The sequence below is a fragment of the Camelus dromedarius genome, chromosome 18 (assembly GCF_036321535.1).
Source record: "Camelus dromedarius isolate mCamDro1 chromosome 18, mCamDro1.pat, whole genome shotgun sequence".
In the NCBI taxonomy this organism is placed as follows: domain Eukaryota; kingdom Metazoa; phylum Chordata; class Mammalia; order Artiodactyla; family Camelidae; genus Camelus; species Camelus dromedarius.
Window position 1 is genome coordinate 23763539 of NC_087453.1, and position 71934 is coordinate 23835472.

The 71934-nt window shown below is 46.6% G+C and overlaps 1 protein-coding gene across 1 annotated transcript; it reads left to right on the top strand.

Moving 5' to 3' along the window:
• Window positions 1–21501: 21501 nt before the first annotated feature.
• On the top strand, window positions 21502–59775 carry TGM3 (transglutaminase 3). Its single transcript, XM_010988288.3, has 13 exons — window positions 21502–21549; window positions 31635–31802; window positions 32147–32389; window positions 33004–33122; window positions 34510–34638; window positions 37154–37331; window positions 37442–37577; window positions 46695–46798; window positions 48535–48780; window positions 52214–52534; window positions 54739–54896; window positions 58626–58759; window positions 59177–59775. The coding sequence occupies exons 1-13, from the start codon at window positions 21543–21545 to the stop codon at window positions 59322–59324; spliced, it is 2091 nt and encodes a 696-aa protein (XP_010986590.1). The 5' UTR covers window positions 21502–21542; the 3' UTR covers window positions 59325–59775.
• The last annotated feature ends 12159 nt before the right edge of the window (window positions 59776–71934 follow it).

Below are 71934 nucleotides of genomic sequence, written 5' to 3' on the forward strand. Positions count from 1 at the left end.
GATATTTTTATACACTACAAAATAATCACCATGATTCCGAGTAGTTACCATCTGTCACCATACAAAGTTATTACACTATTACTGACTGTCTTCCTTAGGCTGGACATTACATCCTGTGACTTTATCTTCCTCACCTTTTTTTACTCATCCTGCCCCAAACCCCCAGTATATGATTCTTTTTCTAAAGCCTCTATAGACTAGTGCTGTCCAATACAAGCCACAAAGCAACGCCATAAACGGAATTTAAAATTTAAAACTTTCTAGTAGCCAAGTTAAAAAAGAAACCAATACATTTGCTTTTAGTGATATTTTATTTAACCTAGTATAGCCAAACTGTTATTTGTTGAACATGGGAATATTTTAGAATATTTTCACACTAATCCTTCAAAATATGAGATTCGTTTATAACCCACTGATTGGACCCAATACGTTTCAAGTACTCGGTGGCCACAGGTGACTTCTGGCTGTCTTATTGGACAGTGAGGACTAGAACTTAGACTTGAGGAAAGGAACCTTGTTTCTGAAGGGTAGCAGATATGGCGTGGATCTAAATAGCTTCTTGCAGAGCACAGTCAGGGGAGAAAAACGAATACCAGATTTGAGTTCATTCAGTCATTCATTTATCAAATATTTCTTTATTAAGCATCTACTTTGTGCCAAGTGCTGTGATTTTGGCTCTGTACCCAACTCACTTGATGACTTTGCACAAGTCATTTCTCAGGGCTTCAGACTCCCTGTTCCACCTATGACAAAATGAAGGTACCATATAAGGAAGGAGAGAAATGTTTGCACCAGCTGGAGGAAAATGCATCTGGAAACCATTAGCTTACTGGTGGAGTTTTGAAAGGCCATCAGTACCAGTCCCTTTCATTGGCTGTTTGATGGAGAGCTCACAGCCCCTGGATAATGACTTTCAAAACTTGATCAACCCCGTAGGATTTTACTGGAGGAATTAATCACTTATGCATGGAAACAGCTTATCCAGGGAAATGGTGATTTGTCACACTGTTGGTATCACCCAGGACCCCGATTTCTTCACCTGTGTCTTATTGACCATCCTTATAGGGAGGTTCTAAGGAAGAACTAATAAAACAAGTCATAAATTCCTTTGTGACACCAAACGCTTTCTAAATGCTAAGTAATTCTTCCTGTCAATCAGTAGGTCCAACTGTGGGAAGGTGTCCAGGAGGTGTTGCAAGGAGTGATACTGGGACTATCTTAGTACTGTCATCAAGGCTTGGAACTAAAGTCACCCACATTCACTCGTCTGTGGCCATGACTTAGAATGACTTCAACTTAAACAAAAAAAGGAAACAGAGCTGCACTTCCTGGTAACAGGGTGGCATCAGCCACACAGCTGGGCTATCAGGTGAAATCTGTTTTCAGCTTCTGTGTGGGGAGAATGATTCTCCTCAGGTATTTAGAAAGAGGGGGAAATGACTCTTAGGAAATAGAAATGTTGGAAACTTATTAAGTAGATAACAATCAGATAATCAGAGACCATCTCTGGTGGTTGTGGCCCAGGTCAGCTTTGGTAATCAGGGAGCACGGGGACAGGCAGGCTTGACAGTGGCTAATGCAAGTTCAGGTGGTAAGCACGGAAAAATAATTCCTGGCGTTGGTAAGTGGCCTTTAACTTGGCAAAGCGCTTTTGCAACATTGTCTCATCGGAGCATCCCAACAACTCTGCAGGGTAAGATCAGGAGACAATTCCATAGTGGGTGGCAAAGATGTCTTTAAGAGTAATAGATTTTTGTTGTGTTTTTGCCTCTCATCACTACATTGTGCTGCGTTCCTAAGCATCCCCAGGACAGAAAAGTGGCCCTGATGCCTTATACAACCCAAAGCATGTGAGGAGCTTCTTAGCTGTGTGTCTAGAGAGATTCCTGCAGTTAAGCAGACTTTCAGCTAACAGAAGAGAATGCGAGCATGGAAGGAGGTTACTTTCTGTTCACTCATGAATGTGCTGATTTTACACTTTGGACAGGATAGAAAGAAGGACAATAGCTATGCTAGTCTACCCTATATCCAGTGGTTTCAGCCACAAAAAATGTAGGACCATTCTAAGAAACACGTCCCTAGACCTGAATGTAATAGGCTTTAAAGGTAAAAATATTCTAGATCCCATCTTATATAAAACAACGCCTTCTCTTCCCAATGCACTTTATGAAACTTTATTTTAAACTGAAGTATAGTCAGTTATAATGTGTCAATTTCTGGGGTACAGCATAATGTTTCAGTCATACATATATTCGTTTTCATATTCTTTTTCATTATAGGTTACAAGACATTGAATATAGTTCCTTGTGCTATACAGAGGAAATTAGTTTTTTAATCTATTTTACATATAGTAGTTAATATTTTTAAATTTCAAACTCCCAATTTATCTCTTCCTACCCTCCTTCTCCCCCGTAATCATAGGTTTGTTTACCATGTCTGTGTGTCTATTTCTGTTTTGTAGATAACTTCATTAGTGTCTTCTCTGAAAATTTTTTCAGACATATCTCAACAATTCATACGTGTAGTGGTTCCACAAGTAGAGAGAGTTATTACTTCTTGCATACAGTGCTTTGTTGAGTGAATGAATTAATAAATCTCTATTTTACAGATGAGAAAACTGAGGTCCAAAGTAGTTGAGCGATTTGTTCCGGTGTGAGACCCAAGACGGAATCCCTTATTTTCTGAGTTCAAGTCTGATCACGTTCCTGTACCAATTCCCCCTTGAGGTCTAGTTTCTGAATCTGCACCATGGAATATCACTAGGGCAAACAGTCAGGCTTTCCATGACATAAGGATTTGGAGGTATCTCAAGTCTTGCCAATCATTCCTGATCATTTACATGCCTGTAAATTCAATCATTATTCACTCTCTCTGGAAGAGCAGTAAAAAGACCAAATTGGCATTCTGCTCTGCAAACAGCCCAAGGCAGACTGAAGATGGCAGTGAACAGTAGCCAAATTTCTAATCATCTCATCAGGAAACCAAAGCGGAGGAATTAATCCATGAACCATCAATCACAAGCGTAAAATAATGGCAGCTTGGCAAAGAAAGTGGGGAAAATACACACACTTAAAAAACACGTACACACTTTAAAAAAAAAAAAAAAACCCAAGCAGCTCCTGGTGCTGAAATCTCAGTTTATGAGACAGATGTCTCCACCAAAAAGATAGTGCTTATTTATTCTCCAGGAATTTCAAGAGTGAATAGAGAAATCTTAAAAGAAGTTCAGAACTCCAGGTGTTTTATTCATAAGCCCCCAGAGAAGAATGACGGTTGGTGGTGAGGGAAAGGATGCGATTTCTATAAATGCAGAGGGGTTCGGAGAAATGTTTTCTTTCAGAGAAGATTCAGGCACTACTGGACAACCTCTAACCAAAAGGGCAAGCATCTTATCAGGAATTTTCTAGGATTCAAGTCTCCAAATTGAAAGGGCCCTTAAATTGACCATCTAGTGTAACCCTCTTGCCCCTGGCTGGTTGGCCAACTGTTTCCAAAACCCTCTGTCACGGTCATTGAGCCTCCACTTGTCCCTCAGTGGTGGAGAGATCCACCATCCTCTGAAGTACTGCTTCTCTCTGAGTTCTGGAAGTTGCTGCCCTTATGTTGAAGTCAAACCTGCCACCCAGGTGCTTCTCCACTGGAGCTGGTTCCAAACAAAGCTAATTCCTCTTCAGTGTGATAGCCCAGCCTAACAACTACTCAAGACCATGACCGTGATCCTTCTGTCTCACGCAGCTACGCATCGCTATACCATACTGAATGTCTCCAGTCAGACGGTGGTCCTCAAAAACACTCCAAGAAGAACTGGGCTTCCAGACCCACTATCATCATGGCCACCCTCCTGGCCAAATTTCAGAACTGAAGCTGGCCTCCAGAGATGGTTGGAACAGCGGAGGGCACTTCCTCTAGGACAGTTGCTCGACACCGACCTCTGACCTCAGCAGATGCCCACTAAAGAGGGGAAGACGGCAGAATGGAAAGATGGTTGGGAGCTTTAGAACTGCTAGGGTCCACAGCCTGGGACTGTTCTGCGTTGTCAAGGCAACAGGCAGCACCGTGTCAACACCTCAGCGCTGGAGCAATCAGGGCCCGGCCTGTGCCTGTGGCTGTGAGCCCAGTGGAGGCTCCCTGAGGGCAGCTGGCTCTCCCTCCTGCATCTCAGACAGCAGCCCCGTCAGGCCCACTCTTGCCCCGGCAAGTTAGTTGTAATTTAATTTACATTTTGCTAGCAGCACGGCCTGCCCTTCCTGGGCCTTGAGTCTCTCAAACACGGGTTCTACAGCCTCAAGAGAGAAAATGCGCCCCGTTCATGGCCAGGGGTAAGAGGCAGTGGGGCGTCAGCCGCGCCTTCACCCTTGACATGAAGCGCTCTTCCACGGAGTGTTCACAGAACTTTAGAGCTAAAATCAACATCACAAACCCAACTTCTTCCTTCTTGTGATGAGGAGACAGGCCCAGAGAGGGGACGTGCCCACCCCCTTTCCTAGTTCATGCAATGCCATAAAGGCAGAGTCCAGGGCAGCCAGTCTTGCTTTTTTCTCAAATCTACAGCGAAGCCTCCATCGCGGGAGGCACAGGGCGTGGGCGCTCCACTTCCTTCACCTGCCCCCCCACACGTGGGAGGCAGGCTCTCAAACACTGCATTTTGATTTCCCACCTCAAGCAGCGTAAGTATCACGCCGCACGTGAGCCATGGGCTGACACACTGTGCTGGGTCTCAGTGGCAGCAGCCCTTGGCCTCCAGAATTCACCCTCCACTGGCAAAGTGTGGTTTGGATGAATTAGTCACCACACTCTTCTTTCCAGCTCTGGCTTTCCATGACTGTTCCATGCTCAGGCCAGAAATGTTCAGCTTACATTGCAGAAGGATTTCAACCACTGTTAGCAGAATTCATAAGGAATCTGTATCTCTGCCAACTGCATCTTTTAATGTTACAAGAGGAGGAAGGGTTTTGAGGATGTGACTGGAAAGCTGGAGGCAGCCTTGCTGGTCATGGTGGATGAGGGCTGGGGGCAGAGGCTCCAGGTTGTCGTGGGCTCACAGGAGCCGAGTCCTTGAAGCTGTTCAGTCTCCAAGCAAGTCTTCCCAGCGCCCTGAGCCCGGTGCCAGGGCAGTCCTGTGTGCTGCCACCGTGTCACCAATGCTATCACCGCACTGCCGGTGGCTCCCTCTCCACTGTGTCATGCTTATCCCGTGGTGAGCCTTTATCTCATTCCCAGTGACTGATGACATGGCAGAGCCTCTCCACGGAGACAGGACGGCAGGGCAGGAGTGAGGCTGCGGGGCTGCGAATGACCCTGCTTGTCGCATTACTTGCACAGATCTCCTGCTTCCCTTTTTATACTTAAAATACAGGAGTCTGTTTAGATGACTATTTTCCAAAATGTTCTGAAAACACTAGTTTCTTGGGTATTTTGAAGGAAAATAAACAGTCATTTGGATGATGTGGCACAGGACAGCTTCCCCTTGGAGACTCAGGGACACATTCGAATATGAAAGAAACCCCAGTGTAAAGACATCCATTTAATTTATTTTAAACCAACTTTCTCCAAAATCTTCTGGCTTTGTCCTCCTCCCTGAGGCACTGGTGTTGTGAAACATGCAGCCTGAGAGATCCTGAATCTGATGCTTTCCAAGCCCCTTTGTCATACATCTCATCTAGGGAAGAGGGAGCCTGATGTAGTGAAAAGACAATGGGCTTTGGAGTCAGACAAACTCGGGTTTGAATCATGGCCCTGCCTTTTAGTAGCTGTGTGGCTTTCAACAAGTTCCTTAACTTTCCAGACTTGGATTCCCTCACCTGCATGAGGAACATGATTACACCTACTTGTTAAGGTCACAGGCTGCTGAGAGTATGAAATGAGACAACAGATGTCCAATGTTTCACACAGTGTTTGACACACTGCAGACCCATAATAAATATTGGTTCCTTTATCCCATTACTCCCGACACTGTTCTTCCACCTCACCCCCCACGTCCCCCAAACCCAGAGCCAGCCACTGGCGGGGCAGAGCACGGAGCAGAAGGGCCACTGAGTCTAACAAGTCTGCACGTGACCCTGACGGTGCTCTCTCCGTTTCAGGGAAGGGCTGCACCCCAGCAGCATAAGGCCAAGGGGCCGAGGTGGTACATGGCAGAGAACCCCACCCTTCTCTGCCAAGCACGTGTGTCCTCTCTGTGTTAGGCAACCAGACGCTGTTGGAGAAAAGAGAAGATGAAAGAAGGCTTTCAAACGGTTCCCAGGTGAATACCCACTGTCATAATTCAACCACTGAAAAGAGCAAACCCTTCCCAAGTCCCACCTTAAGGGCAAAGCCTTGGCCTGTTTGCTGGGCAAGAAGCCGGAACAAAAGCGGTGACCTGAGTGATGGCAGCACCAAGGGCAGCGTTCAGGGTGGCTTCGAGGAGCCTTAGCACCAGGACAGGTGTGGCGGGATCTGCCCTTGGAGCAGAGCCATCCCTTGACAAACACAAATCAAGCACCAGGCTTGTGCCAGACACAGGGCTTGATGGTGGTGGAGGAAACCGGGCGTCCGCCTGGGAGGCAGGAATGGGCGATGGGGCGTGACTCTTCGTAGGGGCTGAACGAGCTGGTTGGGCCAAACGCATGGGACTTGGTGGACATTTTCATACAGCTCTTTTCTTCTTCTCTTTCCCCTGTAGGGCGGTATCAGGAGAAAGACATGGGCCTTAGAGACATGTGGCTCCAGGGCTTCCTCCCTCTTGCTAGTCTCATGACCTTGAACAAGTTACTTACCCCCCTACCCCTCTGAGCCTTAGCTTCCTCGTGGGTAGGAGAGAGAGCCTCGTCCCTACCTCCTAGAGACACTGCAGAGACACAATGAGCTAATCTAGATGGATCTGGAAGTGTGGCCATGTAACTATGACATGGGGACAAGTATATTTAAATTCTAATAGTTATAGGCTTATTTAAATATGCATTAGAAAAATAATTAACATACCAAACCCTTTTATAGATGATAATGACGGGTAGGATGCTAAAGTAGGTACCTAAGTTAAAGAAAATAAAGAAAAGGGAGTTGATTTAAAGAAAAATACTAAGTAAATAATGACCCAGCTGGTGTGTAGACATGGCGAACCCCATCAACACGCTATGGGAGTGACTGAGGGGTGGGAAGTTGTGCAGAACCAAATACGGTGGCCGTCGCATCACAGGCACTGGAGGGCATTTCTCCTTCCTTCCCGTCCTTTCCCAAGAAAGGAAAGAGAGTAGAAAAGGAGGGAGTCACGAGGGAGGAGGCAAACCTCCCTAAATATGTGTCTACTTAGCCTGCAAGTCTGCTCCTGCCCCACCCTGCTTGTCCCGAATTTCCTTTTATGCGTGAATTGCCTCCTTGCAGCTGTTCCCTCCCAGAGGCAGCTCTTAGCTCTCCCCTCAGAACATTATTTTTGTCTTAAGTCTTCTGATATAACCAGATATCAGAAGCTCTAACTGCCTATACCAAACCCTCATCGCCAACACATTTCAGTACGTCCTCCGGAGCTTTCCAGGGGGTAAACATTACAATGGACTTGAGAGAGAAGGAGACAGAGACAGGGATACATGGAAAGACAGAGAAAGAGAGACAGAGACAGAGGGAGAATGAGAGTTACTTTTATGGGAGGAGAGGGAGCAGAATTCAGGAGGGGAAGATTGTAAGGACTGTAGATTCAGATCATGGCTCTCGAGCCTTTGGGACAGTCCTGAGTTGATACCCTGTTTCCTACATGGATTTTTTTTTTTTCTCTTGAGGAAGTGGAAGTTCAGAGAGGGGAAGTGACTTGCTCAAGAAAACAGTGAGCACCTAAACCTGGATATCTCAATGTTTGGTCCCATTTCTTGCTTTCCGTCATGATGGGGAACCTGGGCTTCACAGTCCTACAAGAATCAAAGCCGTTCTCCTCAAAAACAGGCGCTGCTGTTAAAAGCAAAACCAAAACAAAAACCAGGGGACTGAATAGCTCTGAAATCCAGCCTCTCTCAGCTCCGGGCCCAGCCCTTACACAACGCAGACAAGTGAACACTGGAGGAAAGACTCACCTGCTCGGATAATGCTTTTGTCGCTCGGAGCTGGGTACGACGGGAGGGGCACATGACTCAAATGTCACAGGCTCTCGCTGTTCCTACTGAGGGGTAGTAGATTTTTCTTAAATAAATGCATTTGCTGTATGGCTTTAGAACAACTTCCAGAGACGTTAAATGATTTTTTAATAATTTTCACCAGTTAAATGGTTGTTTTGCCTTGGGGGAGCCCACAAAGTTTCTCGTTCCATCACTCGCCATCACTACTCACCTTGGGACTGTTTCTCCCCCTATTTCAAGGTTTTTTGTTGTGTGTGACTGTATATGCTATTTTCTTTTTTTTTTTTTTTTTTTTTTTTTTTTTTATTTGAAGGCAGTACATGACCACTTCACAACTATCAGAACAACTCAAATCCAGAACACCGACACCACCAGACGCTGGTGAGGAGCAACAGGAACTCTCACTCGTTGCTGATGGGAATGCAAGATGTCACAGCTACTTTGAAAGACAGTTTTGCCATTTCTTACAAAGCTAACCCTCCTGTGACCATAAGGAACTGAAACTTAGGTCTACACAAAAAAAAAAAAACTGCACACTGATGTTTAGAGCAGCTTTCTTCAAATTGCATCTTGGAAGCAACCAAGAAGTCATTCAGCGGGTGAATGGATAAATAAACTATGGTACACGAAGAAAATGGGATATTATTCAGCTCTATAAAGAAATGAGCCAGTAAGTCTTGAAAAGACATGGAGGGGCTTTAAATGTGTATTGCTAATCTAATCTAATTACTAATGCAACCTGAAAAGGCTACACTGTATGATTCCAACTATATGACATTCTTGAAATGACAAAACTGTGGAGACAATCAAACAGATCAGTGGTTTCCAGGGACTGGGGAGGGGAGGGATGAACAGGCAGAGCGCAGACGATTCTGAGGGCAGGGAAGCTCTTCTGTATGATACTGTAATGACGGGTACATGTCATTATACATTTGTCCAAACCCACAGAGTACATAACACCAAGAGTGAACCCTCATGTAAAACATGGACTTTAAGTAATTGTGATGTATCAACAGAGGTTCATCAATTGTAGCAAAAGTACCCTCTGCGGAGGGATGTTACTAGTAGGGGAGGCTATATGTGTGTGGGGGGCAGAGATGAGAAATCTCTGTACCTTTCCCTTAATTTTGCTGTGAACCCAAAACTGCTCTAAAAAGATAAAGTCTTAATTTTAAAAAGCCAATACGTATATGGCAGACACTACTAATTAGAAAGTCATATCCAGTCTCTCCATTTTTTTTTCTAACATTCTAACAGAACCCCAATTTGACATGGGATGGCAATATGTCCAGTAAGAGAACTCCACTTCCCAGCCTCCCTTGCGGCAGGAGTACAGAGCCACACCAGTTGTGAGCAGTGAGATGTGCGCAGGGGTGAGCTGGGGAGGACTTCCAGAAAAGCTCTTTTAAGGGGTCATAATCAGCAAGCAATGCTCTTGGCCCTTTCATCTGCTGGCTTGAAACAAGGGGTCATGCTTGGAGGCACAGCAGCTGTCTGAGCTCATGGCCTGACACAGGCCACAGTGTCAGGAAGGGGCGTGGAGAGCTGGAAGGAGCTTGGGTTCCTGAGAACGTGGTAATGACTCTGCACAGCCACCCCACCCCAGACTTCTCATTTCGTAAGAAAAAGAAAACCCCTTGTTTGTGTAAGTCACCATTTCTCAGGTCTCTGTTAGCTGCCATTCACTGAAATTCCTAACTTAACATGCATTCAGTGAACAAATTCAGTGGGTATCCAGTGACAGTCAGTCTCTTTGTTTCCTTAACTACCTGACTCCTGGGTCTCTTCCCCAGAGAAAAACCACTGTTAGCATCTTCTTTTAAACCTTTTTGGGTATTGTCTAAGCACATACAAGTATATGCAAGCAAAATTGGGTTTTTGTCTATTTTTTCAAGGCTCTTTTGATGATAACTTAAATCTAGAATTCTAAACTTTGAGCATTGGGGGACATGAAACAGATGAAGGTCATTTTGTTCAGAGATTCTCAGGGAAGATCAGAGAGTGGGTGGACGTGGTCATCCTAGCTGACAATCACTGTGTCCAGTGAGGTGCTTTGTTTTGATTTGTTTGTTTGGTTTTTGTTTTTGACCATGAGTAGATAGTTTTCTTTTTTATTTATTTTTTAATTGAAGTATAGTCAGTTTACAATGTTGTGTCAACTTCTGGTGCACAACATAATGTTTCAGTCCTACACATACATGCATATATTCGTTTTCACATTCTTTCTCATTATAGGTTACTACAAGATAGTGAATATAGTTCCCTGTGCCATACATAGAAACTTTATCTATTTTATATATATATAGTAGCAAATCTCGAACTCTTAATTTACCCCTTTCCACCTCCTTTCCCCCTGGTAACCATAAGTTTGTTTTCTATGTCTGTGAATCTGTTTCTGTTTTGTAAATAAGTTCATTTGAATTTTTTTTTTTTTAGATTCTACATATAAGTAATATCATATGGCATTTTTCTTTCTCTTTCTGGCTGACTTCACTTAGAATGACAATCTCCAGGTCCATCCGTGTTGCTGCAGATGGCATTATTTTATTCTTTTTATGGCTGAGTAGTATTCCGTTGTGTGTGTGTGTGTGTGTGTGTGTATATATATATATATATATATATACACCACAACTTCTTTATCCAGCCATCTGTGGACATTTAGGTTCAGTGAGGTGTTTTGGATGAGAGTGCAGAACATGTAATGGTATGGGAGCGGAAGAGAAGTTTTGACCTACTGACTGACACCAAACCCCTCATTTCCAAGGTCTCCAAGTGAGTTAGTGACAGAGGCAAGACTAGCACCTACATCTCCAGGTATTCAATTTAGTGCTCAAATTTCACCCAAGTGTAATCATTACAGGCAGGGACTCTGAGCCAGACAATGTTCTCCTGGCTGCTTTGCTGTGGGACAACAGTTGAGGAGAGGCCAAGTGTTTGGGGCCTGTTGGAAGCAGACAGTAGCTAGGAAATGCTTTAGTTGGTCCTGTGTCATAATTGATGTGAAATTCCATTTTTTCTCACGTTCCCTGCACACAAGTCCTGTGAATATTGCCACATCTCTGAAATCAAGCTTTATTTAGATTTTCCAGAACTTTATGTTCCAGAGCAGTGAACAGAGCCATCCCCAGAACTTCCTATTATCTTCTTTTCCAGGAAAGAGGGTTCTATTTGCAAATCACTCTTCCAGGTTGGAGTCATTAACCTCCTCACTCTGAAGAACCATGTTATGCCAGGACAAGCCTTAGCCTGCTGAAATGTATAGCATTTTTTTTATAGATGCATGAAACTAAGATCTAAATCTGATGTATGGGAAATTCCCACTTGTCCCTGAGAATTTAAAAAGCTTTAATATCAGATAAATTTAGTAAAGACTGAAATTGCCAATCAAATCCAGCCAAGAACCCATAACTCAAACTGCAAAATAATTCAGTCATGAGTCATCTAGTCTTGAATCCATTTTTGTTTCCCTCACTCAATATGTAACAAGATTCAACCAGAATGGATCTTGCACTCATTCACCACTGCCTTGTTTGAAATGACATGGACGAGCTGGATGAGTGAGCGTGCTGGTTGGTGGAAATGGTGGGCAGCTCATTGGGAAGAGCTGATCATGTGTAATCAAGTCTCTTCAACGTGCTGTCCCCTGCCTTCTCTCTGCTGAGAATCCCTTTCCTCTAGTTTTTGTCTGTCCATATCTACTTTGGAGGCATGCTTAAATGATCTCTCTTCCATGGACCTTTCCTTGAGCTCTTTCCCATTTTGGTTGGGCCCCCCTTATGGAAGGTGAGCCTGGGGAGCCCTGTTGTGTATTTTACTGCCCTGTTCTGCTCCTGTCTCCTCTGTTAGACTGTCAGCTCTTCAGAGGCAGGGATGCTATTTTATTCATACTTTTTTTAGAAAAATTAAAACTTTCTTGTTACATAATTTGACTTTCTTTGTTACATAACTTATGCATATTCATTATAGACAGCAGAAAACATAGCAAAACAAAATCGGGGAATACAGATCATTTGCATTTTGTTATATGACATTCGGCTTTTAAAACTCCTACAGTTGTTATAAAGGCTTATCAAAATTGGATCATCTTCTACAAAAAGTTTTTAAATCCACTTTTACATTACTGCATATCATTAACATTAGTGATAATATGGTCATTTAAAAAAATGGAAACATGTTGTTTTTCTGATTATAAACATATGTGATATGATTTACAATAGGATTTATGAAAATTGAGAAAGCACAGAATTGCATAAAGTATCAAGATTATCTTTTAATCACACCACATAGTCCACTGTTTACATCCTAGTGTGTAGTCTCCTGTATCCTACATGTACTCGAATTTTTCCTGTGAGACCTAGTGTGTGTGTGTGTGTGTGTGTGTATCACATTTGTATATTTCTATTTAAATATCTTCATTCATACATACTTTTTTTTTACCTAACGTATCATAAACATCTTTCAGTGTCAAATACTTACATATCTACATTGTCCTTTTTAATAGCTACCTGTATGAACCTGCCACAATTTAATAAATTTTCACTATATATAAAAATAGATTTTAGATGCCCACTATCACCACCCCTATTCAACACAGTCTTGGAAGTCCTAGCCACAGCAATCAGGCAAGAGAGAGAAATAAAAGGGATCCAAATTGGAAAAGAAGAGGTAAAAGTGTCACTATATGCCAATGACATTTTACTATATATAGAAAACCCTAAAGGTCCACACAAAAACTACTAGAGCTGATTGAAGAATTCAGCAAGGTAGCAGGTTACAAAACTAACGTTCAAAAATCAGTTGCATTTCTTTACACTAACAATGAATCAACAGAAAAAGAAAATAAAGAAACAATCCCCTTCAAAATATCACCCAAAGTAATAAAATACCTAGGAGTAAATCTAACCAAGGTGGTGAAAGAATTATACAATTATAGAAAACTATAAACCACTGATGAAGGAAATTAAAGAAAACTTTAAAAAATGGAAAGATATCCCATGCTCTTAGATTGGAAGAATCAATATTGTTAAAATGGTCACACTGCCCAAGGCAATCTACAGATTTAATGCAATCCCTATCCAATTACCCAGGACATATTTCACAGAACTAGAACAAATCATAATGAAATTTATATGGAACCATCAAAGACCTAGAATTGCCAAAGCATTACTGAAGAAAAATAAAGAGGCTGGAGGAATAACTCTCCCAGACTTCAGACAATACTATAGAGCTACAGTCATCAAGACAGCATGGTATTGGTACAAAAACAGACATATAGACCAATGGAACAGAATAGAGAGCCCAGAAATGAACCCACAAACTTTTGATCAACTAATTTTCGACAAAGGAGGCAAGAATATACAATGGAATAAAGACAGTCTCTTCAGCAAACGGTGTTGGGAAAACTGGACAGCAGCATGTAAAGCAATGAAGCTAGAACACTCCCTTACACCATACACAAAAATCAACTCAAAAGGGATCAAAGACTTAAACATAAGACAAGATACAATAAACCTCCTAGAAGAAAATATAGGCAAAACGTTATCTGACATACATCTCAAAAATGCTCTCCTAGAACAGTCTACTCAAGCAATAGAAATAAAAGCAAGAATATACAAATGGGACCTAGTGAAACTTACAAGCTTCTGCACAGCAAAGGAAACCATAAGTAAAACAAAAAGACAACCTATGGAATGGGAGAAAATTTTTGCAAATGAAACCGACAAAGGCTTGATCTCCACAGTATATAAGCAGCTCATACGACTTAATAAGAAAAAAACAAACAACCCAATCCAAAAATGGGCAGAAGACCTAAACAAGCAATTCTCCAAGGAAGAAATACAAATGATCAACAGGCACATGAAAAAATGCTCAATATCACTAATTATCAGAGAAATGCAAATCAAAACTACAATGAGGTATCACCTCACACCAGTCAGAATGGCCATCATTCAAAAATCCACAAATGACAAATGCTGGAAAGGCTGTGGAGAAAAGGGGACCCTCCTACACTGCTGGTGGGAATGTAGTTTGGTGCAGCCGCTGTGGAAAACAGTATGGAGATTCCTCAAAAGACTAGGAATAGACTTACCATATGACCTAGGAATCCCACTCCTGGGCATATATCCAGAAGGAACCCTACTCCAAAATGACATCTGCACCCCAATGTTTATAGCAGCACTATTTACAATAGCCAAGACATGGAAGCAGCCTAAATGTCCATCAACAGATGACTGGATAAAGAAGAAGTGGTATATTTATACAATGGAATACTATTGAGCCATAAAAACTGACAGTGCCATTTGCAGCAACACAGATGGTCCTGGAGAATGTCGTTCTAAGCAAAGTAAGCCAGAAAGAAAAATACCATATGAGATTGCTTATATGAGGAATCTAAAAACAAAACAAAACAGAAATACAAAACAGAAAAAGGCTCATAGACATAGAATACAAACTTGTGGTTGCCAAGGGGGCTGGGGTGGGAAGGGACAGACTGGGGTTTTAAAATGCAGAATAGATAAACATGATTATACTGTATAGCACAGGGAACTATGTTCAATATCTTATAATAACCTTTAATGAAAAAAAAAGAAAACAAATATATGTATGTATATGCATGACTGGGACATTGTGCTGTACACAAGAAACTGACACATTGCAATTGACTGTACTTCAAAAAAAAATACAAGAAAAATTTCCTATTATTCAACATTTACATTTTTTCCAAAATATCTCCTTTTATTGACATCTTATGGGTCATTGCATTACATGCAATTGTACATGTATACTTTTACAGATTTTGGTACAAATTGCCCTCCATAAAATGTGTTCATTTTTGAATTTCCCAAAATGCTTAAAGAGAGCCTTGCACATGGTGGATGTAATCCACGTGGGATGAAATGAAGAGAATCCAGAAAAATCTTTGCCCCTCCCTCTAGTCTTTCTTCTTTTCTTTTGAGCCCTCAGTGGAAGACCTGTTGATTCTTCAGGCCCCATGGGAAGGGCCTGTGCAAACTAACCACCTTGAATCTCTCACCACTTTGGAGGCTGGGGAAACAGGTCCTGAGAGGGAGCATCTGGTTCTGAACCTGCCTGTGGGTATTGGTAAGGCTGGGGCCAGAGGGGGCTCCCTGAGGCTTCGACTCCCCTCCCAGCCCAAGCCTCCCCCACGTCACACCCGCGGGACAGCCCTTCCTCGCCTCTTCCCAAACCTTCACAGTCTTCATAAATCACATTGATATTCAAGTGGCTTGTGCTACATCAGATGGAAAAAATAAAGCGAAACCCTGTATGTACAAGTTCCTAAAATGCATCCAGCATGGGGGAGATCTTGAACATTTTTTTTTCTGAAACCCATTTGGGTAATTTTGTTTGTTTTTCAGTTGCATTTCTTAATTTTTTATTAATACCTGACATGAAGTGGAGAAGAAGGAGGATGAAATTTGGAATCCAAAGGTTTAGATTTGAGTCTGGCATTGACTCAGACACACAATCTCTCTGGGCCTCCATTCTCTCCCCTCTAACGTGGCAGTTGTCCTAAAATCTGCTTCCTGGGAGCCAGGTAAGGATCAGGGGAGACGGTGGCTATAAAAGCGAGCCCTGTGATAATTGTATAACTGTTTAACTACGTTGATAATATTTGCTGCTGTTGATAAGATTGAAAAACATTTCCCTAACCTGGCATGCCCGCCCCCTGAGGCCTTTCGAAGATGGGTTTCTCAACGGGGAGAAAAGACGGAACTAAACCGGCAGGGCGGAAAGAGCACGTGTGGAGGGCGGGGAAGCCTGCGGTCCAGTTCCAGGCGCTTGGGGCCTCGGTGCCCTCATCGGCGGATGGAAGAAGTTGGACAACTGACCCTTCCGCTCTCTTCCGGCTCTGAGACCAGGGCACTTACTCGGTGACCCGGAGGAAATCATTTCTCCGAAGGCCTCAGTTCTCCCATCCGGAAAAGGAAGGGATTGGGCTGGATGACCTCCCTGGTCCGTTTACGTTCTGAGAATTTGCGCAACCCCCGGGACCCAACCACTTCTGTTCTCCAAGGCGCCCTTGGTGCCGGGGCTCTTGTGCAAACCGCAAGCCTTCCGGGCCGTGGCCTCAAAGCCCACAGGTGATGGGCTGTGGTTTCCTCTCTCCTGGGCTTGGTTTTCCGGTCGCATGCTCACAGGTGGCGGAGTGACAGCTTGGTGGCGTGAACCAACCTTCCATCCCCAGGCCATCACACGTGATGAGCGGGCTGCCCGCAGATGTCCCTTCCTCCCGCATCCTCCTTCTGTTTCAGGGTGGAACCGGCCTCTCTGGCCCTCCCCACCCCCGACCCTGGCCTTGCGCTGTGTGCTCCCCATAAACTCATTTGCAGTCTCCTCCTGGGATAGGGCTGCCTGCACTCAGAGCATCTTCTTCCTGCCGGCTCTGCCTCCGAGTGATCTTTTCCCTCCTCTTTAATAACTCACTCTTCCTTTCCTCCATAATCGGTGTCCACCACTCCTTCCACACCTCTTTTTTGGCTCTTAGCACTTTCTGTCTTTTAAGAAAATTTCAAGTTGCTCCCTGTCTTCTGGGGGCTGGGTGTCTCTAGTCCTGACCGCCCACCTCCCACAGGCACTCCATGAAATGAGCACTGTTGAGTGTTGTAAGGGACTTTTACAGGTCTACTCTTTCTTCAAGGTTTTGCTTGATTGAGTGGTTTGGGTGAGAGTGGAAAATTTGGGCATAGACACAGTCAGGTGAAGGCTTTGTTATTAGTCCCAGGGGGTCCTGTCTTCTTGTTCAGCCCTGAGTTTAATAATACCATCACCACCAGTATCATTAACAATAGTCTCCTGAATGAACGACCCAGAGAGGCCCAGGTGTCACTGAGCTGGAGGACCCGTCAGCAACAGGGCGGCATAGACAGGTCTCCACTGTCCGTCAGACCCATGTTCAGAGCCTGCTTCGCTCCTTGTTAGCTGTACCCTTGCCAAGTACTTAGCTTCTCTAAGCCTCTGGTTTCTTATTTAGACAATGGAATCGTAATACCTCCCTCGTAGGGTTGTCGTGAAGCTTAAAAACCAATTGATGTGGAATTCTTAGCACGGAGCCTAGTGTTGGGAAATAGTGGCCAAGCATGCAGACTCACGCACTCCCCTCCTGAAGTCACTAACAGATTGAGACTGTGTATTGTTAGGTGCCAGATGAGTGAGCCAGGGCAGGTTCCAGAGGCTCAGACAAAGGGAGGCAGTGCCCCTTGTCATTTACAAAGGGCTTTTATGTACGTCACCACACGATTCCTCAGCGTGCCCAGGAGGGTGAGCCGTGCTGGTATCATCATATCCAGTTTTCAGAGGAGAAACTTTAGGCTCAGAGGGGTGATGTGATTTGCCCAAGGTCCATCTGATTATATAGAAATATGTGCTCATGGTAAGTTAGAATATGTGTCTGACACCTAAACCTAGGTTTGCTTGTTTCACCCCAAACTCTCTTTTCTCAACACACTGGCACGATCAGGAGGAGGGGAGATACTTTCCTGGGGTCTTGGTAGTGACGAGAAACCTGGATACAGAAGGAATACGGAAGGTGTTCCAGGCAGGGGCATTTTATAAACAGGTCTAGAGGCAGGGACAAGTATGTTGGGGTCCAGGAAAAATGACTAGGTATGTTTTGTCAAATAGGAGAGTTCATGTAAAAGCAGTAGGGAAAAACAAAATTAAGTTGAACATACACTGGATGGCCTTGAATGTCAGATTAAGGAACTTGAGCTGTGGTAGGCCATGGGGAGCCACTGAAGGTTTCAGAGGAGGAGAGTAACATGATCTCATCAGGATGATGAGAGGCCTCCAAACATGACTCATCAGGAAAGCCAGAGAAACGGATGTTTAACCTAGAGGAGAAGGGACATGTTGGAAGAGAAGGGGGTGTTTGCCAGTCTCGGGGGAGAACATGATGATTGTCGCGTGAAGAGAAGGGTACAGGGGCTCGGGTGGGATCCGTGAGGGATAATGGGGGATAGGGGAGAAGCAGTGAGGACCAATGGGTAGAAGTTCTTAAATTCTCAGTTCAAATGGGGAAGAACTTTCTGGTCCTTTCAGTGCACTTGAACGCCAGATACTGAGAGCCCACCGCATGCTCTAGGCACAGTGATGCAGTGGGGATGGAGTGGTGATGGATACAGACAAAGCTCCTGCCCTCACGGAGTGGGGAAGATATGTCTTAAACAGAATCGGCCCAGAAATAGATGTTACAGCCAAAGCTGTCTGGTGCCCGCTTGGGCTGCTTGAAGAGTGTGAGTTTCCTGTCTCCGGAGTTTTCATGACGAAAGTGTCAGGAAAGGGACACTTGCACTGGGAGAAAGGCTGGGTCCATGGTTTCTCATAAGATTCTATGCCTTTACATGTGTTGCAAAATCTTCAGCAACTGTAAATCCCTTCATGAGAGGGAGAAAAAAGGCAAATGATCAATTAGCATCTCTTTTTTTTCTTTTTTTTTTAAAGCCCTTGTTCACATGTTCCATCCGAACTGGAGTCTGAGGGGCAGAGAGGGCGGCCAAGCAGGAATTTCATCTGCGTGTAGTCGGGTGACTCCACCTGTGAATTGAAAATCATTTAGCTGAAATTGTGACACAGCTTGCCACGACAGCCCGCCTGCAGGCTGGGGCTGGGGCTGGGGCTGGGGCTTTGGCTGTGGTGCAATCCTCCCGCAGTGAATACCAAGTCGACTCAGGGCAAGGAGATGAGGTCCTACTGCTGGGCAGTTAGCAGACTACAGGGAGCCCAGCCAGGGCATAGGCTGGGGAGGAGGGAAGCCGGCACCTCCCTGTCTACAGGAAGTGTCATATCTACGATTTCAGGGTTTTGAGCTTCCCTACAATGCTGGCACCTCTGTGGGAAGGCTAATGAGGAAACTGAGGCTCAGAGGAGTAACAGATTCTACCAAAGTCACACAGCAGGCCAACCCCAGAGCCCCGCGTTCAGTCAGGGTCTTCTGAATCCACCTTGGGCATCATTCTACCACACCCCCCAGGGGTCAAGACGGATCAACTACAGATCCTTCCAAGGAGAGACCAAGGGGCCAGTGAGCAGGCACCACCGTCCACACCTATGGATCCCACTGCAAAATCTACAATACTCGGGGTACGGAGTGCTTTAAGGATAACAAGAGAACTAAGAACATTGACACTAAGCTGTGACCCTGGGCCAGGCAGCGGCAGCGCTGAGCACTTACTCTCATGCTCTCCCTCAATTCTCACAGCAAGTCCACCTCAGTTTTACAGATGAGGACACAGGGGCCCTGAGAGGCGAGGTGACAGCAGAGCCCGAGTTTGGACCCAGGTCCGAGTGAGCTCAGCATTCTTCTTCAAGGGCAGCATGGCCTCACTGTCACCCCTGCAGGTTGTCCTGCTGGGAAGGAGCGCTCAGGGTCCGATTCGTGGCTCCCAGGCCAGAGCAGTAACAATAATAAGAAACCTCACTCCATCCATTTCCTTGTCCCCCACCGGAGGGTACACACAGCACCTCGCCCCACTCATCCCTCCCATTTGCACGGTTCTCATGGTTTCTGGCAGGACTGACTCAGCATAATGATGACTCTGCCCAGAGTCACAGCCATTGTGCTGGCAGAAACAGGACCCACGCCGCACACCACTCGCACCTGCATATGCCTCTCTGTGCTCTGCTCTCCTCTGAGTCACCTGCCAGAGAACCAGGGGCCACATTCTGCAGGGCATGGGTGCAGAGCCACCAGAGCCCTGGGAAAGGCCAAGGTCCCACCTCACTTAGGCAGCCCACCTCCAGGTTAAGCTAACAGACTCCGGAGTCACTCACACATGGGCGCGAATCTCCTGGTTGCACAGACTCGAGCTAATTCGTTCCCTCTCCTGTAAAGTAGCAAAAATAACGGTACCCGTGTCGTAGGATTGACCTGAAGACAGGGAAAGGTAATAACTGTGATGTGTTCGACTAGTGCCTGCCCGAGGTGAGCACCAAATTGACGGTAATTATTATTTCCAACTTTACATTGATTGATTGATTGATTGACTTATACAAAAATAAGTGTGCCCCTGCAGAGTGACAAGCCCATGTTCGGTTCTGAGAAGATGTGAATAATGCTCAGCCTGGACTATCAGAGAGCTAGGTCTAGGGATGGGGACAGATGTAAACAGACCATCTCAGTGCAGGGAGATGTGTATGGTGAGAGAGGTCCTTAAATGTGCAAAGTGCTCTTTTCCAATCTGCCTTCCTATTCAGACTCACTTTTCTCAATATCCAGTGTTACCAACTTTTCCCGGAAGACGTAATATTGTCACCATGGTGCCAGGTCTTCCTTCCCACTCAAACTCTGGGGGAGGCCTCGGGAAGTTTCTGCTCTGTCACTAACACTTGAAGCACTACCATTTTTTGAAACTCACCTTGTCTATCACAGGAACCCTTGTAAATGTCCACCATACTATCCACAGGTCTTGTAAATCTCCATAGTAGGACCTTTTGAAAAATAGATCCCCTTAAAACAACAAACAAGCAGATAAAACATGTAGAATGTCAGAGTCTCCCCCTACCCAGCTTTTTTCAATAGACTTGGAAGCTGGATTCAGAGAGGGTCTGAGACTTTCCCTCCAGTGTTACCGAGAGCATGGCAGAACCGGAACGAAACCATGTCACAGGGACAGCTTCAGTGGCTATTACCATTGCCTCATTTAAAAGAACAGTTTCCCCCCCATCTGAAGTCAAATTGACGTTTGATTCCAGATGACACCTGAATTTAATCCATTATGGTACACATCCATGCGCTTCCCAGTTTCTTCATCCCACCTGGTTACTCCCCCACTTAAATGAGTCCAGAAAGGGGGGCATGCCTCCCCCCAATCACAGGCGAGGCTTCCAAGGCTTCAAGGTTTAGTGATGGCCCAGGGCCCAGCCCACATTGGAGCTCAGTGCTTCTAACACCAAATCAAATGCCCTTTCTACCACACTGTAACCTGAACACGTGGGCCATGATGAGCATCTCTTACTCACAAAGTGGAGACTGCCGAGGAGTGCGGATGCTGAGAAATGACCAGGCAATCTTCTGTTTTGTCTTCTGCGGAGACATTTCTTTGACCCCCAGGGGACTTCTTGGCATCAGCTCCAAATGATATACTTCAAGAGAAGCATGACATAATTTCCTGAACCCTACGATCCAGGAAGTTCATCTCTGGGGGAAAAGAAATCATAAAAGCAAACTCCTTGTGTGTCTTTCTTACCTCCCCTTTTCTCCCCAAGCTGGTCTTGCACAAGCAGGATGACCTTCCATTGGGTGACAAGTATGTCGTAAGTGAAACGTTTACAGGCACTACAGGAATGACCTGGTGCCTCACCCACCTCATTAGAATTCTAATTGGGGTGTGTAGGAGAGGCTTCTATAAATGGTAAGGCGATCCCAGCAGCCTGTCTACCCACATCATCCGTGCCATTCCCAGACGAGCCCAGAGAGGAGGCAGAGGAAGGAGAAACATGTCTGGTGAGTGCACATGGTGTTTTCTCTGCCGGTCCCCACTGGACGTCCATGCTTCTCCTGGGATGTCTGAGAGGACAGAGTGTTCAGCTCGGGACAGCTGCCTTGGGGCCTTAGAGACTAGATCTTAGTATTTTGGGGTTCTATTCAGAGGCACCTCATTCTCTGTGGCTGCCTAGTCTCTCTAGCGTGGTCCCAGGGGTAAAGCATGTTCGGGGCGGATTTCTGCTTAATGGGCAAGGTATTCAATGCAGCTGGAGGTCACATCCCCTTAGACAGATGGACCAGCTCTGCCCTTTGAAGTCAGCCGGTACCTGCTTCCCGAGTTTCTCAATGCAGTTCTACCAGCTTCCTAGTAATGTAGTCAAGGAAAAGCACGTCTCAGAGCTACAAGGGAGAGTGGGTGAGTGACAGCATGTCAGTTGCTTTCAAAGAAACCACCAGTGGCACTGGAATGCTCCTAAGTAAACAGCACATCCGGAAGCACCGGCAGGCTCTTTGGAAGTGACTTGATGAGCTGAGATAGCCAGGAGCAGAAGGAGCAGGTTTGCCGAAGACAGCTCCTAGGAGTGCACCAGGGCAGGGGTGAGAAGGCACAGCTGGGAAGAACACAGGTTCTCTGGCTCTGTGGTCACGCGGAGGACTGCGTTCTGGTCAGATGGCACCCCTGTTAAGCTGCGTGCTAATTATTGCCTGTTGTGGGTGCTCAGCCTAGTGGGTTGGCAGCGACGCCAAACCCAAACAAGGCATGAGTCAAACCAGTAAAATATTGTCAATGGTGGTTAGGGTCGCGGGAAGTTTTGCCCAAGAAATCGCTTAGCACAATGCAAAAGGCAAATGCTGGTTGCTTCAGAGCTCACAAAGACCAAGACAGGCAGGCTGCAAAAATGGACCCTTCCCCTGTCCCCCACTTTCTCCTTTGGGCCTGCAGCCGTGCTAGCTGCTGAAAACAGGAGTTGTGGATCCTGTTTACTTTAGCAAGAAGGGATGTCAGCTGTCACACCCAGGCCACTTCACTGCCTCTGGAGGAGGTGGCCCAGGAAGGGGCAGAGACTTATGGGGTCCCACAGAAACTGGATAGCAGAGCCCAGACTAGGTTCCAGAAGGGCCCTTCCCACTGTGTCCTGTTTCCAGAGCTGAGCTCCCACATCAGTGCGTGTGACATCTGCAACACGGAAAAGTAATTCTGAACCTGGTTTCTCATTTGAACTCTTACCAATAGCCACCACTGAGCCTCAGGCTCCCAAGTTAAGACCAAGGTCCAGGCCGGTCCTGGTCACTCACCACACAGTGCTGTGTACATGGTTCCTGGATGAATGAGTTAGCTTACTGGACAGCACAAGGGTGGCGGGAGCACACAGATCAGTGCGATGGGGTGTCTGCCCTCCGTGGGCTTGCAGCCTGCCTGTGTTGTTGACACCAGTCACAGGCAAGCGGCATGCGAGGTGGACTGTGGTCAGGCAGCTTTATAAATCCAAGCAGGTGCTGTGGGGCCAGAAGGAGGAGAAGACTCCTGGCCACAGTTTCAGATGGAAGGGCCCTGGGAACCAGGGGCACTTGGTCGTGCACAATGAGCTGGACTTGGTCTGAGGTAGTTTTGTGGGGTGAGGAGTGTTCTGGGCAGAGGGAATGGAAAAGAAATGTGAGGGAAGGTGGGCGAGAGTGACCTGGGGAATCCACGTGTGCTGGTCTGAGAGCACTGTGTCCAGCTCCCCGTCTAAGGTTCTTGTTGGGATCAGCTGGGCTCTCCCGGTGGAGAGGGTCACCTGGGCAGTGGAGAGGGTGGAGGGGATGACGGGGGTGGAGGGAGGCCTGGCAGTGTTCTGCACAAAGTAGTCCGGCACCCTCTGCCTGCTGCCCACTGAGGCCAGAGCCTCACTGCGGACAGGAATGAGGCTGTGGACACAGACGCTGGGCCCAATGTGGCAGGGAAGTATTGCTCCCCATCCTCAAAGCCACTCAGAGGCCCTGGGTCAGAGGCAGAGTCCTCAGGGTTCAAACCTGGACACAGAGCTCTGCCTGCAGGAGGCCAGAACCCCTGTGCTGGGGACTAGGACTCTGTCCCACAGGGCCGGTGAGCTTTGCTGGCTGACTAATTATGGTCCCCAGCCTCAGTCCCCAGTCTCCAGGGACCTGTGCCTCTCTGGGCTGGGGGTCAGCACGGAACACCTTCCCTTGGAGCTGGGACACCGGTGGCTCTTTCTGCGTCTCACAGCCCCCGTGCTGCGGTCCGGCTGCTCTGTTCACCTCGTGTAACTTCTCTCGCTCGGCCTCCACCTGCTGGGCTGCGCTCCACGGGTGGGGCAGCCCTCCTCCTCCCCGGGGCCCACATGCCGGCCCAGGGCGTGAGCTGGAGTTAGGAAATGCTTTTGGCGGGAACCGAGGGCCAGGTCTTCCACTGAGAGGGGTTCAGAGGGAACCTGCCTTCCTCTCTCTCAGCCTGTTTTCCTCCTTTTAAAATGAGAGACAGTGGATTCTCCCCTGCCTCCCTTCCAGAGCGGCTGGGGGGCTCCGGTAAAAGAGCTTTGATTAGTGTAAATGCTATGCAGACCTAACGTACTGATTCTCAGTCCCGGCTCCGTGTTAGAATCATCAGGAGAGTTCAAGAGGGGCAAATGCAATGCTGTCCCTAACACAGAGATTCTAACTTCACGGATCAGTGGTGGGGCTCAGGCTAACATGACCCTTTCCAGGTGATTCTCCCGTGCAGTGCAGTGAGGGTCTGAGAGATCCTAAACTCTCTCTGGAAGTGAAGAAGGCCAGGAGTCCTTCTTTTCTCTCCTCTTGCTGTGACCATGTGATGTCAAGGCAGGGATGAGGCCGCGGGAGGACCTTTCTGAACTGTGGCATCTTCCTGGAACTGTGCCTGTCTCTGCTTCCACCACCTTGGCTGGCTGCAGGGTGGCTGCTTGGAGTTGCACGTGGTCAGGCCACACGGGGCTTGGGACCAGGCCCTGCTTGAGTGGGTGATATCTGGTGAGTGACGTCACCTGACTGGACTTCCAAATCCCTCATCTGTGAAATGGGAATAATCACATCACGTTGGAGGGGGAGTAACCATGAAAAGACACATGCTGGCAAAATGCTTAGCATTGTGTCTGCACATCTGAGGTGCTCCATGGCAGCCCACAGAAAAGCTCAAACCCCCCTCTATCCTGGGTTGCTGATGCCATTACGTGTGGGATCCCAAGGCATTGGTACCTGTCCCACCTCTGAAGGCCCCAGTGCTGGTGATGGGCACCTGTGGGATCCCAACAATAACCCTACGAAGGGGGATGTTCAGTTTCACCATCCCCTTCTGCAGAGATGCTGAGAACATGGCCAAGGCCGCTCAGCCCACCCATTCAGGGGTCATTCCCCTTCACCCTGGAGAACCCTGCCAGCCCCTCGCTTGGCCACCCAGGGAGCCCCAGTCTTCCCCACTGTCTGGGCGCCGAGAAATCACACCACCCATGCTGCACAGGGACTGACAATGTCCAAACGTGGGGGAAAGATGAAGGGAGGCGGCACAGGCTACAGAGAGAGAGAGAAGAGACTGGTGAAGGCTAAGAGGAAACCACTGGTGCTCCCGGGGTGAGTGGGGCCCCGGCCAGGAGCTGGAGACGTCCTGGGCCTGGAGAGGAGGGGAAGGGGGCTGCTGGGAATGACTCATCGCCCCCCAGTGACCAGGACCTAAGACCTGGTTTCTGGGTCAAGCTCTGCTTCTAAACTACCCTGTGACCTCAGCAGATGGCTTCCTCTTCCAGGGCGTCAGTTTTCTTACCTGTAATATGGGAATATTGGACTACATCCCTATTTTTCAAGCTGCCAGTTGTCATCCATTAGCAAGTTGGGAAACCAGTTTAGTGGATTGTGACCTGCAAATTTTTTTAAATGAATTAAAAAAGAGCAGTGCATTGTACATAGTGAGGGTTAGCATTGTTCTGTGAAACTTTACCTCAATTATGGACCCATAAGTGTAAACAATGTATAAAATGAATTTCTCAATGTGGTCTCTTCTAAGAGGTTGAAGGCCAGATGATATTGAACACATCTATCAGCCCTAATTAACTGTAGAAATTGTAAGATTTCAAAAAAAAGCAAAACTTCTGTCTAGAGGAGAGACCTAGGGAATAGGGTCTGGGCAGGCGGGGGAGATGCAGCCCCCAGAGTACCGGCATGTCATGACAGGTACCTGCCAGCAGCTCTCTGGTCCTCTCAGGAGGAGGGGGTGAAAATCCCGATCCCACACTTGCAACCAAGTCCCCCTCCCTGTCTGCAGCAGGTGACCTGCTTACAGCGCCAGCCGATAAGGATGGAGACGAGTGAGCCCCTCTCGCAGTCTGGAGCCTGTTCCGAGCTCCTTGTGTGACCCCTGCCAAAGGTAGACCACAGAATAAGTGGAGGGTTACGTTATCATGTATATATGTAATTAGGCTTGGCTGTGAATGACAGTGAGCCCCAACTAACACGGCTTAGAGAGCTAAACAAGACAAAGTCTACTTGTTCCTCGCACAATAGGTCTGGATGTGGGCAGTTCCGGGGGGTAAGGCAGCTGCAAGATCCCTGGGGCCCAGGCTCTGCGCAGGCACACACCCTGACATCCTGAGGTCATGCACGGTCTAAGATGACCTCTAGAGTTGTATCCACATCACACTCACACTCAGGGCAGTGGATGAAAGAAGACAGAGGTGAGCAGGCTAAGAGCATTTGCCAACTTTGTTTTGAAAAAGAAATTTCCTCAAAGGGATTGAAAACAGATATTCAGATAAATACTTGCAAGTGAGCATTCATAGCAGCACGAGTCACAAGAGCCAAAAGTTAGACACTACCCAAATGTCCCTCAAGGGATGAATGGATGAACAAAACACAGTATATAATATGGTGGAATATTATTCAGCCATAAAAAAGGAATGAACCAGTACTGATAAATGCTACCACATGGGTGAACTTTGAAAACATTATGCTAAGTGAAAGAAACCAGACCCAAAGACTACATCTATGTGTGATTCCATTGATATGAAGGGATCAGAAGAGGTAAATCCATGGGAACAGAAAGTACATCAGTGGTCGCCAGGGGGATGGAGTTATTTTGGGGGGCGGGGAGTGACTGCCAATGAGCAGGGGGTTTCTTTTGGGGGAAAAGTTCTGAAACTGGATAGTGGTGATGGTTGCACAACACTGTGAATGTACTAAATGTCACTGAATTGTATGCTTTAAAATGGTTAAAATTGTGAATTTTACCTCAATTAAAAAAAAGAAGGTTTTCTGGAAATTAATCCATATAACTGATACCTAAGAGTCATTGGCCAGAACTCATTCACGTGATCCCCCAGCTACAAGGGAGCCTGGGAAAATGTGCCCATTACCATGGGGGATTTTATTACCAGGAAAGAAGGAGCAAGTAAACATTGGGATAGACCCTCAGCAGTCACTACCAGGTTAGGACTGCCCGTGGCACTGACGTTCTCAGGAAAAAACAATTAGGGAAATGGCCCCACGCCTGACACTGGAGTTCACCCACGACTCAAGGAGGTGGGCTGGAATTGTGAGAAGAGCCCTGGGATGAGAGTTCAGAAATGCCCCATTGTGGGCAAACCACCTCCCAGGCCTCCACAGCCTCACCTCCAGAAGCAGCATGGGGAGGGTGTGTGCTGTCTCCAAGGCTGCCTTTCCTCTAATGTTTTTCAAGAGCATATGCTGATGAGTCAATTGTGAGAGCTGATGCCCTTTCATCCCTGCCCTTCACCCAGGTGGGGGCAGAAAACAGCCCTGAGGCTCATAAACTTGAGAAGAAACTTGGATGGTTGTGTACCTCCCCCCCAACCCTGCCCCACCCCTGCTCTTTCCTTTCTAGAACACACTCTGGCTATGATTTGTGCTACATCAAGGGATGGTGGGAGGGGTCAACAAAGGCCCCTGCATAATCCACAGACAGGATCATCAGATCCTTGGTTTGGGGCTGGCCAAGCCGATCCTAGAGTTCAGAAGTGGGGAAATGACTGAGGGAGGCAGCTAGTTGAAGGAAAGGGTTTCAGGAACCTCCCTGGGGGCTTTGTGAGCATGCACTCAACCTGCCCGTCCCACCTGGGGATGTGGGGACCCTCCCCTTCTGCTTACCTCCCACGTAGAATGCCCTTTGGAACACAGTGTCCCCTTCTGGGTGCTCACTCTCCTGTGTCAGGATGCACATGCCAGCAAGGGGAGACCTGCCTAGCGAGGTCTCCTCCTCACCTGGGGGCCTTCCAGACTGAAGGTCCTGCCTGGTCCCCTCCCAGGCAGGGAACAGGGGACCGTGGCAGCAGGGGAGGGTCATCAGACCTGGGCTCAGAATCCTGGCTCTACCAATTCACTAGGTATATGACCTCGAAGATATTTCTCTCTCTGAGCGTCAGTTTCCAGTTTCCTTAAAGATTTCATGGATGACACATGTAAGGTGCTCTGTATACTCTTAATAGCAGTTGACATACAGCAGACTGGTGACATGCTGAGTGAGTCCTGCTTTTCCTCATCCTCCAGCTCAGAGAAGACTTGCATATCCCACAAGCACCCCAGTGGGGAGCAAGACCCCTTCTCACTAGGGTTCACCCTTGGAGAGGCTGAGATGGCCATCACAGTCGCCCCACAAGGGCTCTCGTCTCCTTTCGGTGTCCCTGCAGCCAAAGCACCCCAGAGCTCAGTCTTTTCTTCATCGTTTTCCCTACAGACAAGTCATTGGGTTCCAGGATGAAAGGGAGACACCTCTATTTGTTTTTTGTTTTTTGTTTTTTGTTTGTAGTTAGAATTGTTTAATTTTTCAGTACTTAAAAAGCAAACCTATATACTCTTTCAAAAACCCAGCTCTTGGTTTGATTGCTTTTTTTTTTCTGTTTTTTTAATTTCTTATTTTATTTATTTCCTCCCTGATCTTTATTATTTAAGCAAACCTATATAAACTAGCTGTGTATACTTTTGTGTGTTGATTCTTTTTTCTGTGCATATCCCCTTTTTAATTGAAGTATAGTTGATTTACAATATTGTATTAATTTCAGGTGTATAACATAGTGATTCAATATTTTCATTGATTATACTCCATTTAAAGTTATTACAAAATATCAGCTATATTCCCTGTGCTGTACGATCTTTCCTTGTAACATTCATTTTATACATAGTTTGTACCTCTTAATCCTCTACCTCTATCTAGCCCCTCCCTCTCCCCCTCCCCACTGGTAACCACTTAGTTTGTTCTCTATACCTGTCAGTCTATTTCTGTTCTGTTATATTCATTCGTTTCTTTTTTTTTTTTCCAGATTCCACATATGTGATAACACACAGTATTTGTCTTCTGTCTGACTTATTTCACTAAACATAATTCTCTCCAGATTCATCCATGTTATTGCAAATGGCAAAATTTCATTCTTTGTTATGGCTGAGTAGTATTCCGTTGTATGTATATGCACCACATCTGGTTTATCCATTCATCTATGGGTGGACTTGTTGATATCTTGGCTATTGTAAATAATGCTGCTGTGAACATGTATCTGTTTGAATCAGTATTTTTGTGTCCCTTGGATAGATACCCAGGAGTGGAATTGCTGCATCATATGGTAGTTCTGTTTTTAGTTTTTGAGGAAACTCCATACTGTTTTCTATAGTAGTTGTACCAATTTATATTCCCACCAACAGTGTAGGAGGGTTCCCTTTTCTCCACATCCTTACCAACATTTGTTGTTTGTGGAGACACCACTGGTATTGACACCGCCACCACAAACAGTGCATAAACCTTGGCAGAGCAAAGAAGGATGTGGGCCTGTTGGAGGGAAAGCAGAAGCCGGCTCTAGACGGGAATCTCTGCCACCCCTCTTTCCTTACCCTTGTGCTTCGCAGAGTGCTGTCTGGGGACATGCTTTCTGCTCTCAAAGAGCTCATGGTCAAGAATAGTGAGCTTCTCCTGGGGAGAAGGCACACATCCTTTTGGGTTGGAGAGGGAAGGAATCTCTGGGGAGACTCATGTGACCTGAAGTCACATGTTCCTTAGAACTCTTCTTTTTTCCAAAACAAAACTGAGAGCAAAGCTCCACCAAATCCCAGAGGTGGGGATGCCCAGAAGGCAAGGAGCACAGATGGTAGGAGGCGGGGGTTTAAAAGGTGGGGACATTGCCCTAGAGAGACCTAGCGGTGAGGCAAGTTAGCTCTCTGCAAGCCAAATAGAGCTCAGTGTTTGCCAGAGAGTGCCGTTGAGCTAAGCTGTCTCTGCTCGATACTGATGTACAGGAATGTTCATCTTCTTTCCTCCCTTTTTGTGTCCCGCCTTCCCTCCCTTTGCCCTGCATTTCATTCAATAGATTGATTACATGAATATTTGTTGATTGCATTAATGTTTTAGCTTCCCTGAGTTTGTGGAAAAACTTATTAATCTATTCTCTCAATAACTATTTGTTGAATGAATGAATGAGTTGGATATGTGAATGAACAGATCTTTGGTACTCAAAGCTGGTGGCAAGATCACCTCCCGAGCCCTGCCTCCAGCTGCAGCCTTTGTCTCCTGACCCACAGAATCTGCATCCCACTCAAGAGGGTGTCTAGGACGAGCCTCTCTTGTCTCCGGAGCTGCTTGGGTGGGAGCTCCAGTGGGAGCCACATTCTCTCCTCCTCCTCTTTCTCTTCTGTGCAAAATCTGCTGGACCTTGGGTCCCTCTGCTTCTGATCTGGAATGCAGGCTGCTCCATGGACACCTGACAAAACTCTCTCTTCCTTCCAGGTCCGGCATTTCCAGTGCAGCTTTTTTTTGATCCCTATACCTGAAAATGATTCTTTCCTGTCTGCATCTCCTAGACATCTTTTGGGCAGGGGTTGGATTTCCCTCATCCCATCATTCATTCTCATTTATTTGTGCTTGTCTTAAGCGCTGCTGACACTATTTGAGGGTTGAAACTTCTTTTCATACATTTTCACACACCCAACATAGCGCCTTACATAGTGTCCTACAATTAATAGGTACTCTCTGTGTGTGTATTGAATGACTACGCCATACTCACCTTTCTGGATGGACTAAATTTTGAGCTCTAGTCATCGTAATCATTACATGACAGGAGTTTTACGCTTGTCTGCTCACTCATTCCCCATTTGTTTATCTAATTGTCCTAATAGAGCCAGGCAATGTGTTAGGCATCAGGCTATAAAGATCAAGACGGTCCATTCTGATGAAGAGAGACAGACACCTATGAAAAAAAAGAGTCGTGCCTGGTGCTGGGATGGGCCGCCCCGCCCCCATCTCAGGCGTGGCCACATCGTAAAGACAGAGACCAGTTTCATTTGCACAGGACTGAGCCGTGGAATGTTTCAAACAGAACTCAAAGGAATGAAAGATCTCAAAAGGTTTAAATAGGCTAAACTCTTCCTATTTCATAAACCCTTCTCAGCTTGGCTCCCTCACCTCCACAACCATGTGAGAAGTTGGGGGGTAGATGTTAAGGTGACTGTCCTCAGAGTTTTATCTAGGGATCTCATGGCCTTAGACCATTCTCACCCAGGAGCATTTGAAAGACCCTCCAGGCCCATGATTGCCTGATCTCCAGGCCTAGAAATGCTGCTCAAAGTCACGCTGCCCTCCCCAGCGTCAGAGGCCAACACATATAAAGAATAGATTACATGGAGAAACATTCGCCGGGTGTTGGAGTGAATAGACGGCACCTGGTGTCTGGGAAAACACAAAGAGAAAAGCAAGAAAGCCAAACCAGGGAGGTGGATTCAAGAGACGTCGCCTCCTCCTAGTTCTATGTGAGCCCCCAGCCACGGAGGGAGGAGAACAACATGGACCGAACATGGGTTCTCCGGCCTGGCTGGGTGAAGCTAGCTCCTGGAAGGCTGAGTGACAGTTGGCCAGATGGAGGGGCAAGTGGGATGCGTGTGCGCAGAGGTTTGTTGCCTGAAAAGGCAGAATGGGAGGAGGCTGTGAAGGGCTTGCTGGGCTTGGTCAAGGTCTTTGTATTTTAATGTGATTCTTCCTGGAAGATCCTTGCTGGGCAAGCCTGGTCCGAAAGCTATCTCTTTGGTAATTTACACCTTTTCCCCACACCACCGGTCCCGGCCTCCCAAGACCTCAAGTCTTCTGTTCTGTCTCATGGCTTTAGAACTCCAGAATATCAACTGGCAGACAGCCTCCAACCGGCAGGCACATCACACAAACAAGTTCTACAGCCGGGATCTTATCGTGCGGAGAGGCCAACCCTTCTATATCTCATTGAAATCCAACCAGAATCTTGGCTCTAGAGCAAGTCTGACATTCATAGCCTCCACAGGTACCTTCTCACTGCTCCCCACACGTGCACATTTGGGCAGACCTTGGGGCTGGGCAGCCAAGTTGGGGGGGTCGGGGGGTGGCCTTGGCTTTACTGGGCTCTAGCCCAGCTCTACCATTGACTTGGTGTGATCTTGGGTAAGTTTTTGCCATTCTCTGTGACTAAGAGTCATAATCTTCACATCAAGAGGGATTTGGCCTACATGGTCTTTCCAGTTGCTTCCAGCACCGTAACAAAATGCTTCATTGTGTGATGTCTCCCAGGGGGCCCTTGCAGTTATACTGAGCTCCCCACAGTCTGGCCAACACTATTTGGTTTCCACTGTCCTCTGTCTTCTTTGACAGGGCCTTACCCCTCAGAGTCGGCCAAGACAAAGGCTGTGTTTCCACTCTCCAGTGGGACAAGAAGCAGTGGCTGGGGTGCACAACTTGTATCCAACGAGAACAACGTTCTGAACATCTCCATCCTCAGTCCTGCCAATGCACCCATTGGAAGGTACACGCTGGGCATTCAGATCTCCGCCCAGGGCAGTGCCTCTACTCAGAACCTTGGGACATTCATACTGCTCTTCAATCCTTGGTTGCAAGGTAGGCACCCAATCACCCCTCTCCCAGCTGTCAGCTAAGTGACTCTTATGGACAGGAGATGGGGGGAATGAGTTTCATGGGCTCAGGTTTGATTGGGGCAAGTTTGTGGGCTATGGAAAGAGCACAGAAGCTGGAAGTCAGAAGCCAGGGGTTTGAGTCCCAGCTCTGCCACTTAACCAGCTATGTGAGCCTGGGCAGTCACTCTACCCTTCTGAGCCTCAAATTCCTCACCATCAAATCGACATCCTGCTATTCCTGGGGCTGCTGCAGGGATCTCATGAGCTTTTGCAAGCTGTATAGTATAGTGTAATGACCACAGTACAGTCTTGCAGCGTGGAGATAGCTTCTACCTGAAGAAGCAAGTGTTTCATTTCTGGTAGGGGGCCTCATTTTTCAGATTCTCAGGTCATCCCAACTTCTCTTTCAAGCCCATAGTTCACACAATATGAATTAGAAGCATTACCGCCCAAGGCTTCACTCCTCGGTGGAGGTTGGGGGAACGGTTGCAGGTGTGGCTTGCTCTAGCCCCCAGGCCGGTACTCAGGAGTGAAAGGAGGTCTTTAGACTCCTCCAAAGGATTCTAATCCCTGATATCTGCTTTTTGTGTCAAACAGCCGATGCTGTCTTTATGAATAACCAGGCTGAGAGAGAGGAGTATGTCCAGGAAGACGCCGGGATCATCTTTGTGGGAAGCGCAAACCGAATTGGCATGATTGGCTGGAACTTTGGACAGGTAAAAGGATCATAAAGGCTGGAGGTCATGTCCCTATGACCCAAGAAGTTCAGCAATAGGCCCCACAGAGAGTGGGAAGTTCCCAGACCTGTCCATTTATCTGCCTGTCTATTCATTCATCCATTCAGAAGACATTTATTGACAGCCTACTATGTGCCAGGTCCCAAGCTGCACACTGTGGATACAGGAGATGGATACAATGGAATTCCTGTCTTTGAGGCGGTCACTACCTAGTGGGCAAAACAGACACATAAATAAATTGATGCAATGAAGCGTTATTGGTGCCACGATACACAAATGAGGACTAGGCCCAGGAGAGACACGTGGAAGAATAATGTAGTTTCTGTTATTCATTCCCTGAAAGAATGTGATGAAACTTCCTTGGTGTGTGCATTCAACCTTTCAAAGGTCCTTCACTCCTCTGACCTGCCGTCTGAGTCCACAGAGTTCCCAGGTTTACTCAGCCTAAAAAACATTCAGGGATTCCCTCTACCTTTTCCTTTTTCCAGCAGACAAATGAAGGCATTACAAGGAGGCACTTTCGCGGAGGTTGCCTTGGGTATTCAGGAGCAGGTGGACACATGCACACTCTGCCCATCTCCAGACCCCATTCCATAGTCAACCAGAACACATCTGCTATAAATTTTATATGTTGGGTTCTTTACATTGGGGTCTGTGTCAAATTTCTTTGGAAGGAAGAAAAAGGAAAAGGGGGGATGGGGCAGGTAAGAGCAAAGAGTACACCCAGGGGTGGAAGGGAGGCTACTTTTGATGGCATGATCTGAGCAAGCCTCTCTTAGGAAGGAACTTTTGATCAGAAACCTTAAGGAGGCAAGGGAGCCAGAGAGTTATCTTGGGGAAAAGCATCAGAGGCAGGAGGAACAGTGCATGCAAAGACCCTACGGCAAGAAAGAGCTTGATTTTCTCCACTGGAGAAGCAATGACTAAAAATAAGTCTAATGTTGTGAAAATGGCTTCAAATTCCAATTTTAGTGAGATATTTTATCTTTATACTTAGTTCCCCTAAAGTCTAAATAATATGCTCGCGGTCAATGTCAGAGCTAGATGGAGACTTTGAGATGTGCTCAGCCTGATCCCTGGTTATAAAGATGAACAAACTGAGGCCCAGACAGGCTCAGGGATTTGCTCTCAAGTTCATAACAGTGAGGGAGTCCCGTTAACTTTTGAGGCCTCAGCACAGAGCCTTGGGTATAGTGAGAACCTTGGAGGAGTTTTCAGGGTTGAAGGCCAGGTAGGTGGCTGTTCCCCAGAATTTCCTGGTTCTGGAAGGACCTGGGCAGTTCTTACCAGCGTAGCTCCCATGCTCTTAATTAGCCGACACGCTTGCCATTTCTTTCTTCATAACATATGGTCTTATTCTGAACAGTTTGAAGAAGGCATCCTGAACATTTGCCTCGCAGTCCTGGATAATAGTCTGAATTTCCGCCGTGACCCTGCTACTGATGTGGCCCGCAGAAGCGACCCCAAATATGTCGGCCGGGTGCTGAGTGCAATGGTAAGTGATGAGAAAACCATCACAAGTAGTTGTCACCATCTATCAAACCGAGCTACAGGTTAGGCACAACCACTCGTATCATTGGTTGACAGTCGGTGGGTATCACCACCCCAATAGTGCACACGTGAAGCATGACACTCCTCTAAGTTAAAGAACTTGCCTGAGACACACGGTGAGGGAATGACAGAGGCAGAACCGGTCCCAGGGCAGACTTTCAACTGTATGGTCCTTCCTCAGATGGCAAAGGACTTGATCTTGGGTGTCCTCCAGGGCAGAGAGGAAGCAAAGTGACTTGGCTCCAGTCCTGAGGCTCCTGGGAAAGGGGATAAGATCCCAAAGGAGCCTGATGAGTTGACCTCCTTGGCTTCGATTTATCCTGCACAGCACAGAATGTTTTAGTGTCAGCGGGGAGGGCAGCAGCCACCCTGCTCGTGGTCTTGACAGGGAAACTTCACTCATCCACTCCCACACATGAGAAACTTGTCTGCATCTCCCCAAACACACACGCATACATGGACACACACACACACACACACACACACACAGATGCACATGTAAGCTGAATGCTGGAGGAAGCTACTACCCTGTACTCAGTGTATAAAGAATGCCTCCAAGTATCCAAGCAAGGGATACTCTGTCAAAAGTTATGAATTAAAAAGCAGAAAGTCAAAGAGTTCTTGAACTTTAACCCTCTGAAACTAAATAACTACCCAAAAGCATCTTTAACTTTTTTGGGGGGAGTTGGGGGAGGTTAATGGATTAGGTATTTCCAGTCTCTTCACTTTTGAGCTGGAGAATATCCAAGCTAACAAGCCAGTTACGTGGTTAGAAATTTGAGCCACCTTCTGACTGCATGATGGATATCTGGGGGTAATCAGGGAGGGCTTATTGCTTGACAGAGTGGAGTCTTAAAGCAAACCTAGCAGGACAGGTGTGGGGAGGTCCCGGGAATGTGAAGTCCCTGAAAAGTTGGTGGGATCCGGGGCAGCTGGGAAGAGTGCAGAGAGGGAGTGGAGCCTGGGCTGAACCTTGAACACCAAGCGGCCTGGGATGGGTGGGATTAAAGCCAAGGCCAAGGTGAAGGGAAGCTGGCGTTTGGGCGACTCATGGAGCTGAGCCTCCTCAGCTCAGGAGAGGGTGGGTGAGGCCAGCCGGCTCCAGCAGCCGCTGACTCATTCTCACCCTCTGGACAAACCACTTGATCTCAGAGCCGGGTTCCAGGCTGCACCTCCCTGCTGCTCTCTCCAGCCCTCCTGGTTGGGCTGGGCCATGAGCTAATTATGGCCTGTGTTGGGCTTTGAAACGCTCAGCTTTCGGTCGGAGATGACCGTGCTGATTACCACTTTGGTGGCTCAGAAGATGGAGAATCTTCCATCTCGATGGAGCCCCATCTTGCCTGATCCTGCAGTTACAGCCTGGGCCTTCCTGGAGGGGGTGCAGAGCTCAGCCCACACACCGAGGGGCCATGGAAGGCTGGTCAGCCTGTCCTGGGCACGGAGCCTTCCGTTTCCAGAGTGTTCATTCACAGAGAGAGGGAGTGGTATCTCACACTATGGTTGGGAGGCACACTGGTCAAAGTTTCATAAACTGAAAATTTGGCTGCTGGAAGACAGCTGAGGGCTCCCTGGTTTCCAGCTTTCCCTGTATTGGAAGGTTAAGGACCAAGGCTCACGGAGGTGAATCAACCTGCCTGCAATCACCCAGCTGCCAAGAGGCAAGGCTGGGCTTGTGACTCGACTTTCTCCTTCTTTCTTTCGCTTTGAATGTTTTATTACGGAAAATTCAGACCCAAAAGTAGAGGGAAACGTAAAATGAACTTCTCTGTACCTATCGCCGGCTTCAGCAAGGCCAGTTCTGTTTCGTCTCTGTCCCCGCTTCCACAAAGCATTTGATAAACCCCAGAGAGGACATCATTTCATCCACAAGTATGTCAAGATGAGTCTCTAAAAGACAAGGGAACTCAGGTCTCTTGGTTCCTAGTCCAGTGCTCTTTTCACACTGCATCGTGGTTGCGTTACTTACACAAGACTCATGCCTTAAGTTGAGTGAATGAATCAGTGAATGAACCAAAAGCAGTAGTTTATCTTTGTTCTTTTCAAGAAGTAAGTTGCCACAGTTCTAAAGTGATCTTTTTAGAAAACCAGTACACCAAAAGAGAGCTTCAAACCACGGACCTCCAAGTCAGGCAGCAGCAAAAGCGCATGAGTTCTGGCCAGAAAAAATTGTCTGCCACTGACAAGCCACGGAGCCTCAGTTTTCCCAGTGAGCCCGCTGTGCGGGATTGACACGTGACTTAGCACAGCCAAACATGGCCTGTTAAGGAAAGCTCTTTTAAATTCCTAAACTGCTTGATACCTCTAGGACATCATTATAATTATCATCGAAATCTCCCAGAAAGACCCAGAAAATCTCTTGACTTTGACTCCCTAGCTTGCTTCCTTATGTCCCTACCTTGTCCCCCAAACTCTGCCTGTCAACCTCTGTGCTGATTCCTTTGGGGGTTTTTCCTGCCCAGATCAATGGCAATGATGACAATGGTGTGATCTCTGGGAACTGGAGCGGTAGCTACCCGGGCGGCCGAGACCCGAGGAACTGGAACGGCAGCGTGGAGATCCTCAAGGAGTGGCAAAGGTCTGGCTTCAGGCCAGTCCGCTATGGCCAGTGCTGGGTCTTCGCTGGGACGCTTAACACAGGTGCTCTGGGTGTGGCATGACTTTGCTGGGTGGTGGTAGGGCAATGGTGGGGTACCCTAAGATCCTGTCTCCTCCCCACCCCAAGTCCTCAGACTGCCCTTGACTTGCAGTGCTGCGGTCTTTCGGAATTCCCTCCCGAGTGATCACCAATTTCAACTCAGCTCACGACACAGACGGAAACCTCAGCGTGGATGTGTACTACGACCCCATGGGAAGGCCCATGGACAAAGGCAGTGACAGCGTATGGTGAGTATCCAGCCCTTTCTGAGCATCAAATCCAAGCAGCCTCTCCCCACCTCTCCCCAGACCCTGGGATCCAGCTCAGGAATTGGCAGGCAAGTGACATATCAATAGCATGGTTTGGAATGGAGATGCTATCACTTCTCAGCCTTTTGGCTAAGATCAAGTTTAGAACGGAAAGGCTGAATCTAGCAGGAATCCGGCAAGACCTGGAACAACTCTTTTCTCAGAGTTCTGCAGACCGTGATGGGCTATTGTATCTTGCTGCGGAATGACGGGTCTGATACCAGGGAAAGACATGGCCCCTGGGCTCTGCAAAACGGCCCTGAATTTATCCAGCCCATCAGACCCTATGCTACTTTAAAAGACAAAGATTGAAACTGTTGATTTTCTAGTAAAAAATATAAATTTACGTCATTTCAGGCAAGCATGTGACTTATGGGCTTTCTTAAAGAAAAGTGAAGTTTTTCTCTTAATACATACGTACTTTCTGGGTTCAATCAATGTTAGCTTATTCTGGATTCCACATGAAATAAGAAGCTTTATATGTAATCGGGCATATGTATTTCTGACCATAAATATGCCACGTGCGCATGTATCTATCCACATGTATGTGTATATAATGTGTAATAGATGCCAACTGGAAGTAGATTGTATAAAACTTTATAGGCATGTATCTATAATTTCATATAGCTGCGTATATACATAAAACTGATACTGTTACAGCTATTTAAGGTTAAACATATGCCAAGTTATTACCAGATGGCAACTGAAAATAATTATGCCTCTATCTGTATGTACACAGGTATCTAGGTGTCTATATATATATAAAGGACTGCATGCATATGTCAATAAATCCATTGTTTTAATCCATTTCAGAGGACTTACACACACATAATCACCCAATGCATATGGCATCTTATTTCCAGATGTTCAACTTTTTGAGACAATCTATATAAAAAATTGTTTATTACTTATTATTCCCAGAATAAGTCAGCTTTACTGAAATGTGCTTAGGGTAACTAATAAAGTCAAAGGAAATTTTAAATTAACAGAAAAAGCTGTTAAAACAAATAAACAACAACCCTGTGCTGTCAATAGCCTTAATGTAATTATCCCCCTCCCCCTTTGAAGGGAGGGAGGTATACATACTTCGCCCAAGATCTCACAGATTCTAGGGTTTAACGGGGGCAAGAAATTTTATCTTAGGATGTTCTGTCTTACTTTGCACACACACAACGTTCTCTCTAGTGACACTGCGACTCAAAGCGAGGTTTTGTTTTCCAGCTTCTCATAAAGGAGTGTCTTTTCTTCTCCCTGTTCTTTTCTTTTGTTGTTGCATCCACAGCCTGTTCTGATCACTGGGGCAAGACCCTTCCTGACCTTGCTTTCCTTCACAAAAGGAGATGCTTGATCCAGCAAGATGACTGACTTGGGGAGGGGGTGGTCCATTTTGGTGTCACCCTTCTGTGATTCTTCTGCACTCTCGGGACAGCAGAAACCATAAAGCTCAAGACTCAGCCCCTCCACTGAGAGCATTTCTGGTGCTGTTAGGGGACAGGGAGTGGGGAGGCCATTAATACAGGCTATTTAGTGATAAGAGATGGTGAGCAGTGTGCCAAGTGCTTAATTCAGACAGTAAGCCCTATGGGAACCCAGGGAAGGGGAAGTCAAGGAAGATTTCCTAGGAGCAGGAAGGTGGGGCCTTTAAGCTGAACTTGGAATTAGAACCCAGAGCTCTTGGATGCTGGCCATGCTGCCACCCTGCATTAGCTTCATAATCCAATCCAATATAATCATGTTGGGGCAAGTATGGGCACATAGTGACATTCCAGGGTGTCTCCGCTGTCATTTCTCTTGCCTCATTGGAAGGTGCCAGGCCCTAAAGCTCTGATTTTTGCTGGGAGTCTCATCACCCCTCAATCTCCCACCCACCCCCACCCCACTAGCCTTTTCTGAACCATCCTCAGAAAGCAGTGGGAGTCGGGAGCCCCTCCACTCCCCACTCCCTGCTAGCTCTAGGTAGAGAACCAGCACTGGATGGTGTGAGGACAGGGGGTCCTGAACCCTAGTTCCAGCCCCACTACCATCTGCCTCTAAAACTTTTGTAAGCCACCTCACCTTTCTGGCCCCCAGTTTCCCCATTAGTGACAAATAAAGGTTGACCTGGAACTAGATGATCACATTAAGCCTCACCCCACTTTTTGCATGAGAACTGCACCTGCCCAGGGAGCTATCCCATCCCTTCCATGTAGTTCCCACCTGGCAGGGAGCTAAACCACAAGCCACTTTCTGCCTGGAGTGAAATCATTAACTCATTATTAAAAGGACAGTTTGGGTTTGGACAGAAATCCTTTGCTCTGTGTCTTTGTGTGTTGCCAATATTAAAAGCTTTTAGAACCTGGTCCAGATTTGCCTAAAGTAACACAATGTAAACATCAACTGAGGTTAAGCAACTTCAAGTGCTTAGTAATAACAATGGTAGCAACTGATGGTTTGCTGCACAGTTGTTGTGTGCCAGGTGCGGTTCCGAGTGCTCGCGTGTACTCTTCAGAAACGATGCAGTAGGCGCTGTTATGATCACCCCATTTGACAGCTGAGGAAACTGAGGCACAGAGTCATTCACCAGAAGGCAGATGACTAGAAATGATGGAGCTGGGATTTGAACCCAGGTGGCTTTGTAACCTATGAAGCACCAGAGAGATGCCAGAGTACTGTCATTATCTCTGACTGATGTTTGAGAAATCTAACAACTTACCAAGAGATTTTCTGGGGAAAGGAGTGCGGGGTGGCAGAATGGCTGGACACCAATGGGGGAAAGAAGCTGGGTTCTTACGCTCACACTTAAGCAGCAGGTGACACTTCTCTAGAAGGCTAGACCCTGGCACAGGGACTCAGGGAAGAGAAATGACTTGCCCAAAGTCACACTGAATTAGCATCCAAGCTGGGGGTGGACACAGGTCTCTGTCCACAGGTCTCTCCTGAATCAAAGAACATTGGGACTGGAAGTGATCTTAGAGGGGACCTGCTCTTTTCGTAACTGAGAAAACAGAAGCCCAGAGAGAAGTAAGGGTAAGCAGCTGGAGGCATTTGGGCACTCTAAATAGTATGTAACTTTACATGAGTTCCTTAACTTCTCGTTACCTCAGTTTTCCATCTGTAAAATGAAGGGCTAGGTCAGGGGACCTTAGCAATTTCTTCCAGATCTTTCTTTTAATGACATTACAGCATCCATTGTTGTACATTTTCTTCCAAGCCATTCTGGTCATGCTTATGGTTTGACTTAAAATGCACAAGTCTCCTGAATTTTCACTTCTTCAGAGTCGGACACTCTGGGGAAAGCTTCTTTAATATGATTCTCTTCTGGGTCACCAAAAAGGAGGTCTCTGAGACCTGCAACCAAATGATTTGGAACAGTTTGGCCAAGGTTATCTTTATCTTGACATTTCTGGCTTGTTTTCTTATTTCATTTGACTTGATTCCCCAATTCATAGAGTCACAGACCTGACTCTACCTGTAGCTTCTAGAGAGCTCCAAAGTGGAAGGCAGATGGTGATTGCTCAGTCCTGGGGTCAGAGAGGTGGAGTCAGTCAGTTCTGAAGAACTGTCGGCACCCACACCCGCTCCTAATGCAATGTCTCTGAGGCCACCAGCCTCCACTAATACTTAGCCAGTCCCCAGCATACCTAGAGCAGCTCACTCAGACCCACAGCAAGGAAACCAAGGATGCCAGAGTGGCCCAGGCCCCAGAACAATTCAATTCAGTGAGCATGATGTTATGTCTGTGTGCCAGACCCTGCGCTGGGCACTGGGGACCCAGAGCAGTGAGCTGCAGGGGTTCCCAGCTGCACGAGAAGCTGGGTGACTATGGGGCAGAAGAAGTCAAACAACTGAATCATGTGCAAGATTCAGGGATCACACAGAGGTAAGGTTGGCACTCTCTAAGCATGTTAGAAAAATATTTTTTTTTAATTGAAGTATAGTCAGTTACAATGTGTTGATTTCTGGTGTAGAGCATAATGTCCCAGTCATGAATATAAATACATATATTCGTTTTCATAAAAGGTTATTACAAGAGGTTGAATATAGTTCCCTGTGCTTTACAAAAGAAATTTGGTTTTTGTTTATTTTTATATACAGTAGTTAACCTTTGCAAATCTCAAAATTTCAAGATTTTTTGAAGGAGGTAGCATCTGAACTGCATTTGGTGGGACAAATAGGCTTTTACCAGTAGAGAGGGTAAGGATGTAGGGTCTTTTTTAAGACAGGGTGTCCTGACCCTGTGAATTCAAAGGTAAGCGTAACTCATTTGCTATCTCTAGGGGCAGTGGTCTGTTGCAGAAAGGTTGCATTAGAATTGATTTGGGTAGAGGGACATAGGAGGGTCAGGAATCTGCATCTTTTAATAAATGTCTCAGTCTGTCCTCTTCCTGAGCTCCTGCTCCTGAAACCCTCAAGACAGGAGAAGAGCCCAAGGTTGGGACGTGGGAGAGTCTGGCACCCAACCAGAAACAAACCAGAATGCCCACAATAGTGCCCTAGGGCGACTGAAAGGCACACACATGCCAAGTAAGTGTGAGTAAAGTGCTGGCTCCCTAAAGAGGGAGGGACTAGGACATCCTTGTTACCTGCTTTGTCATAAATTTCTGCCTTGCAAATAAGTATTATAAGTATTACCAATTTTTTTTTTTTAACTAACCCAACCTTCTCCTAGGAGCCTCTGCCAGGAACAGAACAAACATGAAACTTGGTGTTCCCTCTGCTTTCTTATCCTCTCTTGCCCCTTTCACCCTTCTAAGACCATCTTCCTACCCTCCTCCTGCTTTCTTCCGGGTGAATTCTAACCGATCTGAAGGGCCCATTCAAAACAACATTTTGTGGGTCGGCCTGGAGATCATTTTTATGTTGACTTTTTTTTCACAATTATAGGAAATCTTAGAAATATATAAAGAAGTAAAGATCATCTGTAATCCTATTGTTCACATACTTTAAATACTTTTTTAAATAGTTGTATATGGTTCTTTTTTATTTATTTAACATTTTTATTGAGTTATAGTCAGTTTACAATGTTGTGTCAATTTCCAGTGTAGAGCACAATTTTTCAGTTATGCATGAACATACGTATATTCATGGTCGCATTCTTTCTCGCTGTGAGCAACCACAAGGTCTTGTATACACTGGGAGTTCGAAATTTGTAGATACTGACAGGCATATGCAGAACAGATAAACAAGATTGTACTGTATAGCACAGGGAAATACGTACACATACTTTAAATCCTTGATAGCTTCCTAACCAGTCTTTTCTCTGTTAGCTGTTGTTTTTATAGAATGGGGGTCACACATTTTGTAAGGCATCTGTACAAGACAGAATGACAGACACATTCAGCTGTTTCCCACACCTGGAAACCAACCACTTCATAGTATTAAATCATGTGTTTTTGACTAAACATGATGTTATGAACATTTTCTCTATGTCATTAAATGATTTTCAAAAATAAGATTTTAAATGTATTGTTCCATTGACCGGTTAAGCCATGATCCCTTTCCCAGCTGTAAATGATTCCCTATTTCCTACTTTACTATCTACTCCCTTTTTTTCCCTACCATAAATAACACAGTAATGGGCATTCATACGTAGATCTTGAGCAAGTCTGAGATTAGCCCCATAAGAAAGATTCCTAGAATCTGTATATCCTGGTTTAAAAGGAATGAACATTTTAAAAGCTTATGACATCTATTGCTGTTGCCTTCCAGAAATATTGTCATGACCTGTGTTTCATTACAGCAGTGAATAGAGAATTCTTTCTTCCCACTCATATCATTGGCTGGTATTATTTTTAATTATCTGTTTGTTCACCTCTTATGATCTTATCCCTTTCTCTCTTGTTTTGGAGCTGACTTTTTTGATCTTTCCTTGTTCCCTGAAGGATGTAGCGGGGCCACAGTGCACCTGATAGCTACTTAGGGAGCACCTCTAACTCCTTCTGACGTAGAACTCCCAATCTGGTCCCTACAGGAAGACTTGCAAGTTTCATTTTACAATATGCAAAATGAAAACAACTTTTTCCTGATTTTAAGACAAAGAAAAATAAACTAGGAAGAAGAATCATAGTAACATAACTACCCAAAGAAAAACACTAATAACATTTTGAGATAGATCCTTCCAGACATTTCATTCTGTTTATATTCACACACATTAGATGTACGCACATTGAGTGTTAATTACCCAAATGGGACCAAGTTAAACAGTCTATTTTATAATTTTTTTTGTATCTTGCTGGGTCAATAAATTAAAATTTAGAGAGACAGCATAGTTTGGTAGTTAAAAGCTGCTGCAGCTCTTCTGCTGGGTTAAAATCCCACTCTATTTACTCTCTTTGAGACCTTGGACAAGTCGCTTAACATCTCTGTGCCTCAGTTTCCAAAACTGTCAAATGGGGTTAATAATGACTCCTATCTTATAAGAGCATTATGAAGATTAAATGAGTTAATATAGAAGATAGAGCACAGTAACTTTCTGTGTTGACACAACTGTCATCTATTTATGATTATATAAGACATATTTTGCAACATTCACTCATTTTATGATAGAAATAGTAAGTAATTTTCATTATAGAAAATAAAAACATTACAGATATAAATAATGTAAAACTTTGTTCGTGTACACCAAAATCTGTCCATTTGCACAGTATAGACACCAGACCATTATTTAAACTGTGGTCATCCAAGATATGTAGAATTATGGGGGACTAACTTTCATTGCTTTTTTTAATGTATAATTTTCTAAATCCAAAAGGGTACATCACATTAGTATATATATTTTATAAGCTTATACACACACACACACACACACACTATTTTGTAATTTGTTTTGCTTCCTTGGTGGTAATAATTTAGAGATCTTTACATGTACGCGCTAGATTGATTTTGTTCATTCTTTTGGACAGCTGCGTGATATTCTGCTGCATGGCTGTGCCACAATTTATCCGACCAATTCCGTATCAATGAACTTTTCCTCCATTATTTTCGCTATTACCAACAATGCTTCAGTGAACATCTTTGCATGTACCTTTATGTGCCCTCAAGTGAGGTTTTTTTATAGGCGAAATTCCTAGAAGTGGAACTACTGACTCAGCAGGGATTTTTAAAGCTTTTTTGGGGTCTTATTGATTTGTAAGTACTTTAGAATATTCTTTATAGTAAATCTCTGTCTAGTATATGTGGCATATATTTTCCCTAATTTACTGATTTTTGCAGTCTTTTTTTCTCTCTCTTTTTCAAGTTGGATAATTCTGACTGATCTGTCTTCAAGTTTACTGACTCTTTCCTCTGTTATCTCTGTTCTGCTAGTAAGTCATCTATTGAATTATTTAATTTCAGATATTGGTCTTTTTTTCCAGTTAAATTTTTCCATTTAGTTCTTTTTTCCTCTTTTCTATTTTGCTGCTAAGAGTTTCCCTCTTTTCATTTGTTATGAGCACATTTTTCTTTATCTCATTGAACATAGTTATAAAAGCTGCTTTAAAGTCCTTATCCAGTCATTCCAACATCTGGATTATCTAAGGGTTAGTTCCTGTTGGCTGTCTTTTACCTTGAGGGTAAGCCACATTTTTCTGGGTTTTTTGTATGTTGAGTAATTTGGAATCGTATCCTGGACGTTGCTAAGACAAAAGGCAGAATCAAGATGTAGCCAGTCTACCTGGGGTGGACTCAGACTGCAAACTCTGTCTCACCTGTGGTGAGCAACAGCTCAAGTTCCAGTTTATTTTTCTTGTTTTTAGCTGACTTGTAGTCTGCCTCATAGGTGTCTAGTTCAGAGGTCACCCAGAAGCTTGAGCAGAATTTAGATACAAATCCAGGTTCTCCTTCCTGATTCTTTCATTTCCAGGACTTCCCCCTCACTCTCTAGCAACACTGGCTGACCCAGGCTCTGTTTCTTAACTCTTTGGGTCAGAAAGATGTGGGGCTGTTGGAGATTTTACTGCCCTGAACTTTGTCCCAGCTGCAGACTGTCCTTAGGGGCAAAGTCACCAAAAGGGCAGCTCACCCCATGATGGCCCCTCCCTCAGAGTTTTGACTCCCTTCCAAAATCCTCCTCTTTGTTCACTCTCAGATAGTTGGCTTTTGTAATTTTTTCTTTTTTTTTTTTTTAACAGTTTCTTGTTACCTGCAGAAGGGACTCTCTGTTGAGCTTATTCCTTCATATTGGAAACAGAGCTACTTTGTTTCTTTGACATATGCAAGTTTAATGTTTTTAACCTAGTCAAATTTATCATTCGGAAGTTGGTTCTCTGCTTAAAACTGTCTTCTCCATCTCATGAGTATAAAAAATTTTTTTTCAAGTCAGATAGAATGTGAACTTATGTCAGACTTACATTTTCTCCTAAGTTGGGCCCAGAACTTCTAAAGCCAGTGTTAATGTAGTTGCTGTGGGAGTGGAGACGAGGAGAGGAGAGGGTAGAATCAAGAATAAATAAAGGCTTGGTTAATTGGCTCCACCTGGTCTGGTGAGGGAGGGGACCAGGGACAGAGACATACAGATTGAGAGACGAGAGGATGCCACTGATGAAGAGCATTTTGGGACTGGTGTATGTCATTCTTCAATCTGGATCTCAGCCCAAGGGCTTGGAGGCTCTTAGCCAGTCCTGTCACTCTTGCTGCAGCGCCATTCATTTTCATCCCACACGAAGTACAGTGGCGTACCCCAAAAGGATGCATGAGAGAAAGCTGAGTGGCTTTGCTTGCTGGATCACTGACCCTAACCTCTATCCATTCTGCTCCTCAGAAATGCAGTAGAACATGGTGGCCAAGGACTTGAATTTTGGAGTGAGGTAAACCTGGATCCAAATTTGACGCCGCCATTGTTAGCTGCTTAACTTCTCAGAGCCTCAGTTTCCCCTTTTATGAGATGAGTATAAAAATAGTAGCCACTTAACAGTGCTGAGGATTTAAGTGAGACGATACTCACAAGGTCCAGCACAATAGCTAGAGTGCTATTGGCGCAGAGTAAACTCTCCTGATGAGTATCAGAGTGCTACGTTGTCAGATCAGAGATGCGGTGTCTTGCCACTCCTCTGCTGTGTGGCCTTGGGCAAGCTCTGCAGTCTCTGGTTCTGTCTGCAGGAATTTCCACGTCTGGAATGAAGCTTGGTTTGTGCGGACTGACCTGGGACCTTCGTACAATGGATGGCAGGTTCTGGACGCCACCCCCCAGGAGAGGAGCCAAGGTAATCCTCTGTCAGCCCACTGATGGCCCCCTTCTCTGGGACTGGCTCTAAGTTATGACCTCTCAGTTCTTTACAGTGCTGGATGGTGACACAGCAAAGTCACCACATCCTCTCTGTCTCTGGAGGGCACAGTGGGATTAAAACAAAAATATTTTTAAAATGGATTTCCCCTCCTAATTTTGGTTGGTTCAGGTTGCTATTTAAATGAATGCCATCCCTGCACCCACATGGCTGCTACAGAAGCCGTGGCACGTGCCCAGCTAACCGCTGGCTCTGCTCCCCAACCGCCTCCAGTAGCCTATCCCTCCCAGCACTGAAACCTTCCAGTTCCCCATCGCCTTGGGACTTAGTCCAAACTTCCTAGCTCAGCTCAAGGCTTCAGTGATCATGGCCCCAGTGTCTCTCTCACTCTCACGTGTGTCCCCTGCCCAGCCGAGCTCTCCTTCACACAGGCTGGCCTGACGCCATCCCTGTTCCTCTGGTCGTGGTTTCTGCTCCCACCTCTGGCTTCAGGCTCCAGGAACCTCCCCTCTCCCCTCCCCTGACCTCCAGAGCATTCTCGTACCTTCATTTTCAGTTGTCTTTCAAACTTAAAAAAAAACAAAACTGTAAAAGTAATACGTGCACATGGTTAAAATTTTTTTTCAAACTGTTCTAAAAGGACTTACAATGAAAAAGAAGTCTTACCTTCTCCCCCAACTGCAGCCTCTGTACCAGAAATAATGAACATGATTAGATCTGGGGAACCTGAGTGTGAGGAGGGTAACCTTCCGGATAGCTTCTAGGACACTGTTCTTCAGACTTTTCACTGCAACCCACTCGTGGCTATAAAATCAAGTTAGTGGGTTGTGACCATCATTTTCAGAAGTGAAATAGAATAGCATGGAGAGAGGTGAGGAAAAGAAGAGGAAAAGCAGAAGTATCATCACAAGTGGTGAGAACAAGGATGGTCCCGCGAAACTTTTGTTTCAGGATCACATATGTTACCATCATGTACGATCTACTTATTTCTAGAGGTCATGGTGGAAAAAAAAAAAAAAAAGGTTGAAAGTCACCATTTCAGGTATATAAAAGTGTGTATGTTGTTTATTTGTTCTATAAACATGAATGGAATATTCTTCTTTCTATTCTGCTGCAACCCGCTTTTCTCACGTTGGCCCTTCATGAATGAAACAGCATCCATATATCTGCATGTACATCTATACTCACCCTTCTATCTATCTGTCCATCCATCTATCTACCTACCCACCTATCCGTCAGAGCTGCCTATCTGAGTGCTAGAGAAGGAAGGAGATGGTCGGGGCTGGGGAGCCCTAGGAAGCAGGAGGTCCCTGTGGGCCAGGTATTCAGAGAAGTCTTCCAGGAGTAGGGGAGGAATGATTTGCAGAGTAGAAGAGAGGCAGCCCTGAGCACAAGGCAGCAAGACTTTCCTGTTTAAGAAACAGACCGAGGGCAGGGGACAGCACAATTTATGCGCCCACAGAATGCAGGACTGGGCCGTTTTCTGTAGAGATGGAATCTGATCAGGATGCTACTGTGAAAAATAGCAACAGCCCGGGGTGGTCTGTGCTGAGTGCCAAGTGAGGGGGTAGACCGTCGGAGTTGAAGGAGTTTGGTGGGAGAGGCAGGGGAGCTGGGTGGTTGTGAAAGGCCCCCAGGGGAGCAGGCCCTGGGGTGGGCTGTTCCAGATGGGCCTGGTTTTGGCCTGCATCCAATCTCTGCACCCTGGCCCCCAGGGGTGTTCCAGTGTGGTCCGGCTTCGGTTATTGCTCTCCGAGAGGGTAACGTGGACTGGGACTTCGACATGCCCTTCATCTTTGCGGAGGTCAACGCCGACCGCATCACTTGGATCTACAATGCCTCGAACGGCACCATGAAGAAGAATTCCTCGGACTCTCACACCATTGGCAGGTACATCAGCACCAAGGCAGTGGGCAGCAACTCTCGCATGGATGTCACCGAAAAGTACAAGTATCCAGAAGGTAGGCAGGGCGCTGACGGGCTTGGTGGCGGGAAGACAGGGTGGAGAAGGGGAAATTGCTCATACTCCTCTCACGTTCTCAGCCAGTTCTGCCTTAATGGTAGGACTGCTCCCTGGCATCTGATGCCCAGCTCCCCAGACTGCCTCCAGTGGGGACAGAGCCATCATGGGCAGACATGATGCCAGCAGAAGTTTGCCACAGGGCACAGGCAACTGCCTGTTCAGCTAATCTCCACCTGTGACCCTTTGCCAATTGCACAGCTGGGGTGACAGCACGGAGAGAAACATGGTCCCCACAGGAGACTCCCAAGGGCTTAAGGAGAAATTTCTCAGTCAGGCCACTCCCTCAGCCTCCAAGAAACACAGGCAGAATGATGAAAGAAATGGACAAAGACCCCAAAGACAAGGGCCTGTGCCTTGTATGCTTCAGAGGGCTCCCCAAAACCAGATGAAGTGAAGATGCTTGAGTCTCCGAAATCTTAAGCATCCACATCAGTGCTGGTCCCCCTAACATCACCTGGAAAGCTAGTTGCTACAAGGCCAGTTTTAACACACATGGCATTTGTTGCTCTATTTCGGATGTGGCTTTCAGAGTCAGCGACTTAACTCTTTGTGGAGATTTTCAATAGTGACAAAAGTTCTACATCTGAAGGCGACGTTCATTTTTAGAAATAGCCAAAAGCAAGTTAACGCTTGCTCTAGCAGACCCATCCCTCCTTAATAGGGTCAACATGTCACTGTTTCCAAAAATGTTTTGGAAAAAAAATTTTTTTTAATTGGACAATTTTTAAAAAATAAAAGGAAATTCTTTGCAATAGTTACTTTAGTTGATGGTCACCACTGGTTCTGAGGGGGGTCAAGAAAAGTGCTCTGGTGAAGGTGTCCACATGCACCCTAGAGTCAGCCCCACCGCTCGCACCGCTGCTAGCTAATGCTGTTGGCTGCCGTTTACCAAAGAGGAAAGCTGAGCCCAGGAGATGGGGTCTGGCTCCAAGTCCAGATGGGTGACCTGCCGGCTGGTGGTATTTGTGGGCACTTTGAGGTAATCCCTTGATTTGGCCCCAGTCTACCTCTGCAGTCCATTCCCTGGTTTGGCTCAGATAGCCCTTCTCTCATTCACTAAACACGTACCGAGACCTCCCCTAGTGCCCGTCTGCACTCAGCTCCCGGGGGGCCAGGAAGCATCCTGCAGATGGGCCCCTGGCCTCACAGAGCTCACAGGTCAGGGGGAAAAGCTGGTGTCTGACCCAGTATTCTCAACAATGTCAAGCTGTAGAAGCAAGTGTAGGGGACAAGGAATGAAGAACCCCCAGCAGGAAGCCATCTCCAGCCCTCTTACTTTAGCTGTGTGACCTCAAGCAAGATTCTTAGGGTCTCTGGTCCCTCATTTACTCACCTGTACAATGAGAAGAGTCAGGCCTGTCTTCAGTGGGATTTAAATGAGCTAGTGTACAAAATTGCCAAGGTCAGGGCCAGGCACGTAGTGAGGACTTAATAAACAGTGGTGATTTTTATCAACTTGAACATCTGCAGCCTCTCTGGAATGACCTTCCAAGGGGACTTCTGCAGTGTGCTGCTTACACGGATGTGTGAGTTTGTGGGGTTCCTCACCTGGTCATCGCACCTTGATTCTGTCCCAGCCAAGCCTCCTAAGTGATGGATAGGGACCACGGCCAGGTTGGGGGGGGTCCCTGCAGGACCCCGGCCAGGCCCCAGTCCCTGTGTGCCAGCAGGGCTGTTCACCCAGCCTGTTGTTGCCCAGTTCTCCTTACCTAATGATGTCAGCTTGTGTCTGAGGGCCCCAGCGGGGAAAAGCTCATAAAATGGGTTGCTAAGCATTTGCGCAACTGCAACACCAGGGGAGAAGACAGTACCAGGAAGCTTAGTCTCGAGTAAGCAGGGCAGGTGATCTATATAGGTATCTAGGTTCTGAGCCTCATTGTGCAAACACACCTGCTTTGCGGTGCTGGGCACAGAGGCTCAGCTCCCTGCACAGACATCAGTCCTGGGTGTGGACTTACAGCTCGGCTGGAAAATGGGAAGGCACCAAAAGGAACCCAGCCCCCCAGCAGCTACCAGCTTGGGTAATTTGGCTGCCTGCCTCCTTTTCAGTGGGGTGTGTGGGAGGAACCTTTAAAGACAGGTCTAGTCTCCTGGCGAAGGGCCCCCTTTCTGCCCCTAATCCCCAGACCAGGCCAGCCGCTTGGACCAGCTGCTTCTCTTAGAGCCTTAACTCAGACGTGATGGGCTGGGGTAAGTTGGCCTCTGGGGTCCCTGCCAATTGTTCCATGTAAGGCCTCACTAAACTGCAAAGTGCTTCTCATAAGTCATCTGGTGCCTTCAGATTTCACAAGTTGGGTGGGGAAGGTGTGGGGGCAGAAGTACAGTCTGCTGATAGAAGCGTGATCATTCTTCTTGGTGGATTTCTGTCTGTGTTCCTAGAAGGTCAACGCCTTCTCTTTGATGGTGGATTTATCCTCAGGTCAAAGCAGGGAGCCTTATGTGAACCATGGGCTCTACCCCGGCTCAGACACTTGGACTTGGTTACTCAGCTCTCAGTTCCCCAAGAGCCATGATTTTGAAGCCATGATCATGGCCATTCTCCCGGGGCTGTTTATACCATCACGTTTAGCAGCACCTGAGTCAGAATCCGAAAACCCATCCTGCAGTTCAGGCTTTGTGTCTTTGAAACCTAAACTCTCTTGACAATTTCAACTAGTCATAACCTGGAACCATACCAACCATGGGAAGTTCTTGTCAACTGACACGAACAAAAGTTCCCCTCGTCAACTCTCAAAGCACCTTTAGAAGCAAAGCAGAATAACACGGTAAAGTGGTCTGAAAAAATATAATGAAGTCAATTTTAAATCGTAACCTTTTTTTCACTTATGAACTCATTCTAACCTTGTTGTTGTTTTCAAGTGATCAGTACTTTAAATCTTACAAAGGACCTTTTATCAGGAAAGAAAGAGAGAAAAAGAAGAAAGGAAGGAAGAAAGGAAGGAAAGAAGGAAAGAAGGAAGGAAGGAAGGAAGGAAGGAAGGAAGGAAGGAAGGAAGGAAGGAAGGAAAGAAGGAAGGAAGGAAGGAAGGAAAGAGGAAGGAAGGGAGAGGGAGAGGGAAGGAAGAAAAAAGAGAACTAAGCTAATTAACCTAAACAAAATATTGAGCCATATGGTAGTTTTATGCAGGTGGTGATACAGCGTTCCCTACAGCTCTGTGGAGATGTGGAGCTGATAGGAATTGCTGGGCTGTAAGCCTCATGTTAAGGAGGACAAAACGGAGACCAAGAGAGATCAGACATGTGCTTGGATCAGAATCATGCAAGCAGCAGAACCAGTGCTAGCCCCAGGTCACCTTTCCAGGCAGGGTGCTGTCCTCTGTCCAGGTTGCCACCACATCCCTGAGATGCTTCTGTCTTTTCCTGCCACATAGGTTCCAGCCAGGAAAGACGAGTATTTGAAAAGGCTCTGGGGAAAATGAAACCCAGTGCATCATTTGGTCCAACGTCTGTTTCAATGTCTGCACGAAGCGAGAGAAGAGAGGACCGGGAGCCCAGCATCTCTGGGAAGTTCAAGGTCACTGGCATACTGGAGGTGGGCAAAGAAGTCAGCCTGGCCCTGATACTCAAAAACCTAACAAGTGATAAGAAGACGGTGATGGTGAACATGACAGCCTGGACCATCGTCTACAATGGCACACTGGTGCACGAGGTGTGGAAGGATTCCATCACTATATCCCTGGATCCCAAGGAAGGTAACTTCCCCTGAAGGATGCTGGGGTGCTACCCAACTGATATTCTCTTGGGGTTGGAGAGTTCCTGTTGGAATTGACTGAACTGATTAAGGAAAGGATAGCACATGGCCTATGTGGGTAAGCCTTGGGTTTTGAAATTTTGAACGCTGCAAGACAAGGTGATGCCGAGCAAGATCCTTTTAAGCCCTGGGGGAGGAAGGAGGGAGGCTTTAGCAGCTAATAGACACGCCACAATATCCCTTACAGATACATACCCGGAGTGCAGACTGCTTCCTTATACACTCTTCTGTATATTGCATGTGACTTTCTAAAAGGACAGATTTCAGGATTCCCTTTAACAGAGGCAGAAACTGAGGCTTGGAGAGATTGTGACTCACTTTGTAGATTGTGTCATAGCTAGTAAGTGACAATGCCAGGGTCTTGGTCCTAGGTTTCCTGATGCTAAATCCAGTGCCCCCCACCATTTGCTAGATTAGACTGCTGCCACCCCTTCCCGATTCCAGCTCCCACCCTACCTCACCCCGACCCCGCAATGAATCACTTCCCAGATTTGAATCTAGGAGGGTTGCAGTATACCACAGGGTCTTGAACCCTCATCCAATGTTCCCCGATGGCTGCCAGTGGGTGCGTGGAGTTTCTTGATTCCCAGCCACTGTGTTGGATTTTCTCAGAGATCTGAGCCTCTGGGAGGAATAGTGACTCGGTGCTCCTGGGAGGGAACGAGGTGGAGCCGAGAGAGGCTGGGGCTGTGGAAGGATTAGAATGCAGGTGTGCCCACATTGGCAAAATCCTTCAAGCTGTTATGAAAAGGTTGGCCTCACAAAGCAGATTAACAAGGGTGGGGTGACTATTTGCTTCCCATCAGACACTAATAAAAACTGATGAATGATACAGCCCCTATTCAAAGAATTCTGGCTGCAGAGAAACCGAGAGGTGTTACACCTGTCAGTGTTCCCCAGCAGCCTGTCTTCTGGCAGAATTTAGCAGAAATCTCCCCAACACCAAAAGGAACTGCCTGGCTGTTACTGACCTTCAAAGCTCAAGGGCAGTGCTATTTTTGAAGGCCAAAAATAATTCACGGGAGAGAAATGGTTTAAAAAAAAGTCATACTTCTGCAGGAGGCAGCAGAGTAAAATGAGAAGGGGTGGGGATGGGTGAAGTGGTCCTAGAGGCCTGACATTGTCACCTACTTTCTGGATGACCCTGTTAAGTCCCCCTTCCTTTCTGAGCCTCAGGGTTCACTGTCCGAGAGGGCTGGACCAGCTGATGCAAGGGCCTGTCATCTCCATGTTTAGGGGCAGGCTGGGTGAATCCCTCCAGTGCTAAAATCAGAGCACCCACCACCTTGAAGCCTTAACCTCAAAGAGCGTATGACCCCTGTGGATGGCAGGACGCCTCCCAGACCACCCAGCCCTACGGCGTGAGGGAGGGGGGAGTGCCCTGCCCCAGAGGAGGGAGAGGTCCCTGCCCCCTGCTCTGTGAGTCAGAGGGGGCCTTGAGGCTTGGGGAGGACCTAGATAGAGGGAGAAAAGCTGAGGAAGGCATTTCCATCCAAAGGAACCATGAGTCAAAGCGTGAAGGGCTAAGGTACCTGTTTTGTCAAAAGGACAACGAGAGGGTCCTTTGAAGGTAGAGATGATTCCAGCCCAGTGATGCAGGGCCAGATGGAGGGGTCTGAACTTTATCTCTGAGGCAGTGGGGCCTGGGGAAATTTTTGAAGTGCCATGGAAGAAAAGTGACATGATTTAGGGGGGAAAAGGTGCTTCTAAAGCCAATGCGACTGGTAGAAGGGGTTGTCTTGGAAGCAAGACACGAGAGGTGGGGAGGTGGTTCGGATGCTGTTGCAATAGAATCCCAGGCTATTAGATGACCTGGGAGGATCTAAGCAATGAGTTGGGCAATGAGTTAACACTTGTATTCTTCCCCTGCCCCTTAGAAGGCAACTTGCCCTCTGATATTTTCCGGGATGGGGAGGAAGCTTCAGCCTCCTGGAATGTGCCCAGCCAGCCGGAGTTCTGGTCCCTCCCCAGCCCCTGCTCTGCAGTCTGCCCAGGACAAGCCAGGCCTGGCCAGGCAGGGCACAGGCAAGCCCCAGTCCCCAGATATTCCTGGTCAGCTCACACTGACTTGGCTGGGCATCAGCTCTTAAGATTTCAGAAGCCAAGCCACTCGCTCTCACTCTGCTCCCTGACTTCTCCTTCCAGAAATACAACATCCCGTGAAGATCTCCTATGCTCAGTACGAGAAGCACCTAAAGGCGGACAACATGATCCGGACCACAGCCGTGTGCCAGGTCACCAACGAGGCCGAGGTGGTAGTGGAGAGAGTTGTCATTCTGGACAACCCCACTTTGACCCTGGAGGTAAAGGGGCAGTGAAGGGGTGCCTCCCCAGCCAGCCCAGCCCTCCCAGACCACAAGGAAGGCCCTCCCCCCTAGACAGGGGCAGAGGACCAGGCCCAGCTTGGGTCCATCCTCGGCCTGACGGATCAGCCAAGAGTTCCACTCAGACCAACTCCCTGGCTCCCTGTCTGGCAAGATACACAGGCACGTCGCCCTGTGGCTTCTTTGGTTGCAGTTCCAGGCCCCTGGGGATGCCACAGAGAAGTGGCGAGAAGAGTTCTTCGGCTCACTCACTCTGAGCGTCTGCTGGGTCCCGGGCTGGGCCAGGCTCGGGGCAGGGTCCTGCCTGCAGGGAGCCCACTGCCCACCCCCAGACACATTTGTTGAGCAGATCAGAAATGGACACAACTCACACGCATCTCTCAATTCTCTAGACCCCAGAGTTAGAGAATTGTGGGCCCTCAGGAGCCTCGTCTCCAGCTCCTATACCTTGCCATTTCCCACGTGAGTAAACTGAGGCCTAGAGAGGAGAAGAGACTCGCCCGTGACTGGGGCTAGAGCTCAGGCCCTTTCCAGGACCTCCTGGGACATCCGGGGCCAGCAAAAGCAGCTCCACAGTGCTTGAGAGTGAAAATGCCTCGTCTCTGCTTTTGGCTGCAGGCTCTGCTGCCAGGCTCCTTCCCCTGAGCCCAGGCATGTGGGGACTCGCAGGTCTGGAGGAGGCATCTGGGGCCACTCTTTTCCTTCCTCAGCATGGGGGCTGGACGTATTTGTGCTACTCCCAAGCCTATCCCTACTCCAGCACCAGCTCAGCCCAGGGTGGTGGCTGCCAGAGCCAGAGAGCACAGATCTGAGGGATGAGAGGCTGGCAGGCAAGGACAGGCAGATGAACAGGTGAGGAAGATGGGGTCCTCCCGTGGGGGCCCAATCAGAGCATCACAGGTCAGGCTTCTCCCACATCTGCTGTATCTACCACCTGCCCCAGCTGTCTAGACAGTGATTGCCTTTTTCTTCTTCCATCACAACACCAGCAGCCTCCCTAGCCCCAGATTTCTAGAGGACCTCGTGGCTGCCCTGGTCCTACCCTCTCTAAGCACCGTGTCTGCAGGGGTTCCTGACCTCGGACAGAGGGCACCCACTTCCACGCAGCAAGCCTGCAATAGAGCCCTGTCCTGGTTAGTCTGGACTGTGTGCAGAATGGGGGTGCTTTGCCACCTCCGGGGCAAGGGAGCCAGTGACCTGCTAGCCAGTCTGGAGGACAGTAGAGCAAGGGACAGTGCTTCAGACCTTGTATGCAGGCCCTGCCATTTATCAGCAGTGACAAATTCCTTAATTTCTGTGTCTCAGTTGCTCCACCTCTATTACGGGGATAATGAAATACTTCCCCTGCAGATGTCCTTTCCTCAGAGAAGCTCTTGCTGACCCCCCCATTAAGTCCCCAGGGGTACACCCTCAGGGCCTCGGTCCTTCCCTGCATATGTCCTCATTGGAGGGACACCTGCACGGTCAGTTGTTGGGCTGCAGTCTGCAGCAGACTGTAAACTCCACGAGGGGAGGAGCTGCCCTGTTCTGGGCCTGTCTCAGGGTTGGTCTAACAGAAACAGCCCCTCCCTGGGGCAGGACTGGAACAGAGCATCGGGGCTACAGGCTCACCTTCTTTCCCGCCCACTGGAGTTTTCATTGTCAATCCATGCTTGGCCCTGAGTGGAGAAGACTCACCTGCTTCCCAGGGCGTTTCCAGGAAATGCACCGCATCCCCGGAGAATGATGGACAGCGAGTGCCATTTCCGTCCTGAGGCTGCAAAACAAAACGTTCTGCATTAAAATGATCAGTGTTCAAGTGAAGTTAGTTTTTCCCTCGTGGTAGTCCCTTCTCCAATATCCTCAGACCTTCTTTGAGCTTTATCTTTTGTGCAACATTTTTGCTCTATGTCTTAGATTTCTATATCAAGTCAGCTTTGTCTTTCAAGAGAGTGTAACATCTTGAGAAAAGAAATCAGAATACACACAGGCTGGAGATGTTCCATCAAAACCTGTCCTATTTCATCTTTTTAAAGGGCATCTGCTCTTTCTTCTTCGGGGCATCTTTGTGTGAGTTTCCTCCTAATCTCTCCTTTACTTCAGCCTTTAGAGAATCAAGATCTTTTCGTCTTGATTGATTGAATCAAGGCACATCTCACTCAGAGCAGGGCACAGATTTTTAAATTCCTGTGGCTGATCTGTATGAAAAGATAGTAATTTGGATAAAATCCCATTCTCTTATTTGGTGCTGACTCGGAGTAAGCACTGAGAACTTTAGAACCAGACCTACGATCTGAACTTTGTTCCAAAGGGTGGTGTCTTCACGTTGGTCCATGACCTACTGACAGTCAGACACAGGTTTCTGGTGGCTCTTATCTCTCCTTTGGGTCATGCCTGGATCTAAGTCAATAGGACAAGCTGGTAAGCAGCAACGAAGAAAGGAAAACAAGTACATGAAACTCTCAAACTGAATGTCAACGTGAAAAATACAGCACCATTTATGTACCCTGGTGTCCTGATGGCATCAAATGATGCTTCAGCCTTCAAATTATGTCATTCACTTCAGTGACTCTCATGGGAGAGACTATGGCATAGATCATGGTCTCAATTGAAAAACATGTTTCAGTTATGCACAAATTATTGGCACGCATCGCGCAGTCGAGAGAGAAGAGCAAAAGTCTCCGGAACCGGAAAAGCCCTGGTTGTTGAATCAATCTGAACCGTAACTTTATTCCTGTAAAATGGTTTCAGTGCGAATTGGAGACAAGAAGAAGAAACACCAAATGAACAAAAAGCAGCCACGTCTAGTGATCCTCCAAAGAAGAAAAGAAATCCTCCAGCTACCCAGTTTCAGTTTTCTTCCACATCCGTGATCTCATTTGGTTCCTTCTAGCCCAGGGAGGGGAGCAGGGAGGGACTAGCCCTCTTTATCAGGTGAGGGAGTTGAGGCCCCGAGAGCTGAGGCATCTGCCCAGTCACAGCTGCTTCTCCGCAGAAACACGAGTTTCATCTTTGGGAACAAATCTTCCAGGTTGCTTCTCTGACCAGAAACCTAGGCTTCTCCAGCCTCTGATCAAGGACCCTGTCCAGACACCGTGAGGCATGCAGGGAACTTTTGGGCTCCAGAAGTTCAGAAGGACATTGATAGACCAGGTGTCATCAGAGGAGAGTGGCCAGAGTTGAGGCAGGGGCCCAACACCGAGCCCCGTGGGGAGGAGCAGGAGGCTGGCGAGCTGCTGAGCCAGGGTCTGAGCAGGGAGGGGGCTTCCAGGCTTGAAGGGAAGACACAGGATCAGTGAGTGGGGCATTTAAGGAACGTACTGTGATTAAGGTCAGAATGAAACATTTCCCAACCCTCACAGTAGCCCCCAGTGGAACTGGGCCATCCTGGGAAGTGGCGGCTACTAACCCCAAGATGAACTGAGAACGAGCCCGCGCACCTGCCAGGGCCAGGGAGGTGACGCGCTTGCTCTCAGCCACTGTGATGTGCGGCCTCTCGCTCTGCGCCTGGGGGTCCTGTCTGCAGCATGGGGATGACAGCCATTTCCTAGGAGCCCCCTGTGTGGATGTCACTAGCACTTAGGAGGACGAAACCAAAGGTCCTCCCTTCCTGTGTCCTCAGCAACATCTTCCTCGTCACCAAGTCGCCTGCCCAGCCCCGTCAGCTCTCACCGAGGGCGGGTGAAACGGGCCGCCAGGCCCTGACTCCATCAACCCCTCCCCCCGCAGGTGCTGGACCAGGCCCAGGTGCAGAAGCCCGTGAACGTGCAGATGCTCTTCTCCAACCCTCTGGACGAGCCAGTGAAGGACTGCGTGCTGATGGTGGAGGGGAGCGGCCTGCTGCTGGGCAGCCTCAAGATCGAGTGAGTCCCAGGCTGAGGGCCCCGTGTGGGAAGGCGGGATAGAGGGCAGAGGGGCCTTCCAGGAACCCCGAGCAAGGCAGGCAGAACTCTAGCCTCGGACCTCGAGACCCGCACATAGGGATACACATTTGCTTTTGGTTTGGGAATTCAACAAACTTGAACTCACGGGAAAACCAGGTCACCAGGGTTTGGAGCTGGTCTTCATATTTGGGAGATCATTGGACCCCCTGCCTTCCCCTTCAGAGGGGTCCCAGGGCTAGAGGGGACCGGTGACCCAAGGTGTCAGCAAGAGGGAGCTGGAGGAACAGTAAGCTTGTCCAGCCCCAACCAGAGCAGGACTTGAGACCTCACGAGGCCCATCCAGCCTGAGGTCCATGAATCTTACCCTTGACACTGACTCCCACCCCTCCCCATCAGCGTGCCAGGCCTGCGCCCCAAGGAGCGGTCCCGTGTGCGTTTTGAGATCCTGCCCACCCGGAGTGGCACCAAGCAGCTCCTCGCAGACTTCTCCTGCAACAAGTTCCCTGCGATCAAGGCCATGCTGTCCATCGACGTGGCCAAGTGAAGGGCCCAGGTGGCCCCCATACAAACTTGGGAACATGGAGCAGGCAGGGCTTGCCTGTGGAGTGAGCCCCTGCTCATGCTGTCCAGCCTAGAAACCCACTCCATCCCCCAAGGCAACCTGGACTCCGACCTCCGGCCTCCAGCACACCCCCTCCCTCGCTCCCAGGCTGGGCTGGCTCCACCCTGGCCCCTGACTTGATCACTTTTGCACATTCCCCAAGCTTCTCCCCAAGGCTGCCTGCTCTGTGAGCCTCACGGTCCCGCTCAGCCCTCACAGCCTCAATGCTGCGGCATGGTGTGACACCTGCCCCAGCAACTCTCCAAATGGATACAGCGTGGGGGGTGGGGGGAGAGAAGATGGTCTGGACTAATTGCTGATTCCCCAGCCTGCTCTGCCCCCGGGGCCGGTTAACCATCCGTGACACTCACATCCACACCCTCAAAATAAATGTTAAAAAGAGCACGATCACATAGCACCAACTGTATGAGACTGCTGCTTCACCGAAGGTGGTGGAGAAGGAGAGAGGGGGGTGGGGCCGTGTCCTTCTGAAGGAGGGATGGCCTGGGGGAGGCTTGCCTTCCCCGTTCCAATGTCCAAAAGGAGTGGACTTGTTCTGTGTGGCTCCAGGTGCAAAAGTAGGAAGATGTTTCAAGTCAGTTTAGCAAAACACACAAGTTATCAGTTTGGAATGTGCCCTGCTCAATTTCTGGGCCCTTCAGGGAGGAGAGTTGAGTGCCTCCTACTGTTCCATGGTGAGAATTACAGGCTTTTAAAAAATCACCTGATGGTGATGCTTCAGACTGAATGAAGGTCCAGCCTTCTGTTTAAAATTGATATACCTGTGGAGACTGGGGGTATAACTCTGCAGAAACATTTTGGTATTTTCGTACATGACATTGGCAATCCAACTCAACTGATCCTGAAAGATGTGACCTCCCAGGGTCACCCAGCCATTAAATTCCATGACCAAGATTTCATTCATCACAGATAATTAATAAGCCCCTGCTGTGACTAGGTGAGGGATTCAGCACAGGTGATCTGCGCTTTCTGGAAGTTTGTTGTCATGGGGAGACAGGGGTATGGGCGTGGATGTGGGAAGATAGATAATAAAATGAGTAGTCAAATAAATGCAAAATATATCTTCAAGTAATGATTAGTATATTGATGAATAAAAGTCAGGATGTGGATACGTGTTGGGGAGGGACTAGGCAGGGCAGCCCTCTGACAGGTGATATTTGAGTGGAAACCTGAAATGAACCATGAGAGAGAGCCATGTGAAGGTCTAAAGGAGAGATTTCCAGGAACACCGGGGCACAACCCTGAGGTGGGAGTATCGTTGGTGTGTAATCAGAACATAAAGGAAGCAGTGCCCTTGTAGAGAAGGGAGGGTGAGAGTAATCAGAATGAAGGCAGAGAGGCGGGAGTTGGGGAAACACAGATCCCACAGGGCCTTGTAGACCCCTGTAAGGACTTTGGTTTCTATCCTGAATGAGACTGGGAGTCCAGGAGAGTTTTGAACACCGAAGTGACAGCATGTGTCTTGTGTTTTAAAAGAAATCATTTGGCTGTTGCAGGGAGTCCCGTGAGAAGGCTACTGTAACCATCCAGGTAAGAGGTGATGCTAGCTCAGACCAGGGTGGTAGCAATGAGTGGGCTGAGGAGTGATGGAGAAGGCAGAACCCACCAGACATCCCAAGGGACTAGATGAGGGATGTGAAGAAAGGAGGCACATGAGTCACACTAACATCTATTAGCCTGAGCAGTTCGGTGATTCCAGGTCTCCAGGGGCACAGCTCTTACTCTTCCTCTACCAGGTGAGCCCCAGGGGACTCTAGGATAGGAAGCTCTTCCCCCTCCAGGCTCACTCTGGCCCCTCACTGGCCACCTCTCTGTGTCTAGCCCCCTAACCATGCACTGGGACCCTGGAAGCATCTTCTTTGGTTGATGTCCCAGGCATTCAGAGTTCCACACCAGTCCTGGAAGAAGGAGCAAGTTTCAGAGCAAAGAGAAGACTTGAGGTCCAGCTGAGAGGCTGGGGCAATTAAGGGGGTCTTCTCAGATGAGCTGGCGTTGAATGATGTTAGGACTTCCTAATGATGTTCAGGCAGGAGGCCTTGGACCCTGGTGGGGGGAGACATGAAAAGGGAAGATGTGTTGCTGAACATGAGGAACGTGAAGCTGGAGGGGCAAGTGGACGAGGACTAGGAAAAGGCTGACCTCCAACTGGCCAGAGTTCATTTCAATCTGTCAGGGGCTGTGTAGCAGACTACATCTTCCAGACATGGCCACCATACTAGTTCTAATGCCATGTGCTTTTTCAGACTCAATCAAAAAGTGGGATCTAATTTCCCCTCTTCTCAAAGGGTTGTCCTTGGAGACTGCCTTGATGAACAGAAAGCAGCAGAAGTGAGGCTATGTGACTTCTGATAAATTATAAAAGACAACATGGCTTCTGCCTGGATCTCTCTCTCTCTCTCTCTCTCTCTCTCTCTCTCTCTCTTTCTCAACACTTACCTTTGGAATTCAGCCTCTATGTTGTAAGTCAGTCCAAGCCACCTGGAGAGGCCTCGTGCAGGTATGCCAACTGAAAACCCAGCTAAGGTTCCCACCACCAGCCAGAATCAACTGCCAACCACGTGAGTAAGGGAGCCTCCAGTAACTTCAGCTTTAGACACTGAGTTGCCCTCAGCCCTTGAGTCTTCAAGCCATCCCTGGACATCATGGAACACAGGCAAGCCATCCCTGACCGTGCCCTGTCTGAAATCCTCACTCACGGGAGCAACATATAGATGGTTTACACCACAAAGTTTGGGGTTAGTCTGTTATGCGTGTAACTGGAACAAGTTTCAATACATGTCAGCCTGGTGAATAACCTCCCAGTGTCATTAATCTGTCCCTATTATTTCCAGGGTTATCAATGTCTACATGGGCATTATACACAGGCATTAAGGCCAATTATAGCCTCTTCTCTAAATATTACCTTCTTATTGCTCCCCATTGTGCTTGGCAAGTGCCTGTTTGTTGGGAAGGCAGGCACATCCCTCACTTAGTGCAGGAGCAACCCCTGTGATCCTGTTTAAGAATAAGGTTTTCTCTTCACAATGCTGTCTTGTAGTCAGTGATGTCCTGCTCGTCACAGAGGAAGAGAACTGGGAAACTCAAGGTGGCGCTGGAGGAAGGAATGTGACCTGAGATAAAGGGCTTGTTAGTCCCGTCCCAGAACAAGCCTCTTGAATCATTCATGCATCCATCAGTCATCTATGTATGTATTCAGTCAGTCACAATCATCTCCATCTTAAATACCTGCCACGTGTCAGGCACTGTGCTGCATATGTGAGAACCCATGGCCCATGGCTTTGTGAAGTTTACATCCTAATGGGGAGCCAGACAGAAGCAGGTAAACAAACAAATAAAATACTGACAGTTTGTGTTAAGCATAATGAAATAAAAACACATGTATTGTCCTGGCTACTTGCCCTGTAGCTGGAGGAGGTCCCTCTGAGGAGTTATTTCAGCTGAGACTTGAAGAAACCAAGCATGTTAAATCGTCTGCAAGCAATGGAGACTGACTTTGGCTGGGACAAGGAGAGGAGAAAATATTGAAAGAGCACAGGGAGCTCAGACTAAGTGGAGAAGATGGAGGACCAGGCTTAGAAAGTGAGCAGGAGAAAAGGATGGCCACACAGTCAAAATTGCATCACAAGGACAGGGTTCAAGATGGTGGCGTTAGGAGGATCCTGAGCCCACTCTTCCCATGGACACCCCAAAGCTGCAACTACACGTAGAACAATTCTCTCAACGAAAGACCTGGAGACTAGCAAGAAAGATCTTCCACAGCAAAAGCCAAAAAACGGGGCAGGGGGGGCCACATCAAGATGGGTAAGAGAGCCAGAGATAGTCTTTCCAGGACCTCACCCCCAACCCCGGTGTGGTGACCCACAAGCGGGTCGCAAACACAGAGCTCCTCCCTGAGCAGCGAGGCATTCAGCCCCACATTGGTTCCCCCTGCCGTGGGACCTGCATCAGAAGGGTGAGCCCCCGAAATGACTGGCTTTGAAGTCCAGTGGGGCCTCCATCTGGGAGAGCCAGAGGGCTGTAGAAAACTGAGACTCTACTCTTGACACAGAGTCACTTGCTCTGAGTCCCAACACAGAGGTAGCAGCTTGAGAAGCCCCTGGGTCATGCATGAGGGAGAATCACTGACTAGTCTTAGGATGTACACTGGAGGTCAAGGGTCTGTTGGAGATCTCGCCAGGGACAGGTGAGCTGGCAGGTGCCATCTTTCTTACGCCTTCTGCCTCGTTGGCCTCCTGCTAGCAGACCTTATTTTTGGCACTCTCAGTCTACCTCACCAGCACCATTCACCCAGCCTGGTGCTCATCCACTGCAGTCCCCACCCATCAGACCCAGAGTGGGGCCTCACTCTGGTCCAGCACTCATCCAGCACAGACCCTGCCCCGCCAGATCCAGCAGGTGGGCTTTTCCATCCTGGCACTCATCCACAAGTGCTCCATCCCACCGAATCTAGAAGGTGCGTGCACCCCGCACAGCGGGTGCCACTTGACCACCTGGTAATAGTGGCCGGGGGGCTTGTGTTTCTGGTCCCTAGGGACTGAAACAAGCAGAGAAACAGATCTTGGCAGTCTAAACCCCCAGGGCACTACACAGACAACAGAACAAAGCATACCCTCTGTCTTCCAGTGACCACTGCTTCAAGCCTGGGAGAGACAGCTGTTTTGCCTAATACATAGAAACAAACACAGAGAGTCAGGCAAAATGAGGAGATAAAGGAATGCATTCCAAACAAAAGAATAAGACAAAATCTCAGGGAAAAAAACATTGATGAAGCAGAGATAAGCAATCTGCCTAATAAAGAGTTCAAAGTAATGGTGATAAAGATGCTCACTAAACTCAGGAGAATAGTCGAATGCAGTGAGATATTCAACCAAGAGTCAGAAAACATAAAAAAGTTCCAAACAGAAGTTGCAGAGCTGAAGAATTCAATAACGAAACTGAAAAATATACTAGTTTACTAAAAACTATAAAGCATACTGGATGAAGCAGAAAAATGAATCAGTGAGCTGGAAGACAAAGCAATGGAACTCACCCAGACAGAGCAGCAAGAAGAAAGAAAGAAAAATTTTAAGTGAAGATTTTTTGAGGAACCTCCAGGACAACACCAAGCAGAATAACATTCACATTATAGAGGTCTCAGAAGGAGAAGAGAGAAGGAAACAGAAAATATATTTAAAGAAATAATAGCTGAAAACTTCCCTAATCTGGGGAAGGAAAGAGAATTCAAAATAAAATGAACCTAGAGAGCCACACCAAGACACACTATATTAAAATGGTAAAAATTAACAATAAAGAGGGGATCTTAAAAGCAGCAAAAGGAAAACAACTTCTTATATAAAAGGGAAGCCCCATAAGGCTATCAATAGATAGCCTTATATATAAACCACATTAACGTGATATGCCACATTAACAAAATTAAGAGGAAAATTATGTGATCATCTCAACAGATACAGAAAAAACACTTGGCAAAATTCAACATCCATTTATAATAAAAACTCTCAACAAAGTGGTTATTGACAGAATATACTTCAACATAACAAAGGCCATATAGGACAAACCCACAGCTAACATGATACTTAATAGTGAAAAGCTGAAACATTTTCCTCCAAGATCAGTAACAAGACAGGAATGCCCACTCTCACCACTTTTATTTGACATTGTATTGGAAGTTCTTACCACAACAATTAGGCAAGAAAAAGAAATAAAAGACAACCAAATTGGAAAGGAAGGAGTAAAATTGTCACTATTTGCAGATGGCATGACACTTTATATAGAAAACCCTAAAGATTCCACCAAAAAGAAAAACTATTAGAAGTAATAAATGAGGGGAGGGGGGAGGGTATAGCTCAAGAGGTAGAGCGCACGCTTAGCATACAAGATCCTGGATTCAATACCTAGTACTTCCTCTAAAAATAAATAAGTAAGCTTAATTACCTCCCCTCAAAATAAAAAACAATAAAATAAAATAAAACAAATTTTTAAAAAAAGAATGAAGACTTTTAAAAAAAAAAGGGGTAATAAATGAATTCTGTAAAGTTATAGGCTAGAAAATCAATCTACAGAAATCAGTGGTGTTTCTATAAACTAATAATGAACTATCAGAAAAAGAAGCTAAGGAAACAATTCCATTCACAAACTGCATCAAAAATAAATAAATAAAATGCCTAGGAATAAATTTAACCAAGGAGTTTAAAGATTTACACATTGAAAACTATAGGACACTGATGAAGGAAACTGAAAAAGTCACAAATAAATGGAAAGATATTCCATGCTCGTAAGTGGGAAGAATTAATATTGTTAAAATGTCCATACTACTTGAAGCAACCTACTACCAAATTCAATTCAGTGCAATCCCTATCAAAATTCCAAAGGCATTTTTCACAAAACTAGAAAAAATAATTTGAAACTTTGTATGTATCGACAAAAGATCCCCAATAGCCAAAGCAGTCTTGAGAAGGAAGAACAAAGTTGGGGGTACCATGTTCCCTGATTTCAAACTATGCTACAAAACTATATTAAATCAAAACAATATGGTATTTACATTATAACAGATACACATATCAATAGGGCAGAACTGAGAGCCCAGAAATAAAACCACACATACACAGACAACTAATTTACAACTAAAAAAGTCAAAAATAAACAGTCAAAAAAGGACAATCTCTTCAATAAATGGTGTTGAAAAAAACTGAACAGCCACATGCAAAAGAATGAAACTTACACCATAGACAAAAATTAACTCAAAATAGATTAAAGACTTGAACACAAGTCCTGAAAACATGAATTCCTAGAAGGAAAAAAATAGGTAACTTCCTCAATCTTAGCTATATTTTTGTGGATCTGGCCCCAAAGGCAAAAGAAGCAAAAGCAAAAATAAACATAAGGGACTACATCAAGTTAAAAAGCTTTTGCACACTGAAGAAAACCATCATCAAAACAAAAATCCAACCTACTGGATGAGAGTGGATATTTACAAATCACATTATCTGACAAGCAGTTAATATCCAAAACATGTAAAGAATTCACACAATTTAACAACGGCAGCAAAACCCCACCAGATTTTTAAATGGGCAGAGGATCTAAATAGACATTTTTCCAAAGAAGACATACAGATGGCCAGCTAGTATATGAAAATTACTAATCATTAAGGAAATTCAAATCACAACCACAATGAGATATCACTTCACACCTGTCAGAAAGGCTATCATCAAGAAGACAAGAAATGACAAGTGTTGGAGAGGACGTGGAGGAAGGGGAACTTTCATACACTGTTGATGGAAATGTAAATTGGTGCAACCACTATGGAAAACAGTGTGAAGATTCCTCAAAAAGTAAAGACTAGAACTCATGCAATTCAGCCATTCCAAAGTATTTATCCAAAGAACAAAAACAATAATTTGAAAAGATATATGCACCTTTATGTTTATAGCAGCATTATTTACAATAGTCAAGATATGGAAGCAACCTAAGTGTCCACTGAGGGATTAATGAATTAAGATGTGGTGTATGTATACACAGTGGAATACTAATCAGCCATAAAAAAGAATGAAATCTTGCCATTTGCAACAACATTGGAATTATATTCAGTGAAATAGGTCAGAACGTGAAAGACGAAAACCATATGATTTCACTCATATGTGGAATCTAAAAAAAATGAACAAACAAAACAAAAACAAACTCATAGACACACAGAACAGGTTGGTGGTTACAGAGGGGAAAGGGGTTGGGGTGGGTGAAGTGGGTGAAGGGGGTCAAGTGTATGGCGATGGATGGCAGCTGGATTTTTGGTGACGATCAGTTTGCAGTGATGTTGTGCACCTGAAAGTTATATAATGTTATACACCAATTTTACCTGAATAAAAAAAATTGCACTGCAAACCCACTGAGTGAGGACATCATTGGTTGTCCTAAAATAACGTGGCACTAGAATCCATTCTGGTCACCAGAACCATCACTATTGCCCACAGAATGGAGTCCCCATTGTCCCTGCATCTTCTTGCCACCAGCTCGCAGTTTAAAATTCCAGGCGAGAACATGCGCTTAGCTAAGCCTAAGTCATGTGACTATTCTCTTGCTACAACACAGTCTAGGAATTTTGGACAAGATGTCTGGTCTGCAGCAGCCATCTTGCAGCTATGAAGCAACAAGCATGAAGAAGAAAAGCCAACATTCAAGGGTAGCCTAACAGAAAGCTTAAAAGGACTAGGTCCTGAAGGCACTGCTGAGCTGCTATACCAGACTTGAGACTGTTGATTCCAGACATTTTATTAAATAAACAATAACTTTCTTTAGATTTAAAGCCACTGTTGTCAGAGATTTTATTACTTGCAGTAAAAGCATTTTTAACCTTTACAGAAGGGGATACCTGATCAAGTAATTTTTATCTAAGGTGACAGGTAGGATGTGCTCTAGCAGGTGGAGGGGGCAGAAGAGTAAGGTTTTTCAAACTTTTGTGTAAATTAGGATCAACTGGAATGATCACTAAAATGCAGATTCTCACAGCCCATCCTTCAAAATTGCTGGCTCAGAACCATGAGGCATATGCATTTTTATGGCATCCAGGTGCATATGATGGAGGCAGATAATCCTGCCAACAGAGGCACCTTGGTTTAGAGGAGCATCGGGACAGGCAAACCTACGTCCGTCTTCTTACTCCTCCTCTCTGAGTCCCAACTTTTCATCTGTAAAACTAAATGTGACAATGAATGTCAAGTAGCTAACAGTACCTGGACCATAGAAGCAATATAAATAAAATTATTTATTGTGCCAGACTGCCTGGGGATCCCGGCTCTGTCTCTCAACTGACTGTATGACTTTGGGCAAATTACTTAACCTCTCTGTGCCTCGGTGTCTTCATTTGTACAATGCAGATAGTTATGGTACCCACCTCATAGAGTTCTGATGATCAGCGACTTAAATATGTTGAGCACTTAGAACAGTGGCTGGTGGGGAGTTAAGTGTTCAGTAAGGGTCAGCTTCAATTATTATTGCCAGGGTGAGGCATTTGTCTCAGTCAAAGAGGTTACTCACCCTTACTCCTGCCCCACAGCACCAGAGTTCGGGAGTTCCAGGGAGGACACAGTCATTCTGCCTGGAGGTCACTGGAAGAACTTTTGAAGGAAGCAAGATCTGATTTCCTCTTTGGTCAGAAGTGGTCTAATTAGGGCAGAGTCAGTGGCACCAAGGAAAGACCTAGCCTGAGGCTCAATTCAGAGCTCTGAGGGTTTGCCAGAGTAGAGCAGAGACCCCCCTCCTCTGGGGAATCACAGGGATGGACCCTGAGAGCTGCAGCCTGGATATTAAGGAAATGGATACTGAGAGCTAAGAACTGATTGCAATCTTAAAAATAACCAACAGAGGGAGATCTAGACCGGAATCAGCTTCCAGAATTCAGCAGTGAGCCGACTCCAGACTCCAGGTGATTTCAATGTGCAGTCAAGACGCAGAACCAACACCCTAAAGAGTGGGGAGCTTGCTGTGACTGTATGTATTAATCCAGTATGAGAGGAGCAGGGAGAGGGGTAGAACGTAGACGTATATCAGACACTCCAAATTCTCTTGGCCTCACCTGTCACTTGTCCCAGTCACTACTGCAGGAACGACTCTGACGTCTGACAAGACTTCCCCCTGTACCTCCACTTAAGATGTTCCCCTGCCCATGACTTTCCTTCTGATGCTAAGGACTCAGCTCAGCATCCACTGAACTGTACACTTAAAAATAGTTTAAATGGTAAATTTTGTGTATATTTTACCACAATTATTAAAAATAGATCATTATTAAAAACAGTATCATAAAACAATAATTTTAAAACTATGTTGATCTGTTTATAACGTATAAAGATGTAATTTGTAAAATAATAATTACACAAAAGATTATGGAGAAAACGGAGCTATACTAGAGTAAAGTTTCTATATGCAATGCACACGAAGTTAAAATTAGTTCAAAATAGATTGTTTTAAGTTAAGATGCTAATTGTAACCCCAGGGCAATCACTAAGAAAATAACTTTAAAATTATAGTGAAATAAACAAGAAGGAAATTAAAATGGTAGACTAGAAAATGTCTACTTAACACAAAAGAAGTCAGCAACAGAGGAACAAAGACATAAGACAGAAACCAAATAGCAAAATGGCAGATGTAAATCCTGTCTTAATGGTAATTACATCCAATGTAAATGGGTTAAACTCTCCAATTAAAAGGCAGAAGTTGACAGAATGGATTTTTTTTTAAAAAATGACCAATCAATATGCTGTCTATTCGAAGACACAAACATGTTGAAAGTAAAAAGATGAGAAAATACACACCATGCAGACAGTAACCAAAAGAGAGTGGAGACAAAATAGACTTTTAAGAAAAAATTTAGGGACAAATAATGCATATGCCTGGTATAAGATCTTTGTAGCCAAAGCCAAGAAATACACATACTTACCTTCACTCCAGAAGGTTCTCCTGAGCGTTTAAGAATCATTGGTGAATATAGTAGACCCATGGAGGATTTAATTTGGCCTATACTTTGTTTTAAAAGTGTTTAAATTTATTGCTGACATTTAACAATCAGGAGACTGACATTTCATTCAAACTTGCTGCTTCTCTTGGAAAGCCTGGCCATACTGGTCTGCATTTCTGCTTAATAAACATTGGCTTCCACTGACATAAGTTTCCTTTTTCAAAAGGTCTATTGTCCAGTTCCCCATAGTTCCCATCCGGAAGAGACAGGGAGCTTGGTCAGGCCAACATTCCCCTCCGCCCTCACTGTCCACTCTCATTTCATAGATGGGGAAACAGCCCTAGCGAGGCGAGAGACTGGCCAAGGGTCACACAGGGAGGCTCAAGCAGGAACAGCTCTACTCCTGCTAAGCACCAACCCCCACAGAACTAGCCACACCACAGAGAAGCAGAAGCCCTGCCTTTGGACTCTTGCCCTCCAGGGTGAGCTGATGCGGGCGCCTCCTTTACCCTTACCTGCTACCCAGGGTCTGCAGGTTCTTTCTTCCCTGTAAAAACCATTTTAGGAGACCCCAGCAATGACAGTAACAGAGTGAGTTGTATGGCCAACAGCAAGTCAAGAAGGGTACTGTCAGGGGTATTTGCATCTTAACAGAGACCCAGTGTGAGTCAAATGAGTGACTGCGATTTTAACGCTGGAGATTCAGGCGCCTGATAGGGAATTGGGGCTGTACATTCATACATATGTTCATGTGTTGGGGAGGGGGACACCTAGCGAATCTTCCCACTAATGCTGAAATTGAAATCAAACCATAAAGAGAAGTGTCTTTTAAGTGATTTCAACTGCAAAACCCTTTCTTCAAATCAAAGAACTAATGGGACGTGAGTCAGGGAAGTTCCATGATTTGGTGGGAGTGGGGGCCCAGGCTAGGTTCAGTCCACTCCCCATTGGAGTAGACACTCGTGGTGGTGATGGAGCGGGCCTTCTTCTCAGCAGAGCCAGGGCAGAGTCCCGTCACCATTGCCAGGGTCTCACAGCCTGGCCTCGGCATGTCTCTGCTCTGCTTTGAGATAGACCTCAGAAGGCTGCTCAGCGTGTGTAGGCATGTTCCAGAAGTGTGGCAGCTAACACCTCTGGAGGTGACCCACTATCAGTGGAGACTGGACTCAGCCCTGTCATCTTTTTGGAGGGACGGGTCTAAGGTGTATTCCATACAGTTCTTCAGAGAACGCCCTGCAGGACTGAGCCCCAGTTTCTCATAGTAATTGCCTTGATCATAGACTGGATTGCTCATAAGCAACAGAAATTTATTTCTCCCAGTTCTGAAAGGAGGCTGGAAGTCTGAGAACAGGACGAGGTTCTAGCAAGGGCCCTCTTCCGCTTGCAGATTACTGGACTTCTCACTGTATCCTCATAGCTGTATCCTCACACGGCAGAGTGAGGGAGAGCTCTCTGGCCTCTTTTATAATCCCATCCATGAGGGCGGAGCCCTCCCAGAGGCCAGAGGCCCCACCTGCTAATAGCATCGCATCAGGGACTTGGATTTCAACATACGAGTTTGGGGTGGGACACAAACTGTCAGTTCATAACAGTAACCCACTTATTAACACACTCTTCACTGGCATTCCTCCCTTCTGTGTCACTCTTAATGCTTCTCCACTTCTGCCTCCTTGGATCACCACCTAAGTCAACTATAAGCACCCAAGCCCTTGCCTTGGGTTCTGCTTTTGGGGGAATCCAAACTAAGACACCCCTCACCACTGCTCCCACATGCCTCCCCAGATATTTGCCAGCCCCTCCAAGTGGGTGACGACCACTGCCCTCAGCATGTCTAGGCCCCGAGCTCCTTGACCCCTGGGCCTTGCCCCCTTCACCTCTAAGAAGTCATCTGGATGCAGGAAAAAGTAGCCAAAAGACAAAGATTGATGTTATTGACTTTATATGTTTAAAATTCTCTGTGTAACATAACAACACCATTAAAAGGCCTTGGTGAGTTGAAGTGGGAGTTGAGGGACCGAAGTCGAGGAGGGAGAGCTTCTGGATGGGGTTAGAGGACAGAAAATGATGCCATCGGAGCAGACTGGGGGG

Bases quoted from the DNA above. Each gene is read 5' to 3' on its own strand.
- TGM3 (XM_010988288.3), top strand. The intron at 34,639-37,153 runs GTAAGTGATGAG...TTTCCTGCCCAG, and splicing joins GCCGGGTGCTGAGTGCAATG to ATCAATGGCAATGATGACAA. The intron at 46,799-48,534 runs GTAATCCTCTGT...CCTGGCCCCCAG, and splicing joins CCCCCAGGAGAGGAGCCAAG to GGGTGTTCCAGTGTGGTCCG.